The 60,948-nt window shown below is 41.9% G+C and overlaps 1 protein-coding gene across 1 annotated transcript; it reads right to left on the bottom strand.

The window, feature by feature from the left end:
* Positions 1-338: 338 nt before the first annotated feature.
* Positions 339-38,702, bottom strand: LOC126425020 (facilitated trehalose transporter Tret1-like). The gene is made up of 4 exons (XM_050087954.1): positions 38,693-38,702; positions 5,678-6,708; positions 3,581-3,918; positions 339-471 (listed from the first exon to the last, which is right to left on the bottom strand). The coding sequence occupies exons 1-4, from the start codon at positions 38,700-38,702 to the stop codon at positions 339-341; spliced, it is 1,512 nt and encodes a 503-aa protein (XP_049943911.1).
* Positions 38,703-60,948: the final 22,246 nt, after the last annotated feature.

Raw genomic sequence — 60,948 nt, 5'->3', positions numbered from 1 at the left:
ATTTTTTATGCACATTTTATCCACACAGTATAGTCCTTAGAAGGGGAAATATCAGATTTAGCGTTCTCATGTAATTTTAGATTAGTGTTTACGCGAATCTAATGCGCCATCGGATGTGATGCTCACCCAAATTTTAATACTTAAAATCACAAAAAAAGAGTTTGTTGGCGCATCACTGGTAGGCTACATTTATTGTACACAACAATGAATGTGTACATGACCTATCAACCTAACAACAATTTTTAAGTAACCCGTTCTTCTGTGTCACAGAACGCGTAACTTGATAATCTACATGACACGCCAACAAACATACCGTAAATTACAGGCGCTACTCATCATTATTCACTAATGTCGTAATTAGGTCTACTTGTATCCTCGGAGGAGTCTACATCAGAAAGAAATTCATTTTCTCTTTCTCCATCATCTTCGATGTCGTTCCAGAGCACATCATCTTCACTCCGTCTTGAGTACCTGAAACATAACATTTTTTGACTGATTTTACGCTCATTGGTGTTTCGATGGTTTTCTAGGGAGCTGCAACACAGAGTGCAATAATGTGGGGTGCAGAACACTTAATTTTTTTTGTCAACGTCAGTTCACGGTTCGGTTCGCAAAACCATTTTTCGTACTATTTCTGAATGTAAGGTTTATTTACAGTGAGCTGTAGGGTTGTAACACAGAAGTGATTCCTCCAGGAATGTCGCTGGTCACTGGCTAGGCTGTGGATCTTCTTTATTACGTCGACAGTGAAATGACAACGAAATGCATCAAGACAAAGTATTGATGGTAGTTTGGAAAGCCCACCAGGACGGAGTTCCCAAACGTTTCGGAGACAGTCAAGCATGAAAGTTTTAGTCATCCAACCCTTCTCTCGGTTTCGAACAATGAAGTCATTATGGAACTGTTTTTCAATCTTATGTGTAGTGTAGCTTGATTCCCGCTTAAAGATTAAGAAAGCGGGAAGTCTGCGCCCATCTGCTGTGACTGCCAGCATTACAGTTATGCGCTGTTTTTCACAATCTGATGTTCTGATGGCAACTTATTTTGTGCTCTTCTTATCAACCGTGTAATGACATGGCATAGCCAACAAAACTGGCGTTTTAACAGCGCTGCCTATATGGTCCATCGAAAAATTCTTCTCTTTCCGAAGTATGATGATATACCGCTGAAATTCTTGATGTTTTTAACATAGTGTTGTTCGGTGTCGTAGAGATAAGCCCGCCCGTTTCATAAAACGATCAACCCATCCACGGCCAGCCTTAAACTCTTGCCCCGGTGTAATTAAGAACTACAGTCACCACTTTTTCTTTGTTTCTTACGATGTCACTAGTCACAGGCTGCTCATTCTACTGCCATTCACGGACGAACTCCACAACTTTTACCTCAACGTCGGGATGTCTTCCTTTAAGAGGATCAGTGAATTTATTTCTAGTAGCGGCAGTTGCAAATAATGCCAATTTCTATTTCTTCCATAATCGAACGTTGCTCTCAGCTACGTTCAACGCTTGTACCGCCATCCTGTTACCATATTTTTCAGCGCAAAGAGTTATTTTACACTTGAAAGTAGCATCATACGATGTTCCTTTCCGCTTGCCTTCTACGCTTGCCTATTGGCGCAGTTATAGGCCAACAATAATGTACGTAATTGAGAATTACAACAGTGAATAGTTAATTTTAGTTCTTGTTGTTGCGGTCATCAGTCCAAACGGTCGTCAGTGCAAAGACTGTTTTGATGCAGTTCTCCATGCTACTTTATCCTGTGCAAGCCTCTTTATCTCCGCGCAACTACTGCAACCTACATCTTTCTGAATATGCTTACTGTATTCATCTCTTGGTCTCCCCCCCCTTGGTTTCCTCCAGCACTAAAATTGTGATCCCTTGATGCCGCATAATGTGTCCTACGAACGGATCCCTTCTTCTAGTCAGGTTGTGCCTCAAATCTCTTTTCTCTCCAGTTCTATTCAGTTCCTTCTCATTAGTTACGTGGTCTAACCACCTAATCTTCAGCATCATTCTGTAGCGCCACATTTCAAAAGCTTCTACTGTCTTCTTATCTAAACTGTTTTATCGTCCATGTTTTATTTACCTAAACGGTTACACTCCATGCAAATACCTGCAGAAAAGATTTCTTCACACACAAATCTACACTCGACGTTACAAATTTTTCTTCTTCAGAAACGATTTTCTCGCCAATGCTAGTCTACATTTTATATCCTCTCTAATGCGACTATTATCAGTTACATTGCTGCACAAATAGAGAAACGTATGCACTGCTTTAAATGTCTCATTTTCAAATTTTTCAGCGTCACTTGATTTAATTCGGCTCCATCCCATCATCCTCGAACTTTAAATTCTACTCCAAACTTTTCTTCTTATAGTCACGTAAGAAACACCAAACAAATTTCAATGATGTTGCCGGTGAACGATGAATTCAAGTTTGTACTCGAATGTAATGCTCCATCGAATCCTATGCGCATCCCAATTTGAATAGAGCATATGGTAAAAAAAGAAAAGGTGCTCTACATGTATATGTAGATAATCTCATTATTTCGGATAGTTTTCTTCCGTTTATGCAATCAGAAAGTCTTCTAATAATTAGGAACAACATGTGTTTATTTATTGAAACAACGTCTCTTTTTCATAAAGTGTCTTAGAATAAAATTTTTACCCACACACGGTCGTCATTAGAAGTGGAAAATCTTGAACTATCGTCCTCTCAAAATTCATGCAAAACTTCCTAGAAGCCCAAAAGCTTAATAAGTTTGAGTATTGTATCATTTGTGAGTCTACATATGCACTACATAGTCTTTGTTACGCATTGTTTGTACATTGGGCTACATATACATTTCAAATGCAGACAAATATTTTCTTAGCAGAGTCAAAAAATGGTTCAAATGGCTCTGAGCACTATGGGACTTAACTTCTGAGGTCATTAGTCCCCTAGAACTTAGAACTACTTAAACCTAACTAACCTAACGACATCACACACATCCATGCCCGAGGCAGGATTCGAACCTGCGACCGTAGCGGTCGCGCGGTTCCAGGCTGAAGCGCCTAGAACCGCTCGGCCACCCCGGCCGGCCTTAGCAGAGTCATGTATGATCTACTGTGCGCCTGGTCCCGGCGGAGGTTCGAGTCCTCCCTCGGGCATGGGTGTGTGTGTTTGTCCTTAGGATAATTTAGGTTAAGTAGTGTGTAAGCTTAGGGACTGATGACCTTAGCAGTTAAGTTCCATACGATTTCATACACATTCATGTATAATCTATTATTATTATGATTCAGATCTGGATGACAAACTACACTCAACAGTTACTTTTAGAGGTGAGGACTGATACTCAAGACATAGTGTTCACAAAAGTGAAAATAAGAACTTAACGCAGACATACACATACCAATATTTTTAAAATCCTTGGGAAATATTAGTTTCCGCTTTGTGGTTCAGATCTCTCACTGGTCTATGAATTATTACGTTATTTCATTCACTGAATGACGATCACAGCTGAATGTCGTGGAGACATCTTAAGATCTTCAGCGGCACATGACGATGTTCTCTGGTATGTTCAGAATCTCTGCATCTCACTCAGGTTCCTCGTTTCCGAGATCAGCAGTGAGTTGCCGACTACTTCCGCCGAATCGAGCGTCCATCTCCTGGTTGATCTGCGCGAACGTCTTGCCCTTGGTCTCGGGCAGCAGGAAGTAGGTGTACACAGCGCCGCACACACACAGCACGGAGAAGGCCCAGAAGGACCAGTAGGCGCCCACGCTGTCCGACACCACCTGGAACATCTTCTTCAGGAAGAAGCCGTACAGCGCTATCACCGTCGTGTTGATGGGTGTGGCGGCGCCCTTTACAGACACGTGGTATATCTCGCCTATTATCGGATAGAGGACTGACCCTGCGCCGAAACTGAAGGAGACCTGCAACACAGTTACAAACTCTTGCAACAGGGTGCAATGGTATGTCGACCTATCAGTAAAAGTCTAATGCTTGGTTACTGCCAACACCACGCCCAGTTTCGTGCCACATTTAGATGATATGAAGAGTTCTATTAAAAGAAGAAATGCGCTCATAATCAGTCACAATTCGCGACGCGCTTCAAAGGCTTTGATTTACCTTTTGCTGGACCTCTTGAATTTTTAGCCCTCATCGCATCTCTGATGAACGCAAGATCGTTAAAGATTTAACTGAATTTTACCTCAGATAACATAGAATAAGACTTCTTCAACACCGTATGCGCTTCTCTCTTAGGTTTGCTGCAAACACCAGCAGTTTAGTTACATTTTGTTGTATACTTACGTCTAAGAATTCTGAAACAGAACTCTAATATGTTGTTGTTGTTGTGGTGGTCAGTCCTGAGACTGGTTTGATGCAGCTCTCCATGCTACTCTATCCTGTGCAAGCTTTTTCATCTCCCAGTACCTACTGCAACTTACATCCCTTTGAAACTGCTTAGTGTATTCATCTCTTGGTCTCCCTCTACGATTTTTACCCTCCACTCTGCCCTCCAATATTAAATTGGTGATCCCTTGATGCCTCAGAACATGTCATACCAACCGATACCTTCTTACTCTAATATGATTAATACCAAATATTTTAAATGTTTCATGCTAGTTTGAAGTTAGAAATATTCCTAAATGGCTATACATTTAAATACAGCGCTCTTCAAGTTACTACCGCAATATACAGAAACAGTCGGAAAAGTTTGTAAAAGTGTTGCAGGGTAGCTTGTGCTGAAAAATAATTGTTAAGAAGCAAAATCGATAGTTTGCGCCGTTTTCGAGTTAATTAGCACTGAAGTTAGCCAGTCAGGTTGTTGCGCGCACAAATCCAAGCAACCTGGCAGAAACGGTGTCGCCAAACGTGTTCTTTGTCTGGTTTCTTAAAAGCGAACAAGAGAGCGATACAAAAATCGGACAAGGGACTTTAGTACGGACTGAATCCGACCCTAAGGCTGAGCAGTCTCTTGCGCTATCATCTACACTTTTAGGACGACCATCACTAATTGTACCTGGCGGGCCGCTTGAATCTGCTCGCGCAACGGCCTGATTGGGTAGCTTCAGTACTAATTAACTCGGAAACAGCACAGCGTATCGGATTTTTTATCAACAACTATTTCACATCACAAACTATCCTGCAACACCCTTACAAGCTTTTCAGACTTTTTCTAACCATCCTGTATGTTGTATATTCCTTGAATGATTTGGGATAGGTGTGTAAAACTAGTGACGTACTAGCGGGCATTAAGTGCGGATAAAACACACATAGTGTTACTGAGTCGAATACAGGGGTGTAAAAGAAGTAATATATAAAATTAATAAAAAAACTACCTACAATGGTGTCGAATTCGTATTCTGGTGTTCCTAGAGTGATTGCAGACTGTTACGATGTCATTTAAGGTCAAGTTTAGATGGTAATAGGAATAGTATCCTGTACGACCTTCTGGATTGACTAATGGGGCCAGAAACATTGCTCCCGTGTCTCTATCGCTTGAGAAAATGGAATAAAAAATAATCGAGCACACTGTGTAATCAGTCACTTGCTGACAAAATTCTGATTATGTATACGATACTTTTACGTCTTTTTCCTCAGATGTTTTTCCCAATAAACAGCTGTAGTCAGACATGGTACTGTGCATACGCTGCAGCATAATATTATATAAAAACAGACGTCTCTTACATTGAAGCCAATCATGGCAGCGAGTGGCACCCAGGCGAAAGCGGAAGGGACGCCTCCTCGGACGTCGTTGATGTAGAAGTAGGCGCCCTCAACAGCGAGGCAGACGCCGCAGGTTACCAGAGACACCATGGCGAGCGTCTTCCGACCGAACCGGTCAATCACTAATGACGCCCCGACGCTCGACAAGAGCTGGACAGAGATCTGCATAATAGAGGACAAGTTCGGATCGAGTTCACTGCCGCTCATTTTGTATATCGTGTTCGTGTAAGTCGACAGCGCTATAGCGCCGGTGGACATTTGCAGTATAATGAAACCTAATGTTACGAGCAGTGTCCGACGATGCACTGGTATGGTCAGCAGGTCTTTAAGCTTCCCTTTCGTTTCTTGCTTCCGCCGTATGCTGTCATGCATCATGTCCAGTTCCGCCTTTAGCTCCTCGGGGCTGAGATTTCCCTTTATCTTCTGAAGTGTATTGACGGCGTCTTGTTCCGTGCGTCGCATTAAAAGGAAGTACGGTGATTCGGGCATCCATACAAAGGTGATGAAAAAAATAACGGGTAAGGTTGCACAAATAGCAGCGGCATTTGTAATAGAGAGGTAAGGGCCGAGGCAGTAGATCAACAAACTGCCAGTATCCGTCAGCACATTGTGAACAGTTATGATTGTGCCCCGTATGTCGGCGTCGGCAATTTCAGACAGGTACATTGGCATCACGGTGTTGATGAGTCCGCCACTGAGGCTGCCGATTGACCTGGCGGCAAGCAGCATGCCGAAGGAGTCGGCGAAGGCGACCATCAGCCACCAGACGAGGAGGGGCACGGCGGCGGCCAGCAGCAGCTTCTTCCGGCCCACGCGGTCCACGGCGAACCCGGCGGCGAATATGCCGACCAGCATGGTGAGCGAGTTGATGGACGCCAGCCACGAGCCCTCGTCGGCCGTCAACGGGACGGGCGAGTCCTCAGACTCGAGGATGAGCAGAGTCGGCGCGGGCCATCCCATGAACGACCCGTACGACGCGTAGATCAGTGTCGCTACAACAGACAGATAATGTAATTCGTCAGTGCCCCTTCAGCATTGGAGACAGTTTTCAAAGCGCGGATACACGATGTGAAAAACAAGGCTGTTGAAAGGTTTTTAGAGGTTTCTAACTGAGTACCCAGTGTTGCCCAGGTATGTACTTTATTCCAACTTTCTGTTAGTCCACCTCCCTCTTCCTTCTCTCTCTGTTCACTTCCTCCTCCCGTCATCTATGTCCATCTCCTCCTGCCACTCCCTCGTCCATCTGCTCCTTCCCCTGTTTGCCCATCTGTTCCTCCCTTCACTCTCCGCCCATTTGCACCCCCCCCCCCCCTTTGTCCATCTGCTTCTTCACCCTCTGTCCATCTCATCCTCCCTCCTCTGTCCTCCTCAAGTCCTCTGTCTCCTCCTCCCCTTTGTTCATCTCCTCCTGCCTCTCCCTCTGTCCATTTCTTCCTTCCCTCACTCTATTCATCTCTTCTTCCCTCTCCCTCTCTCTCTGTCCGTCTCCTCTCTTCTCCCCCGTATTTATGACCAACTCATCCTTTCCCCTCTCTGCCTGACCATCTGCTCCTTGCCCATTCTCTCTATATGTTATGGCTCTCACAATATTTCTTTCCAGATAGTAAGTAGTATGTGTACGAAGTTTTGTTGAAATCGATCCAGGGGTTTAGGAGGAGCTTTTTACTTTGGACTTCGACAGCATACCCACTTCTCATATTTTTCACATATGTTTAACATATTTCAAAAGTGTTTGTACAAATATTTCTCTTGTACCTCTAGTGATTTCGCTCTGCAGTTTCGTTTTCACGCTGGTCAATGTTTGTGACATCATATCTCGTGAACTATATGTCGTGCATTAACATACTTTTTTAGGTTCATCCAGCGGTACATGTGAATACTGTCCACAAAATCCGTTGCGAATAGATTTAGTAGTGAAGAAGTAATGAATCAGTACGTCGTGCATTATACAGCTGTTTTCCACGCATCTCAGTGCTTATGGCACCATATCTCATGAACTGTATCGCACAATGCTTTATTTTTGTAAGTATATTCAGTGGTATATGTGAATACTGCCTGCAAAATTTGTTGCAAGCTGAGTTAGAAGTAAAAGTTCATGCCTGATGCCGCCGTTTTACTACAAGCGCAGCAAAAACGTAGTAAGCGTAAACGTTTCTTCCATTCACTATTTTGTGGGGCGTGTCAGCTAGTAGAAGTCTCGTAAAGTTCGAAATCATGTGTGTAGGTGGTTGCAAGTCACTAACAGCTCTCATTCTCAAATACTGGATGAATATAGTCTGCCTATTTGTGCATCGCTAACTACGCGTCTGTCTCACCGCCACCCCCACTCCTACTCTTTTGGGAGGTAGGTAGTTCTTACCCCGACAGTGGTTCTATCCAGACAGTAAGTGATATCCAGTTTTGGTTGAAATCCAACCAGTAGCTTAGGAAGAGATGTGGAGCATACAGTCACTGATACTTTACACTTTCATGATATGTGTGGATTACTGAGAAACTCCACCATTTTGTTGTTCCCATGTAATTTAATTCACCTAATAGCTGAACAGAGACGTTTATAGAAAATTCGTAGAACTTATCCGTCCGCACTTTCTGGAAGTTGTATCGCTGAGAATTAGTTTTCAACACGGCACGGAGCCTGTTATGAACTGCACTAGATATTTATACAGCAGTACCCAACACGTCCAAATCATCGTGTCTAATGGTCAAACTCTTAGACCAAAAATAGTTACAATAAATAAACAAATAAAGTGGGTAAATTAATTCGCTGAATTCGGATCAAATTATCTTTCAAATAATAAACAGCCATTGAGAATAAAATAGCAAGATTTGTTCGGTGTTTGTATGAGGAGAAGTGGCAGTAGTGTTCTACTTCTTGCCACAGGATCTTGGTTCCTGACATAGATCTTCAAGGTTTCCATAGTTAAAGTTCCACTTTCAAAACGCCGTAGAAAGAGAACTACTGCTTATAATGACATCAAATTTGAACAGCATATTTTGATGCAGAGGGAACCCTCATGGGAAAAAAGAAACTTAGATTTGACCAATAGATAGCGCTGTGTCAGATTATGCTCACCAACGAACGCGCAGCACACGGCTCTTACTCATTTTGCGCCCGAGACTTCCAACGTGACTGTCTGCACTACAAATTGCGCGCTGGTGGTCGAGCTATTTCACAAGAACACTGACTATTCTGATGGCCCTGCAGAAGTTCCAGACACTCAAGGGTATAAAAAAACGTATTGGTCTGATGTTTGCCAAGTGTCTGGAGAAAGTAATTACAATATTCGAAAAGACACGTTCTTTTGAACTCCAGTGTGGCAGAGGCAGCAAAGCAGTTGATCTGACGTCTGTCGCAAGGTGTGACCATAGGACTGCAGGAGGGGTTGTAACGTGCGCGTGGGGCACACAATACTCGTTAAAGCCTGTACTATGGTAAGTGAGCGGGGTTCACCTTATGAGACAGGATTTTCATATAGATATCGACCGCGTGTACCTGAATGGTGGCAAATCAGACTTACACCCACTCTGTAATAACAATGATCCGTCGAGCAAGTCTGAAATGTAACTACACGTCAGGATGGACCAAAAGCAACACCGAAGATGCTACCAATTTAATAATAATACAGTCGCCAGCCTAATTAGGCATTAACTGAGTTTCTTCCCTGTACAATTTGGTAGATATTCATGCATAACAACAAGTAGTAACACTGCATAATATAGTAGAATTTTAGAACCAGAAAATCTATTGAACTGATAGTTTCACGTTCTGTACTGATATGGAAAAACCATGAATACACAACACTACACTATAATGTATACTACAAAACTTCGTACTGTCTATTGATCTGATTAAAATCGGGCATAGGTTACCCTAGAAATAGCACTTTCGAGCCACACACAAAATGTCAATTTTGATAAAGATAAAACACTGACAAATATTTACTTTTATATTGACTTTAACTTTTACTGGTCAAACCAATTTAGAACACTTCAGAATTCAAATGAATAAAAAGGGGAGGGGGGGTCCTGAAACTGTTATGATCACTGTATTAAAAAAATTGATTACTGAAATTATTATGCGTTCAAGATCTCCAGTATATGAGTTACTACTCTTTTTATCTTATTTACTACTCATTTAAATACCTTCATATCTGTCTCGAAATAATTAAACTTCATTACTATATCAATATTAAATTCATCTTTCAGCTTCGTTAGACCTTCGTTATTCATTTACTGGTTCATTAACAAAACAGTTCTTTAAACACCATTCTAACATAGCTAGGTCTGCAAGTAATTATTATTAACACAAAGTTTAATTTTTCATTTCGGGACACTCGAATTACACAACATTTGGAAAGGACCCTGTCCAGGTTAGTTGTGAGGATAATGGGGGAAAGTTCTGGTAAAATTTAGGTTATTACTGAACAGTTCACTCTATGGTCCATACGAATACAGTACTAAAAGTTTCAACCTGCTTGTATTGATGCGGCGGTTGGCGGGCGGCGAGATGGCGAGGCACACAGCACACATACAGCCACAGCTATGGCTCTTGATGTATCGGCACTTTAATTCTTCTTAGCGTCGCAATATTTTTCCATTTAGTGCCTATGGAATTTTGCCATGCTGTGTGGGATTTGGAACGGCATACCCGAGGCTCAGTGAAGCTACGGCTTCCAGGAGAGCCTCCTCGCTCCAGAAGGTGTTGCTCAAACCAGTGCCGGACTCCAACAACTACTGCTGAGCCCGTTGTGCCGTGCAGTGCCCGTGCGCATTTTCCCGCGCTCGCCTGCCATCCACCTTTTACCGCTCCCTTACAGACAGCGTATTCACCTGATGTTTTACATTCTACATATTCTAACACATTGCCTACGTATGGACCAGACGCACATTTACAATTTTAAACATCTTACAACAGTCTCAACATTTGTTACATTTCAATTCTATTACAATATTGCTTGACATTTTACATAAACATTAATATTCACATTGAAACTCGTTTACAGTTTTCTTAACACAATGGCATGAAACAAAAAAGAAATGAAATCAGAACATGAATTACACTAGTTTATCGAAAAAATCAGATGGAAAAAAAATACAACGTCGTTGTTGGTACAGGTGTAAACATGCAGTGTACCGGGAACTGCTCGAACGTAGGATATGCCTGCAGCCTAAGGTGAATTAAAAATTACGAAACATCCTGCATTGCCGTCCATACAAAATCACCGATGTTCAGTAGTTGCTTCCTGTTGGTCTGCCAGCAAGACAAACGATCGCTCTCGAAATTCCTGCTCGCATGGAAGTGGCCTATGAATGGTCATGGAACATTCTGTGAACAAACGAAGCCCATTTCCATATCCAAGGACACGCCAATACGCACAACTGCATAATACGGGAAACGGAAAACCCGCACGCTCATCAACCGGTAGTACTTTATTCTGCAAAGGTCACACTGTGCTGCGGGTTGCCGGCATCATTTATCGAAGGACAGAATTTTTTCTTTGAGATGAGTCCTGCTCGTCCTGTTGCGACTCATTTATCATTTGTAGCCGACCCCAGTTACGCTAAGGCGCTTACAGCTCTGTGAAACTGGAACTTCAACTATGGATGCCAACGGCCTTCCCGTAGTGGTAACACTGGGTCCCGTCAGATCACTGAAGCGCTGTTGGGCTAGGTTATCACTTGGATGGGTTACCATCCGGGTCCGCCGAGTGCTGTTGGCAAGCGTGGTGCACGCAGCCCTTGTGAGGCCAATTGAGTAGCTACTTGACTGAGAAGTAGCGGCACATGTCTCGAAAACTGAAATCGGCTGAGAGGGCGGTATGTTGACCACATGTCCATCCGCGTCCCCTGACGCCTAGGGGCTGAGGATGACACGGCGGTCAATCGGTACCGTTTGGCCATCAAAGCCTGTTCGAATAGTGTATTGCCCCTTTTTTTAAAAAACTATTGGCACCCTGAGCATTAATGGACTGGCAATAATGAATAAGCATCACTGGTGTCACTGAAGTCAGCACTTTGCGCTCGCCGTAATATTATGACTCTAGGGGTCGTGTAAACAACTATTTGCGTACTGATAAAACAGTCGTAAGAAATAGGGATAAAGTTTTGGCATACAGGTCAATATGTGCAGCGTGTTAGGCTGCAATTTTTCGTACCGCAAACGGGAGATATAAGGAAAGGAATATGTTTCACTGCATGTTTAAGTAGAACACCTTGCGTATATTTGAATTTGTACTGTGTGTAAATGTAAATAACTACATTACAGTTTATCTTGCCTGAAGCACCATCAGACTTTAAACAGTTTATGTATGTTTAAAGGGTTTTAACAAATCTAGTACCCTATTGACCCAAAAAAGCCGCACTTATTACATAAATTCCATCCTCTAAAAGTTAGGATGCAGCTTATTTCCGTTACGTTGTCTTTTTACACACAGCTGCTGTACAAAAATTAAGTTCATTTGCAACAGTACAACTAGCGTTTGTAGCCGAAAGAGGGGACAAGGTATTTATTACACAACAATTCTAACTTTTACTGGTGTTTTATTGGCTTTAACATTATGTAGGTCTACCAGCGATGTTTCCTTAGCTTATAATTCAGTTTCGGTTAGATGCTAGGAAGAAAGCCAGATTTATTACGATATGAACGATCATTTAGAGCGAAAAGCAACATCAAGCCAAGGAATTCGGCGTAGTTTCGATGCAAGCTTCAAGCTTACCATTGTCCGTTGTGCCGAAACCACAACCAACAGAGTGGGCTGAAGAAAGTATGGACTGGACGAATCTAATGTGTGACGTCCGATTGGTTCAGAACAAAAATGAAAGAAAGCAGTTTCAAAGAGAAAATCGTTCAGGGGACCGAAATGAGCCAAGTATGCGGAAACTGAATCTAAGTTTCTTTCCTATGTGCAAGAATCCAACTCTAGGCCTTGGAATAAGCAAAAGTCTTAAATGTGCCACAACGAGAGTTTCGTGCGAGTATTGGTTGGAGCCGTCGCTTGATGCGGAAAATGGCCTTGCTTTCCGACGAAGTACTACGCTATCAAAGAGAATGTCACCAGATTTCGAGGAGAAGCTGGTCTGTCTCCAGCATTACGTCGTCCAGTTGCGAAAGTGTCACTCATAACCTTTTCATCAATTTGGAAATGCTGACAACACGTCAGAATTTTTAACTTGCCGAGCAGTACGACAGTAGACATGATAAAAAAATGGCTCTGAGCACTATGGGACTTAACATCTATGGTCATCAGTCCCCTAGAACTTAGAACTACTTAAACCTAACTAACCTAAGGACAGCACACAACACCCAGCCATCACGAGGCAGAGAAAATCCCTGACCCCGCCGGGAATCGAACCCGGGAGTAGACATGATAGGAGCAAAAAGTATCTCATGAAGAGGAACTGAGGATGATGAAAATAGAATTACTGTGGTGTTAGCTCTTACAGCCGATGTGGGAAAGTTACCCTTTTATGTCATTCTGAAGAGAAAACCCACGCTCAAAGAAAACTTTCCTATGGGTTTATAGCCCAGTATAAAGAGGGTTTTCAGCTTACATTAATTGTGGCAAAAGATTTTTTTCTGTGATCGTTTGGTGTGGTGTGGGTGTGCCAGATCTAAGTTTTCGACCTCGAAAGTGGGGGGACAACTTTTGGTGGTCGAAAAATCTCGAAATTTTCGGACTTTTTCCATATTTTGGAAATAACCGTCCTATATTAAAACAAAGAGAGTGAAATATTGCGTCGATTAAAAGAAGAAATTGAAAATTGATCCTGAAGTTTGATTTTTATGGGGACCCAATAAACAGCAAATTTTTCCAACTTTGTGAAAATGTGCGGCAAATGCATGCACTGGTGCATTCCATTTTGCAGCTGCAGGACGCCAGTTTCAGAAGCTCCTGGGGAGCAGGTTCTTTCATTATAGGAATGGGAGTGAGTCTGAACCTGTCCCATCCCCAACCTCATTCAAGTGGAACTAGCGTGTTTCCCATCCACCACTAAACTTGGAGGCATGCTCTGTAACTGTGCAGGTCTGCAGCATCGAGTGCTAGAGAAGTCGGGGTAAGATGAACTTCACCTTTGTTGACATCTTCACAAAAAGATGATATCTCAGCTCATTGATACTGTGGGTGGTTGTCCTCGTGCCATACATTGATCTTCTCCCCACAACTTTCTCTCACAACACTTTGGTAGTCGTACACATTGGCTGAAAGATCTTAACTGAAGAGCTTGATGGTAAAACTAAGGTAGGGGAGTAGGCCATCCCCCCCCCTCCCCCACCACCACCACCACCACCACCACCACCATTCGGTCCCCTTAAGGCACAATGACGTGCCCACACAAGGGAACAGGCTACCTGCTCTTCCTTTTCTGCGATCCAACTCTTCGTCCCAATCCCTCCTTATCTCAACGTTACGAAATAGCTCGCCAAGCGCCCTTCTTTGATGTGCACATTGTCACCTATTCATTGAAGATATAAGTCATGTGGGATTTTCTTCAGGCAGAATGTATTCTGGATGACCAACTTCCCTAAGTTAGTAATAAAACCCAATTTTTTCATATGTATTTAAATGGATGTACAAGTAGGTACATGGAAAATATGCGTTTAGACCTAACATGGCTCTTCAATTATTAGAATACATATTGCGAACAAGACACCAGTAGTACTAGGCGAAAATTACCAAAAAATTAGATTTTCAAATTCTCATAAATTCCTTAAAACCAGTTTCCAATGCATTCAGAAGTCACATTATATACTCAGAATGAAATCAGACTTGTAGGCATCAAAAAAGAGCGAAAACCCGATAGTGTGAATAAAGACTTTCCTCAGTTTTGCTTTATGTGGAGAAAAAATTTCAAAATTGGCCCAGTTTGGAAGAATTGGAACTCATGGCTTGATGCTATATACAACTTTTAAGCAGGATGGGGGTGGGGGGGGGGAGGACGGTATTGATAAAATTTGCTGTTGGAAAGTTGCAGCACATTTAAAATAGATAAAACACAATTTTTGGCAAAGCTGGAAAAATTTTCTGTGTTTTGGATACCCTAAAAATCAACAACTGGATCACTTTTTAATTTTTTTCTTTTAACCGACGCAGGATTTTATCCTCTTTATTTTACTATAGGGTGATTATTTCCAAAATATGGACTGTTTTCGAGTTATAAGCCCACCAAAAGTTTTCCCACTTTCGAGGTCGAAAACTTAGATTTGGCATACTCACACCATACCAAACGATCCTAGAAAAAATCTTTTGCCAGAATTAATGTAAGCTGAACCACTTTTTGGATCCTCTATGTACTAGGCTATTTGTGATTCGCTGCCAAGATAAGCGCTAGATGATAACGCAATATATGGTTGACTGTCCACTATTTGGAATCGCAGATCTGGCACATTGTTTGCTAAGAGAGCCATGTTAGTTTTGAGTGTTTTTAAGAGACATCTAACAACTGAAGTAAAAGATAAACTTGTTGTCCTAAAGACAGATCTTGTCGTAATACCTGGAGGAATGGCTTCAAAACTACGGGTACTAGTTGTGGCAACAAGCAAACCGTTCAAGGACAACCTGCGAATATTGTATTCAGATTGCCTCTTGGAAGAAGACCACGTCCTTACACCATTTGGTAAGACAGACAAGCCGCCTATCACACTTTTGTGTGAGTGGCTTCTTACATCATGGCCCTCAACACCGTCAGAGGCCATCATGAAGGGGTTCAAGAAGTGCTGCATATCCAATGCGCTGATGGCACTGAGGAGGACGTACTATGGGAAGACAATGAAGAAAATGATAGGAGTGAGAGTGAAAATTGTGAAGTGAGTACGGGTACTGATAGCGATGAGACTAAATAACATAAAATACGTTGCGAACATTTTGTATCAAATGTAAGAACAAATGTTTTCGATACATACCTATGGCTTACGTGTAAGTACAAATAAATTTTTGGTATTTTTTCTCCTCTAAATCAGTGTGCGGCTTATTTTAGTGCAATTTTTTTTTAATTTGTTCCTTGAAATTTAGGAGTGCCGCTTTTATGCGTTGGCGGCTTATTTTTGGGTTAATACGGCATTAACAGAGGTAGCTTAATGATGTGTTTTTAACCTATGGCTCAGTCACCTTGGCGTTAGTTATTTTACTAATGTTTCTTATTTCGTAATTATTACGATATTTCAGGATTCAAAGAAAAAGGAAAGATCTAATGCACGCCTGGGTAAAAGCCGTTAGCAGGCGAAACTGGTCACCCAAAAATGATTCATGTGTTTGTTCCCAGCACTTTCGTGATGAAGACATGAGTCTAGCTGGTGAGACGATGAGACTTCGAGAAGTAATTGTTCCGTCTGTATTCCCTTAGTATCCACCGTATTTTCAGAAAATGGTCGCCTGATGGAGATGCTGGTGATAACAATTTACAGCCATTGATAACGGTTTATCGTCAAGTTATGATGAGCTTGATATAGCTGATCCGTCACGACGCAAAACGAAACTGTTGGAAGAGCTGACAGAAAGAAACATAGTTAATGAGTCGGTAACGATGAACGAGACGTCATTTTGGGTCGGTAAGAAGTAGCAGAGAGTCTTTATTTGTATGTTAATGGCTACGAAAGTTTAAAAAATGTAAGAACAAAAAACTTGTATTATTCTTCACTATTTACTATTTTCTCATACATATAGTAATGAGTCGAGTTGCCTTAATGGTGTTACTGTATTCATAATTATATGTTGCCAGTTTCGGTCAACTTCGATTTTTCTTCGAATAGTATGCACTTTATAAAAGTCCTCCGATATGTAGAACGTGACGTTTGTCGTGGATAACAAGTGGCTTTACTTATTTGAGTGTTCTTACGAAAACTACCGTTTGCTTTAAACGTGTGTATATGTAACTTGATGTTCTTCTCACAACACGATTTTACAATATACGTGTTAAACTCTACTAGTATGGAAATATTAGCTCAACTGTACAACTCGTTTAGACCACCTCAAAAGCCCACGTTTCGGAAAATCGTAGAACGGGGGTTGTCCAGAAAGTAATGCACTGCATTTTGTTTCTCAGCCGACAACAGTGCTACGAATGCGAAACATTAAGCCTAGTTTGCCGCCCGAGTGGCCGAGCGGTTCTAGGCGCTACAGACTGGAACCGCGCGACCGCTACGGTCGCAGGTTCGAATCCTGCCTCGGGCATGGCTGTGTGTGATGTCCTTAGGTTAGTTAGTTTTAAGTAGTTCTAAGTTCTAGGGGACTGATGACCTCAGAAGTTAAGTCCCACAGTGCTCAGAGCCATTTGAACCATTAAGCCTAGTTTACACGACTACATAGGGTTGTGCTTCTCGTTGTGTGGAATAATTTGCACGCAAATAGTTTCATATTTGACTGTAGACACGGCGAAACCAGTATATATTTCAGTTTCATAGTTTTGTGGGTTCCTGAGTCGTGTCTGAAATGAAAGTTTTGGCAGCTGCACGTCGCACAAGTTGTGATGGAGTTAACGCTTGTTGCGCGCAATCGCTGCATGAGAAAAAAATAAGAAACGTGTTTCGATTCGTGACTGGATGAAGAAAAAACGTCAGCTCGGTTGCTCAGCATCCTTGCTGAAATAATTTGTAATGGAAGACCCAAGAAGTTCTTTTAATTATCTTAGAATGCCACCAGAACTGTTAACGTTTCTTCTAAATAGAGTTAATTATGCGGTAAGGAATAAAGATATTGTAATGCATGAAGCACTGTCGGCAGAAATGAAATTACATATCACATTGCATGCATTACAATCGAGAACACTCGTCATGCTATAAGATGTGGTTTTAGTTGGTGATGACGCTTTTTCATTAACACCAGTAAGTATTGACAGTAATAAGTATTAACATTAACATCAGTAATTATTCAAAGCAGGCCGCATTAAGAAGAGAATGGTTTGCAAACTACTCTCTTGAAGATGGATCTGTACAGTGGCAATATTTCAAAATTCTAACATGTGTGAATGGGGAGCACAGCTGCGACGATTTGCGTAGTCTCCCTCCTGTCAACAAAATTCCTTAAAAAATGAGTCGGCCAACTCGAACGATGGGATTTTAATCTTGTAGACAAGAGTGTTTCTACAGCTAGAATAACATTTGATTGTATTTTTCATAATTCAGTTGCATATGTATGTATTATCTGGGGGCCGGCCGGAGTGGCCGAGCGGTTCTAGGCGCTACAGTCTGTAACCGCGCGACCGCTACGGTCGCAGGTTCGAATCCTGCCTCGGGCATGGATGTGTGTGATGTCCTTAGGTTAGTTAGGTTTAAGTAGTTCTAAGTTCTAGGGGAGTGCTGACCTCAGAAGTTAAGTCCCATAGTGCTCAGAGGCATTTGAACCATTTTATTATCTGGGGTCTTCTGAGTGAGCGCGCCAAGTTTCCGTCACTTCCGACAGATAACGTAGCTGCAGTACAGTTTCAAAACAAGCAACGTACCGAATTTCTCACTGCATAGAAAGAAACTGTGTGAAATATTCACCATCGCTTGTGTGAAGTCTATAGAGCATCTGCTGTCGACAGAAGTACAGTTTGTCGCTGGGCGTGGAGGGTGAGGTCATCAGAAGGCGGTTCGGCGGAGCTTCAGGATTTGCAGCGGTCAGGTAGACCATCCACATCTATTACGCCTGACGTGTTGCAGCGAACTGATGTTGTCATTAGCATTGCGACTCGGCAGTTAGCGCTGCATCGGTCAATCAGAAAAGGAAGTTTGGATGCAATTAACCGCACTCTTGGATATTTAAAAGTGTGTGCAAGATGGGTCACGTAGTGTCTAACGGTGGATCACAAATCACACAGAATAAACATTTGTCTTGATTTCTTGCAACGTTTTGAAGCTGAGGGGGAGGCCTCCTTGTCCCGGACTGCTACAGGTGATGAAACCTGGGTTCACCATTTTGAGCCCGAAACAAAATGACAGTCGATGGAATGGTGCCATTCCCACTCCCCACAGAAGAAGAAATTCAAAGCAATTGCTTCCGTTGCTAAGATAATGACCACTGTATTTTGGGACTGTGGAGGTGCGATTATCATTGACGTGATGCCAACAGGTGGCACCATTAATTCAAAAGCATAAGTCAACACATTAACAAAACTCAAGAAGAGCTTCCAGCGACTGCGACGCTGCAGCAACCCAGGAGATGTTCTGGCGCAACACGATAACGCTTGGCCCCACACAAGGTTGAGGACTGTCGAACACATCGCAAAACAGGGTTGGACAGAGGTACTGTATCCACCCTACAGCCGTGAACTAGCCCACTCACACTCGCTTGTTTGGGCCATTAAAGGAGGCCATTCATGGAAGACATTTTGAGCATGATGAAGAGGTGATTCACACAGTGAAGCACTGCCTCCGCCACCAGGACAAGGATTGATACCAACTGGGCATACACGCCCTTGTTTTGCATTGGAGAAAGGCCATAGAATGAGATGGAGATTACGTGTAAAAATAGTGTAGATAAAACACAATTATTTCGCGTGTGTAATTCTCATTATGTTCAATAAGGAATACCGACCAGCGTGGGAATGGTTTTTAAGTGGTTTTCCGCACCTCACTAGGTTAATACTGGGCTGGTACCCAAGTTACTCCCCAGTTACACCATTTGAATACATTTAGAACATTTTCGCTCACTTTCATATGAAAGAGTGCACGACGACAAATGGGAGACACATAGTCCATTCTTGGGGTAAAGGGGTGCAGACAGGGAGGGCATCCAGCCACCGTTTAAAATTAACCATGCCATTTTTGGAGTATTGTATGGTAGTGAAACATGGACTGTGGGAAAACCGGAACTGAAGAGAATCGAAACATTTGAGATGTGGTGCTGTAGACGAAGGTTGAAAATTGGGTTGACTAATAAGGTGAGTAATGAGGAGGTTGTGAGTAGAATCGGAGAGGAATGGAATATGTGGAAAACACTGACAAGGAGAAGTGACATGATGATAGGACATCTGTTAAGACATGAGGGAATGACTTCCATGGTACTATAAGGAGCTGTAGAGGGCAAAAACTGTAGAGGGAAACAGAGATTGGAATACATCCAGCAAATAATTGACGATGTAAGTTGCGAGTGCCACTCTAGGATGCAGTGCTTGGCGCAGGAATTTGTGGCGCGCTGCATCAAATCACTCAGAAAACTAGTAGCTCAAAAACAAAACAAAAAAAAGTGCTAATTCCGTTCATAAGCATACCGACACTGCGCCAATGCGAGACTAAGGCACAAGAAAAAGAAGAAAAAGAGTCATGATTGTACCACATGGTAAACTTAAGCGATTTGACATTTAAAGAAAACAAAAATTACTTCCAAAGTGTGGAGTGATGGACTCGGCTATTCTGTGCATTTATTCCTAAGGAATACTCTTAACAAAACTCACATTTTTTAAATATGACATACATTAAAGCAGTTCCCCAGTGAGAGCAATCTTCACAATTTGCTTCAGATAACGGAATACAGATTTTCTTTAAAATTTCTCAATACTTTTAAAAGGCTGAAATGAAGTTGCGGATAACCCATCAGCAAAATTCTACTACTACAAATGCAGAGAATAAGAACTCAGTCCAGTCTGATCAAACTGGGAAATTCAGTTCAATCCTAATGTCTGTCCCACTTATACAAAAGGTAACACGTTAAATTGGGTCTTAGTATATATTCATTTAACGAACAATTAATTTAATCTTGATTTCCTTGAACAGGCGGAACGCTTTGGATGAAGACTTTATCAAAGGATAAGGCATAAGTAAATATCATACAATAACAAAGAATTTCCGAGGGCCTGCCCTCGTGTGACGAACCAGTTCAATTGCAAAGAAACGCGATCTAGCAAGCAAATTCGTCACACATCACGAAGCAGAGGTATGCATCAAATAAATATCTCAGGTAACTACTCAGATGTAGAAAAGAGTAATAGGAAATTACGCCCATGCTCACACTACTGTTGTAACTGCAGTCAGGTTTAGGGCGAGGAAGAGGATGTCTGGTAAATGGTTTCAACATAGAGGCCTGCAACGTAAATACCGCTGGAGCCGGTTTCCGTATCCAGAGTGCAGAGAAATTTAGGGGCCTCTCCTAAGTTAAGACTGCAGACACGATATAGTACCTCATTTCTCACTGCGTCAGGCACACCACGACGCTTTAACAACAGCAATTACACAGGTCTGCAAAAAATATTTTTTTAAGTTGTTTGAAATTTGATAACTGACTTTTATGTACTTTTCAGCGCTGATTTCAAAACTGCATTCCATTTTTTTCCATCACGTCACGTTTTCTCACAAGAAAGGCAGTATTTTTGAGTATAATAACAAAATTTAAGCAATTTATCACATTTTTTCCAACGTCATAAAATTTTACTTAATTTATAAATCATGTTCTAAACTATATTTCCATTATATTCCATTTCTCTTTAAGCTCGTAAGTCCTTCTAATAACGCTTTTGCTTTCTGTCTAAGCTTCTTTTATTGCTTTTCCGGCTGTGGACTCGTTGAGGATCACCTCTTTTTATCATCCAACAGTAGTCCGCTATCATGTCGACGTTCTATCTTCCTTGATATCTTCTTTCCATTTCTTCGATGCCTTGGTGGAATCTTTCGCCTGCTCTTCAGTTACATCACCAAGCTTTGAAGGGAAGTAGTCAAGATGTCGGTGGAGAAAATGAACTTTAATGCTTATGTTACAGCTCAGCTTCTTAAAGTTGTCGAGCATGTCTGTGACGATTGTATTGTAGTTTGGATCTCTTTTGTTTCTTAGGAAACCGATAACAACTAATTTAAAAGATGTCCATGGTCCCTTTTCTTTTGTTTCCATTTTGTCCACAAAGTTGGGATCTGTCATTAATTTTCTAATGTCTGGTCCGACAAAGATTCGTACCTTTAGATTTGCCAAGGATAAACCAGGAAACTGTCCACAAAGATATCTGAAACACTCTCCTTCTTTTGGCAATGCTTTAACAAATTGTTTCATCAGCTCGAACATAATGTGAAGTGGTGGAAGTAACACCTTTTTGGGATCGACAAGGCTTTTCCTCTCAACATTTTTAACTCCTACCTGTAAGGTTTTTCTCAAGGACCAACCTTTTATCTGCAAGGTTTTTCTCAAGGGCCAAGCTTTTTTTATGTAGTGTTGCTTTCTGTCTCAGCTGTCCCATTCGCAGAGAAAGCAAGTGAACTTTGTATAGCCACTTTGTTGACCAAATCACCACATAGTGTCCATTTGTGGTCTGAATAGCAGAGTTTGCTTAAAACCATCTCAAGGTTTTCGTAACATTTTTTTAAGTGAACCGAGTGTCCAACTGGTATAGGAACGTACTTATTGCCATTGCGTACAAGTACTGCTTTAAGGCTTCTTTTTGAAGAATCAATAAAAAGTCTCCAATCCTCACAAGCATTATCTATTTTGAAACGTGCCATAAGTCAAGGAACATCACTGCAAGACACCAGGTCACCTTCTTGAGAGAAGAAAGATACAAACTCTTTTCCCTCGATCGATGCCAAGAAAAAGATGTACCTGGAGCCTAAAACCTCTGCCGATTCTTTAGATAGGCCTAGTTCTCTATCTAAATAGTTCATTTCAGATTGTGAGAATGGAATGGGATCGGTTGTGCCAGGATCGTAGCAATCTCTGTCTTCTTCACCATGACATTGCTGAGTCAATGGCTCGTGATCATCTGTATCACCCAAAGGATCTGGAGGAGAGGGTATTGGTGCTTCAGGTCCATGAGGAATAGGGCGAATGGCTGATTGAATGTTAGGGTAAGAAATATCCTTTTTGTTTTTCAAATTTAAACCTCGTAGTTGCAAGAACAAAATAGCAGTCATCACTATGATTTTTGGGCTCCCTCCAAACCACTGGTGTTCCAAATCGCAGGGACTGATTTTTACGTTGAAACCATTGCCTCAGTTCTTCAACACATACTGAACAAACTTTTCTGTGGGGCCCAAGGCTTATCTTGATCTCCTAACTTTATACCAAAATAGGCGAAATACACTTTTCAACAAAATCGGAAATGTTTCTTTGTTGCGTTTTAACGCTATAGTAACCATAAATGTAGCAGAAGCAATCTGGAGAGTTTATATATCCTCTGGTAGCCATTGTCCAGTGTCCATAAAACAACTTCACAACACAAGAAAACAATCACTACTTTAAAGCACTAGTAACAATAACACATGAACAGCACAGAGTGAAGAGGTACTGTGAACTGAAACACAATAAGAGAAGCTCACTGCTTGGTGATGGCGGGGGAAGGGGCAGCGCGACAGACGGGCACTGACAAGAAAGTACTGCTGGTTTCTCCTAATTACTCTTTATTTTACGTATATCTAGTATAAAAACGGCTAAATAACAGTTTATGGAGATCCTAAAAACCAAAATTCGAACTCACTAGAGTGCGGAAATATCGAAAAAAGCTAAAACTAGACAAGCGGTTTGTGAAATAACTGTACGTGATGGAATTTTTTCCCTATTTTTCCCGAAATTTGTGTTGAAAACACTATAAAAATCACTTTAAAAATTTGAAACAATTTTTATGTCGCAGTCCTATGTTATCCACCCCGCACACTCTGCTTTGCTGCTGGCGTACTCCCGGTGTGGCAACAAGACCCCACCAACCGCGCCACGGCCCCTGCACCGTTCCTCTGCGCCTTCCCCCTCTCCTCGCCGACAGCGCTAGTTGCTGCCCCGCGCGCTCCCAAGCCAGGTCGACTGCCTGCCGGACCGCACGGCTCGGGTGTGCTGGCGGCCAGGAAACTGACAATTCCCACGAGTTGGCGCGGACTCGGATCCCCAACAGCCGATCGCAGTGGGGCAGAATCTCCAAAACTTGGCCAAAACGCCAAGTAGACGTTTAATTCGGACAAAACGCATCATACGGGGATTTTTTGGTCGCTGGTTACGAATTGGAAGTTAAAAATCGTCTAAATAAAGTGGAGTATCAAAATGCCAACGAGACGCATGAAAACCCTTCATAATTTATTAATAAAAGCGTATATAGAGGATTTGGAGATAAATAATTACAACAATTAACACAGTGACAACGTGATTTGTTTCTTAAACCAAAATACCAGAATATTCATCGAAAAGATATTGGAGAATAACACTTTTTAGATGCCCCAAAAATTGCCATATAATAATATAATGGAACAAACTTCAAACTCGGAGATTAAATACAACTAATAAAAGTAATAGTATAATTAAAGATTGGGTAATTTTTATAATAATAATAATAATAATAATTATTATTATTATTATTATTATTATTATTATTATTATTATTTCTGCTATAATAATAACAGTACCTATTGAAGACAATCGGTCGTAACATTCAAAACGCAATCGGATTGATGTTGAAGATGTTGTTCTGCTGCATACAAAATGATGTGGTTGGTTTCATTCCTTGTAATCCGAATCAGTACCGCTCTCGAAGCTCTCAAAGTCAGCAAAATGGTTCAAATAGCTCTGAGCACTATGGGACTCAACTGCTGATGTCATTAGTCCCCTAGAACTTAGAACTAGTTAAACCTAACTAACCTAATGACATCACAAACATCCATGCCCGAGGCAGGATTCGAACCTGCGACCGCAGCGGTCTTGCGGTTCCAGACTGCAGCGCCTTTAACCGCACGGCCACTTCGGCCAGCTCAGTCAGCATCAACATCGTAATCTTCTACTGTCGGTCGTGGTGTGATTGGTATCGCAGGGGACAGTAATAGCCCTGTTGCCTCCTCTTGAGAAACATTTACGTTTTTGTGACAGTTTTCTAATACTGTATATGTATGGATCGGATGTTATTAGAAGCAACTTGGAAACGTTTTCCATTGTTTTTACTCGTGAACACTTCCTGGAAAAGTCTTCGCCATATCTTTTAATACCTTTGTTACTCGCTTCTTCTGCCTCTTCGTATAATTGACCGATTGGTAGCAAAGCGTGTGCTGTTATTTGTGGAGTGTGAATCAATAGCTTATGCACTGTAGTGGACATGTAATTCCATGGATACAGCTCAGCGAATTTTCTCGCACTTACCAGCGCATAACTGTGGAACTTACGAATATTGGTTTCAAGTCCACTCGAAATGACTTGTAAAATGACGTGAAAACATTCAATCAAATCTATGTCCAATGATCTTATGAGAACAGATGTTTTCGAATTTTCAAGCGAGCGTCGAGCTGTATTTCCATCGTTCGTACTTCAGTAGCCAGGTTTCGGAAGATCGACAATAAGTTCTAGTTTTGAGCTGAATCCTGACATAAAGTCCGGGAACACTTTCAATTATTTATTGCACAAGAACTAAACATTCTACAGATGTCATACATGTTGCAATTTGAAGAGAAACTCTGAACGTCTCTCTTTGTTTTTCTTAACACATTCAATATGCGAACCATGATTGACCCGGCAGACGTCAATACGGTAATCGAATTCTTGCCATACCCGTCCCAGCATGGCATCATCGACTGTGACAGTCGCTTCCCGTATTGTCTCCCGGATCTCTGCTACATCACGTGGTAGAGGCGGTACATACACCATATCTTTAATGTGTCCTCACATAAAAAAGTCACGCGGAGTGAGATCTGGTGATCGCGGAGACTACTTCATGAAACAGCTGTCCCCTTCTGTAGTACGGCCGATTCATCGATACGACAGCTCCGTGATCAGGTACCCACGAACTACACGATGAAAATGGGGTCGAGCCCCATTCTGTTGAAAGATGAACAGAGAGACTGATTGCGTTTGAGGCATCAGTCATTGCTGCAACGTTTCCAAGTAGGAATATCCCGTGACGGCGTTCTCGGTGTAGGAGAATGGCCCGTACACTTTTCTATGTGACAATGCACAAAAAACACTTACCTTTGGGGAATCACGCTCAAATTCAAAGCATTCGTGTGGATGCTTCCTTGTTGGTGGCTTCTTACCGTACTTGGTTCTAAACATCCGTCGAACACCTGTAGCACACTTGTTTTTGTCGAGCTCCGACACACAGAAAGCTCGCTCCACACCTGAACTCTTTGTTTGCGACTAGCGCTGACTATCGGCAAATTACCAAACTACGCTGTGGCGGTATACATGAAAAAAAAAAACTACTTCAGAGTTTCTCTTCAAAATGACATCTGTACAATTTGGTTCTTGTGCAATAAATAATTGAAAGCGTTCCCGGACTTTATGTACACCCTGTATATACTCAGAGTTGTGTTAGATTACCACGGACAGACTTACGGTTGCGACTGACAAGGAAAACGTCATAGTAGTGAAGAAGCTTATTGTGAGTGCTGCCAAACGGTACCTAAATATCCTGGCGTTCTGTGGACGAAGTCACGCTTGGCAGAACATTAGGTACAGGCGTCGCTGAACGTGTGGGTGTAGCACTCAACTGTTATTATATCTTCCACACTTGACGCAAGTTAGCAGAGATTACAGTGGGAAGATGATTACTCATAATTAGTGGCCCCTGTGAACGCTCCTTGAAATTCGGTGGTATGCACATATTTATTAACTGAATATCATATTTATGTATACTGAAACGTCCCCTTAGAAAATTTTTTGAATTACTGTGCTGATAAACCTCTTACGTTATTTGATTTTCAAACAGCTGAGCAAAACTGAACGTACTCAGACATTACTCTCTTTACTTATTCTGATCATCACTAAACTGATACACAATATTTTTAGCGCAACGCAATCTGACTTTGAATCATCCCTACAAAAGAATGGCCCTGACTAACAATAACCTATACCTTTCATGAATCACTTACCTCACAAAAATCTTCGTTACTCGAACTACTGCAATACAGCGAACGCCAATACTGCCAGCTAAATAAGATTCTACCTACTGAAGGCACTAAATACTGACAGGCATAGTTAGCAAATGAAAGATTGTGACAGAGAACAAACAATGTATTTACCTTAATAGTGTTCAAAAGTCATCATATATATATATATATATATATATCAGCTCATGACATCCAGTCTTACAAATTTACTCTTTCTGATGGACACACGTCCAGATCATCCGCTCTCAAAACTCCGCCATTTCTCTCCCCACATCCACCATTGCTGGCGGCTCACCTCCAACTGCGCAACGCTATGCGCTGTTCACATCCAACTGCCCATCACTACAATCGAGAATATTTCAACAATGCCAACCAGCCACAGACTGCACACAGCACAGTCAGTGGTTTTCGTACAGAGCGCTACGTGGCGTTACCAACATAAAAACCTAAACAGCCTACTTACAATACCAACATAACTTGGGTACATTGGGACTCAACAATATAGCCTTTTCTTACCAGACGACTTTGTTCCTTAATTTCTGACCAACCAATCTCTTTCCAGAGCTAACATTGCATTCAAAGTGTACACTTGTGCCACCGGCAGGAGTTCCATGTCAGAACTTGTGCAGCGAAGGTAATGCAGGTGAGTTTTGCAGGCTGCAGTGCCGCTGAATGTACCGAATCATTGAAACAAACAAGTAGGCTCACCGTAGAGCGCAATTGTGCAAGCCTGTAGCTCAGCCAGCCGCTACTGTACAGAGTCTTCTTTCTTAGAGCCTTTGTGTGTATTTTACTTTTCACCCAACATAGAAATCGATGCATTATTAAGAGATAAATGGTGAAGTTACAAAGTGGTGCATTGTAGTGCTGGAAACCGTTATGTATACTGAAACGGAGACCATCAAATGTTACTGAGTTTTGTATCATTCTCCACGTAACAGGATTTTTGAAGAGGCACTGAGAATACTCATTTGGAGCTTTAAAACCAGAAGTGAGAGTTTTATGACTGTCCACTACTCTGTGACCGAAGGCCGGAAACAGAGACTGCATCAAAGGTAGCAGGAATGTAGTTGGGCCATGGTATTGGATTGGTGAATAAATTAGTAGCGTTTTTCCACAAGTTTAGTAAAAACAACAGATACACACAACAGAGACTTTAGTCATCAATAATAAACTCTCTTTCGCTGTGTACAACGGTCTGCCCACGCTGTGGTATCTTTTCGATTCCGCGACTCTAGAATCGCGTGGTTTTGAGGCGGAGAACTCGCCGAGTCATGTTCGGAGTTCATTTTCATCCGGAAAGGAGTCTCTTGAAGGTTTTTCGATAGAGAGTGGAAGAGGCGAAAGGGTGCAAGATCAACTTAATAAGGTGGGTGCGGGGTGACTTGTCAACCCAGTTCCTGTATAGTGTTTTTTGTCAGTCTAGCAGAATGGGAGCGGGCGTTATCGTGGAGTAGAATCACATCACGCTGTCTTCCTGGTCGTTGCTCTTGAATTGCTTCTGCAACATGTCACAGCTGTTGACAACAAATACCAGCAGTGAAGGTTGCCCCTCGGTGAAGCAATTCGTAGTACACCACACCGTTGCTCTCACACCAGGCGCGCAGGGCTTTGTACAGGGAGTTGATGCTTTGTTTGGGCTCGACCATTCCTTTCTTTTCCTTATGTTAAAATAAAGACACCATTTCTCGTCAGCAGTAACGATACGGAATAGGAATGGTCGACGTTGTTCATGAGCTAATTGGTGACGAGCAGGCGTAGATGCACGTAAGGTCACCTGCCGATTTTTATGTTTTTGATGTATAGCGTCCGATACCCAAACATCCGATTTTCGAACCTTCCCCGTTGGATGCAAATGTCGCGCTATGGTGGTATGAGCAGAATTCATCACATTTGCCAGTTCTCGAGCACGCTGACGTGAATCATGTGGATTAATGCATTTGAACGATCTTCATCAAACCCCGAAGGTCTTCCTCAATGTTGAGAGTCACTAATGTCAAAACAGTTCTCCTTGAAACGAGAAAATCATATCTTGCCGTTCTCTGTCTAGTGGCATTATCCCCATACATTATGTAAATGTCTCTGGCTGTCCCCGCTGTTTTTACCCTTCCGTTGGACCAAACCGGAAGAATATGCCGGAAATGCTACATTTTCTCCACTTGGCACTTTTTTCCAGCGTTCACAGCTCCACTCACTATCTCCAAATGACAAAATGACAGTGTGTAAACTCAAATAGCAACAGTGAACTATAAACAAAATATAATAATCGATAAATAAACTCATAGCAACTGGTATACCAACATACAAAACAAAAGCGCTACGAACTTGTACACCAACCTATTATATCACGTACGTATCTGTCGGCTGGGCGAGGGGCGCACCCGTCATCCTTCGGTCGAACCTCACGCCTGGGGGCGAGCAAAACAATGAGATCACGGCTCTCTGCTCCCCAACCACCTCATAGTTTCTGGCTTTGTGTCAGAAATAATTACGTGAAGAGGTTCCTCAAAAGCTAAGTCGAAAAGTAATTTTGCAAATGCTGGGCGCTTTTGTAAAATTCCAGAACAGAATGGCCGAGAGTAACAGAACAAGTAGTTTCTACAGTATGTCACTTGGTGATGTTGAATGTAAAATTAATAGTTCCACAATTAAAGATGAGGTCACCACTACAGATTTCATGCCTGATACGTATTCCACTCACATTAAGGACGAGGAAGAAACCTTTGAAAAATTGCTCGTAGCTTAGTTGAAAACGGAATGGTAGAACTCGGGACTGGTGATTCAATATCAGTGCCACTGATAACACTCACGTAACGTCGGAATCAACAGCGGAAAACTGTGTCTGGCTGTCAAACAAGATGGGAAAATTAATAACGTATGAATATAATTTTCGTCTGAAATCTCTAACTTGAAATCGGAAATGAAACAGGGCATTGAAAATCAGTTTACCCACTACTGAGTACAACTGAATTAACATGTCGATTCCAGATTGAAAGCTATTGCTTCAAATATCAACCAAGAACTTACAGTAGTGTGACAACTTTGTGAAATGTGCACACAAGAATTTGAGCTAAAACTCGAGAAAAACTTGGAACCAAATGAAAACGCCTATCACACTTTCATTGAACAGACGAAGGTAAAGTAAGCTGCACACTAGAAAGCTATCTCTACAGGGTTAATATTAGTGCTAATACAAAGTGTCCCAGAATAATATATACACTGTTTAAAACTGAATATCTCTTTAATTAAAGGAGACAGAAGTACAGTTTTTGCGGTTAATAATTCAGAAGGCGGCTAGTAACATAACGCTTTCTTTTGTTTTAGGATTGTAAACAAACATGGCATTATCGTTGAATCAATGGAAATGGGTGCTAAAGTGTTACTGGAAAACAGACAATGTGAGTGAGGATTGAATTTGGAACACTACTAGCAACAAAGGAACATTTAAAAGAGTACGAGATAAGTTTGACGTCGAAGGAACGGTGGAGGATAAGAGGACTACGGAAGAGAGAGATGTTCTACAGACAATGAAAGTGTTGACGCAGCGATCCAAGCGTACACACAATCCCAGAAAAATTTGTGAGGTATAGCTCTCGTGAGACTGGTATCTGCAAAAGCAGTATTGATAGAATCTTGCGGGCTCAGAAATTTAAGCATTACATTCCAGCTCTTAAAGAGGATGATCCCGACAGACGAAGTGAATTTCGTGAGCGGTTCATTAACAGTTGTGAAGAAGAGTAACGTTTCCAATATCTAATGCTTTCGCTGGATGAACAGATCTTTATTTAATCTTAACGGAGCAATTAACCGCCATAATTGCGGGTACTGGGCCAGTGACAAGCCGAGGAAAGGCATGTTAATCTGCCAGGAGTATCGGTCTGGTGTGGCCTGCCTTCTAGAGGGTTACTGAGGCCATACTTCTTTGGAAACATAGTCACAGGTGACTCTTCCTTAGAAATATTGCACTTGACGACTCTGGTCCTTTTTTACGTGAGGGAATTTCTGAATCGGACATTCGGTGGCGAATTGATACGGAAATCTCCTTATTTAACTCCTCTAGACTTATATCCACGGGATACTCTCAAGATCACAAAAACTGGATGTTCTTAAAGAGCTAATTGAGTAACCCTGTGATGCTGTTCTATTAGGAACAATACAGTTTTCTTGTCGGTCTGTTGCAAGTTGTTGTCGACGGTGTATTGCGGTTTAAGGAGATCATTTTGAATATTTACCACCTTTAGCTGGACCATAAGGTTGACCACAAACATTGTACTGTATTTCTGTCTCCTTTAATTAAAGATATATTCAGTTTCAAAGAGTTTATACATTATGTTGGGACACCCTGTACTATGCAAGAGCAGTGAACTAGTTTTACTAACATGTAGACGATAACCATCGTACACTTTGTACTGAAGCACTCGAATCGTTCCAAAATGTATAGTTGGTGCACAGTTGACCATTACATTCACCAGTTGTTGCAATGGATGGCACAGCATTCGCTGTTGCCTGAGCAAAAGCTCCATTTATAAGAGTGTGTTGTGTTACTGCTATCATGCTCAGTGCAGCAACAGATTTCTTTTATAATGGGACAATCGAAAGGACATGTGGTTTAGTGACTGACTGAAATTTTGAACACCTGCACAGATCTGAAACAATTCTATGACAAATTTCTGTGTAACTATTGGTATGCAGAAATTCAGCAGGAATTATTAGCTGATTTTTAAAGTGGTGAAAGATATCAGTCAAACTCAAGCACAATGCAAGGTATTCGTGAGTTCTGGTGGTAGCATGTTGAATACGCTGACGGATACAGAGGTAGACACTATTGAGAGAATGTTGTCTTTCTACATCTTTAGATATGTAACTACAGCACCATGGGCAATTATCACAGCTACGTCAGATTTTTGGAACAGGTAGAATATTTGCATGGAAAGATGGGAACAAAAAAATGGTTCAAATGGCTCTGAGCACTATGGGACTCAACTGCTGTGGTCATCAGTCCCCTAGAACTTAGAACTACTTAAACCTAACTAACCTAAAGACATCACACACATCCATGCCCGAGGCAGGATTCGAACCTGCGACCGTAGCAGCAGCGCGGCTCCGGACTGGAGCGCCTAGAACCGCACGGCCACCGCGGCCGGCAAGATGGCAACAGTAAGATCCCACAACACAGGCAAGATGCCGGTTGGCCCATGCGCAATCTATGGCACGCAGTCGGTAACACGCAACATAATGTGGACGATAATACGACGTCGGAATATGTAAATCATCGTATTCCACCTGAGCAGTTAAACCAGGTAGGGGCTCAGTACGACAACAGATTCCGTTGTCCCAAGGTATTTGTTAAATTTGAAAGATGATAGAAAATGTTTTACAGTGGACAAAAAAGAAGGGCAGAATGATGACCCCAAAATTAACCTTGAAGTGCGGAGTTGGGCGCATAGTTATACTAGCGACCCATAACCTGACAGTGTGACCATCTTGGCGGCACTTCAAACAAGCTTGACATTTTTGGTGAGATAAAAGCTGATGACATTTTCGTTATTGCAGTGCTATTTAATGAGTGGGAACTAAACTTGATAAGACAAGGGGTAAATGGTAGAACATTCAGCTGGCCAGTATGAGATTTCTGGTCTCAAAAAATAACTTAGAAGAAGATGTGGGCAAGTACACATCCATGGGGACTTATCTCGGATCTCAGCAAGGTAGAACAATTTGAATGCACAGAAGTGCCAGATAATGAAAGAGAGAACATATACCAAATCCGAATGAGAACCGACCTGCAGGCTAGATGATAATGTTACCTTTGTTTTAGATGCATGTGAAGTGTGATGCAAGTCACAGTGCCTATGTGAGCTGTTACTGCACGATACTGTTTACCAAAATGTTCAAATGTGTGTGAATTCCTAAGGGACCAAACTGCTTAGGTCATCGGTCCCTAGATTTACACACTACTTTAACTTAAACTAACTTATGCTAAGAACAACACAAACACCCAAGCCCAAGGGAGGACTCGAACCTCCGTCGGGAGTGGCCCACTGTTTACCTTTGGAGAGAGCGCGAAGTATGATTTCACCTGTTAATAAAGGTTTTGATCACAAAGCAGTTATTGAAGGTTTGTTGTACACATATGACCCTATGATGAATGGAAGCAATATCAGTACTGCTGCATACTGCACGCATAGCGTTGACTCTGAAATCTTAACAGACAGCGATTCAGAGATATCTGCAGTGCCAAAGGAATATTAACGTTTATCCCAGTAACGAAGCAACAGTTGTAATTCTGATGTCTGGTGGAAAAAAAAAAACTGGAGCAACCGTCCAAAGATAATAATCATGAGTTATGATGCCTTTGATATTTAATAACGTTAAGCTTTCCTCGTCTTAATCTTGATATGATAATGAGTGTTGAATTCCTAAGTTATTATTACTGTGGTGAGCTTGATTTTAATGCATTCTACATAAGTTGAATGTCGGTGAAATGCACCTTTTAATGTGTTTTGTAAAAAGGAAAGACGAAAATTTGGGTGCTTCAGAAAATCATTACACTGAAATACTTGAAGGAGAAAAATAGATAAGAGTGAATAATTATCATGTGCTTAGTATACTGAGAAAAGAAGATTGACTTAGGATCAACAAGCCATTGTCTGATGAACAAAAAGAAATAAGGGCCGAGACAACCTACAGAATTCACGCAATGGATGTATTGTCACAGCAACAAAATGCAACTTTTAAAGTAAGAGGTCCTGCAAAACAGAAAATGGTGAAGTATATTCAGACCAACCCACAGTAGTCATAAACTTCGAGTGTATGGTGACAAGCCACATAAAAGTTCGCGACAAAAACGTATTCGGTGTCTTTCGCAAAAAAGATGCTCTACAGAAGGAAATAAGTGTGATGGTAAATTGAGGAATCGGTGAGCATGCTTGAACTTTTATCAACTCTTTTCCTGTCTCCCAAAACGAGACTGGAGTGTATGGCTGTTTCTCGATGCACAATGGTGTAATGAAATCGTAGAAAGACAAAGTGAAATACAGGTTCTATTGACGAACTTTTGTAAAGGTTCCACGGAGCGAAATTCTTGACATCACTGAATATCGCTCGTGGATACTGGATTCTACAGCTACCCCCCACGGCCGTCTTGGAATGTGAATTGCGTTACCAGTTCTGTGTAGTGCTTTTTGGGTTGAATATATACGTCTGGAAATTAGTGAGGACAACACATAGGGTATTAGAACCAGAACTAATGAATCAATTGATGGTATATGTCTTTAACGTACTGCTGGCTATGCCCAGTTGTCCAGAATATTTTGAGTTATTTAAGCGGGTTTTAGTAGCGATGCACGAAGGCTGAATGAAATCAGAGCTCAGTAAGGCTGAGCTGGTCAGGAGAGATATTAAATTCTTGGGAACATCATTAGAGTGGATGGTATACTTCCTGAAGTAAGTGAGTTAAGATTTAAAGAAGAGTTCCCTAGTCACAGGAATAAGAAACCGTTGCATGTCATGTTTGGCTTGTTTTCTTTGAGTAAGAGTTTCATATCAATGCATCCTTGAATCAATTGCAAAATATTAATGGCACATGGGCATGGATAGAGGAATACGAAACTGGTTTCCAGAAACTGAAGTCGGAATTAGTCCAGAGTAATATTCTGTATCAATCAGATAACTTGAATTCTTTGTGTCTTTCAATGCGTGTATTTATGGTACTGACGTTGAGAGTTTCCAGTTGGAAAGTAAGAATGGAGAGAGTCACCACTGCACTATAGCATTTGTGAGTAAAACGTTGTCAGCAGTAGAAAGAAACTATTGTACTACAGAACAGGAACCTTTAGCAGTTGTGTATAGGTTCCAGAAATTTGAAAGTTATTTGTTTGGTAACAATACAGCGGTGGTAACAAATCACAAAGTACTTAGTCTCCTTAAGAAGTGACGACTAAGTCATCGTAAGTTGGACCAAAGGACAATTTAGAATTGTTCGATTTGAAGGTACAGTCTTTGAGGGTGAGGCAATATTATAGTTGGATGCTCTATCCGAATTACCTGCTGAGGTTCAGCCATAATGGTCTACAGTTGTTTTACTTGAGAAGAACACAGACTGGAGCTGCAATTCGGTAGATCTGCATATAAACACACAGGGACAGAACCGGGATGAATGACTGTCATTTGTTAAGAAAATCCTAGATTTTTGTAAACACTGTAAGGTGTGAATATGCTATAAATTGAACCAAGGTATTTTCCTCCACAGAATTAAAGACGATGGGGAGGACTGGAAGTTATGCTTGCCAAATGAACAGACAGATGAGCTAATTAATTTAATGCATGGTAGTTATGGCCTTTATGGTGTCAGAAAATGTATTGCATAGTTAGAAGAGATGCTGAAATTTGAAAACCTGTGGAGGTGGGTATAGAACCAGGTCATGGCGTATGACGTACACCAAAATTTTAGAACAGCTTCAATACCTACTCAGGGTTTAAGACAAAACATCGAAATGGAAAAACCTACACACCTAATAACAGTAGATTATCTTGGTCCGTTGCCAGTGTCCAGAAGTGTGTGTACCTGTACTTTGATTGTATTGGATGTTTCCACTAAATGCGTGAGATTTTACAGCATCTGCAAAATAACTAACGAAGTGCTGGTAGATCAGTTGGAAAGATGTTATTTTGTTCAAATTGTGGAATATCAGTCGTTACTTTCAGGTTATGGTTCACAGTTTGTAGCGAAGAAATTTGAAAAAAAAATGTTAGAAAGAAACAGCATTAGCCGTATTAGGATTGCCACTTGTTGTTGGCATTTAAAGCCTTCGGTGCATGGCACGAGACAGCAAACGCTGACGTGCACGAAGACTGGATATCCAAAGTCACGAGAGACAGTGCTGTTCGCACATGGCACTAGCTGGTTGACGTGGTACTGCGCTCTAAGCGCCCTTCAGCGGGAGTCGCCGGCTTTATTTGGCTCCCAAACCACACAGTTTGTTCACGAAAACTGACGCTCATCGAATTCCTAATTGTGGTTCCACACAAATTAAAACTTCAATGCCTGCAAATGTGTAATAAGACGAAAATGGAAGATACATGTCCACTCAGTATGGATATCGGCCTATAAAATTTCACCAAACCAAACAAACTCACTCTGGACAGAGAGCGCAGTTATACACTCCTGGAAATTGAAATAAGAACACCGTGAATTCATTGTCCCAGGAAGGGGAAACTTTATTGACACATTCCTGGGGTCAGATACATCACATGATCACACTGACAGAACCACAGGCACATAGACACAGGCAACAGAGCATGCACAATGTCGGCACTAGTACAGTGTATATCCACCTTTCGCAGCAATGCAGGCTGCTATTCTCCCATGGAGACGATCGTTGAGATGCTGGATGTAGTCCTGTGGAACGGCTTTCCATGCCATTTCCATCTGGCGCCTCAGTTGGACCAGCGTTCGTGCTGGACGTGCAGACCGCGTGAGACGACGCTTCATCCAGTCCCAAACATGCTCAATGGGGGACAGATCCGGAGATCTTGCTGGCCAGGGTAGTTGACTTACACCTTCTAGAGCACGTTGGGTGGCACGGGATACATGCGGACGTGCATTGTCCTGTTGGAACAGCAAGTTCCCTTTCCGGTCTAGGAATGGTAGAACGATGGGTTCGATGACGGTTTGGATGTACCGTGCACTATTCAGTGTCCCCTCGACGATCACCAGTGGTGTACGGCCAGTGTAGGAGATCGCTCCCCACACCATGATGCCGGGTGTTGGCCCTGTGTGCCTCGGTCGTATGCAGTCCTGATTGTGGCGCTCACCTGCACGGCGCCAAACACGCATACGACCATCATTGGCACCAAGGCAGAAGCGACTCTCATCGCTGAAGACGAAACGTCTCCATTCGTCCCTCCATTCACGCCTGTCGCGACACCACTGGAGGCGGGCTGCACGATGTTGGGGCGTGAGCGGAAGACGGCCTAACGGTGTGCGGGACCGTAGCCCAGCTTCATGGAGACGGTTGCGAATGGTCCTCGCCGATACCCCAGGAGCAACAGTGTCCCTAATTTGGTGGGAAGTGGCGGTGCGGTCCCCTACGGCACTGCGTAGGATCCTACGGTCTTGGCGTGCATCCGTGCGTCGCTGCGGTCCGGTCCCAGGTCGACGGGCACGTGCACCTTCCGCCGACCACTGGCGACAACATCGATGTACTGTGGAGACCTCACGCCCCACGTGTTGAGCAATTCGGCGGTACGTCCACCCGGCCTCCCGCATGCCCACTATACGCCCTCGCTCAAAGTCCGTCAACTGCACATACGGTTCACGTCTACGCTGTCGCGGCATGCTACCAGTGTTAAAGACTGCGATGGAGCTCCGTATGCCACGGCAAACTGGCTGACACTGACGGCGGCGGTGCACAAATGCTGCGCAGCTAGCGCCATTCGACGGCCAACACCGCGGTTCCTGGTGTGTCCGCTGTGCCGTGCGTGTGATCATTGCTTGTACAGCCCTCTCGCAGTGTCCGGAGCAAGTATGGTGGGTCTGACACACCGGTGTCAATGTGTTCTTTTTTCCATTTCCAGGAGTGTATTTATATAACATCAAATATTATGGAAACTGTTTCTATTAATCTCATAGGAAAGAGACACAACCTTTTAGAAAATATGAAGGCGAAAAAAAAAAAATATTGGTCACATCAGGACACGTACCTTCTATTGATGTGATCCTCAGCTATCTACGTTAATCTGTGAATTTATTTCTACCTCCCTCGCTGTTTATATTACAGTCTTCTAAAGGTTATAGTAGCTGAAATGTTATTGGTTGACATTTAAGTGTAACAAATTGTAACAAGAATGACACGTTTTCATGAATCTTCAGTGGGTTGTAGCCTTAACTCAGCTTACTCAAATAACACTCAAGTTATGTTGCGAAAATAATTGTATACGAAAATTAACAATATTATGAAAAGGATAGTTGCTACCCACCACATAGTGGATATGTTGAGTTGCAGATAGGTACAACAAAAAGACCGTAACAAAATAAGCTTTCGGCCAACACGTCCTTTGTGAAAAATAACGGCAGACACCCCCCCCCCCCCACACACACACACACATAACTGTCATGCAAATGCAACTCACACACATGTGGCTTTAACTGCCAGAGAATGTGGTCATGTGTGTGTGAGTTGCGTTTGTGTGTGTGTGCGTGTGTGTGTCTGTGTCTGTGTGTGTGTGTGTGTGTGTGTGTGTGTGTGTGTGTGTGAGTGTGTCTGTCGTATTATTTTTGACGAAGGCATTGTTGGTCGAAAGCGTATTTTGTGACGGTCTTTCTGTTGTGCCTATCTGCGACTCAGCTTCTCCACTATAATAATATTGTTACATTCCATTCTGGATTTTCCATTGTTTGAATACGAAAATACTTTAACAAGCAGTATGACGTTTTCCGTCATTTTATTACAACAAGTCGTACTAGTAACTATTTGTTGTCGAGACATTCCTTATGCTGGTGCTTGGAAGCAGTATATATTCATGAGGTGCAACATATAACATGAAACCCACCGTATAGTGTCTGATGAACACGACAAATACTATACAGGGTCTTACTTTCTGCTTGTGGAGTAGGGAGCGTTCTTGCTCCCTATTGGTTCTTCTTTAAGCACGTTGCCGAAATGTCACAGAACCTACTTTGCCTTTCACGTGACGAAATGGCTGCTCAGCGTGAAACAGCTGGAATTAACGTCACAAATCTTGTAGAGCGCCACGTCAACTATAGCCAACTCGTCTCGAGTGGCGATGACTCGATCCTAGTGAGCGAATTATGAAAGAACGGAGAAGGCAGTATGAAACTTTCTGTCGTAGAAGAAAAACTGTCTCTACCATTTTTATTTTGTAATGCGACGAGATAGCCAAAAGCTTTTGCATGAAGCTACGTGATTTGCTCCATGCAAGTTAATTTTTCGCAAAAGATCAACTAACTTCTTTGTCAAAGAAGTGAATTTCCTCTTAGGACCAGTGCCGACTACAGAAGACATCGAGGAATTAACGAAAGACTGAATGCAAAGAAGGCCAAAGTATGGGAAATCAGACATGACGAAAGATCAAAGCCTATCTTATTCAATCCAGCAGATTTCGTGTGGGTAAAAACGAGGAAACGATCAAGGAAGCTGTTTCAAGAAATAAAAAAATTTCTGCTAGTTTATCATGGGCCATTTTTAATGGAATGTTCTGCTTACCTGAACGCATACTGATTACCGTACCTAAATCAAAGAGGCTCTTTTGGTTAAGGAATATGCTGGACTTCAAGAACTACGTTTATTAAAATGCAGTTGCGGGCATGATTGGCTTTGGGAGCTTCACAGTTGGCTACTGTGCGCACTAAAGCTGGTTAGGACAATTCTTCCTTTTCTTCTTTTACTCTCCCTGTTTCTATTCAGTTAGTTGTTTTGTAAGTATTGTTTGTTACAAGGGTAATACTTGTTTTGAGAGTAGTATTTGGTTACTTAGATTGTGTTTTAGGACAGTTTCTAGGTAATGTGAGGAATTATGAACATTAAAAGGAGAAAATAGACACCGAAGAATGGTGACAGAATACGTTGGACAGAAGACGGAAGTGTTTATCCAAAGAGATCTACACAGACCTAAGAAGAGCATAGAAGTAACAGTAGCCTTTAGCATGAATATTCTCGCAAGTGCAGGAGTTGCTATTAGTAAAGATAAGAAGAAATAGACTGAGGTGAAGACAAAGTTGTACGACTTGCAGTAAAATGTTTCGTATCTATAGTGATACTATCCTTGTTGGGTAATCATGTCTGGGATAAATGAAGGACACTTATCATATGGATGGATTAAGCAATCAGGAGTGCTTTTCTGTATATTTAAGCGTATTATTTTTAAAGCCATGGATACTGTAAAATTGACTAAGATACCGAGAGCGCTAGTGTCCAAAAAATTACTTAGCTAAGTGGTTTGAAATCAGACAACTGAGCGATGCCTACTTCTCCCCTCTCCAGAAGAAAGTTTGTACCCACTTGTGGCTGCACGTCTCCCGCTGCCGTCTTTCATCTCCTTGCATAACAATGACCAAATATGGTAGCTCTGCACCTCTCTCAATTCTGCTGTTCTGCTCGATGAAAAATTCCATAACTTCCAAACCAAACATTAAATATAGATGCAGACTGCATGAATACTTTGCAAAATTCCAGTCGCATATTTTACAATCTACTTTACCATAAGTTATGCTTCCTCTCTACAAGGGATTACATAATACCATGTTCGGAAATGCCCAAGGACAGGGAAATGGCGTTCATTGCCACATCCCAAGCCGTAACCATGTATCGCCCTTTCTCGCTACCCAAAGCACAATCTGCAGTTGCAATTTCCATAGTTGGTAGCATCAGGGAAGATAGTGTGGCAAAGCATATCCTCTGGTATAAGCTTTAACAGAATGTGATTATCTGTAGCTAATCTGTCGGAAAGGTATCGACTCCAAAGGAAATTGACTTAAACGATATGACAAGTGCACAACCAATCGTGGAGTGACAAGTATCTACACTGTCCTGATAACGACTCATTGTACATTATTAAAAATTAATTTTGAACGTTTATTCGAATTTGATACTAACGAGAAAACTCCTTTTTAATGAAATTTTAATTTTGTAATGAAGTAACCCGGTGTCCAGTCCTAAAGCATACAATTTGTTCCTGAAATCAGCCGGCTACGGTCGAGCTGAAACATATGAAACAATCATTAACGCATGTGTAGGTGACGTCCGTTATTGCTTACTTGGAAACTAATTTGCATATATAAGTGACCAAAACAATTAGTAAAATCCAGGTAGACATTCAAAACTTTAAAATTCTATAAGCAAAAATCAAAACTGCATGAATTTGTGCATTAAGCAACATGATAATAATGACACAGTGTAGTTTCACTCTAATCCTTAGTGTCACTGATGTAGATTAAGCAACTCTTCCAAGTAATTGTAATTAACTCTGGTAATTATTGCAGTTAAATGTGAATGTTTTCAAACAACAGCCGTGTGGGGTGGCCGCCATGTCACGGATTGTGAGGCCCTTCCCGCCGGAGGTTCGCGTCCTCTCTCGGGCATGGGTGTGTGTGTTGTTCTTAGAATAGGTTAGTTTAAGTTAGTTTAAGTAGTGTGTAAGTCTAGGGACCGGTGACCTCAGCAGTTTGGTCTGTTAGGAATTCACACACATCTGAACGTTCAAACAACAGCAAAATGCCATGGCAACGCTGAAATATGACAGCTGAGACATCTTTACATAAAATTAATCAAAATACATAAAGTTAGTTAGTACAATTGAGAAAAAGACCCTATATGATTTAGCAGATTCAAGATTTTATAACTTAAATAATTTGTGTACTGACTTGGATTAATTAACAAGAATGAAATTTCAACTGAGAGTAAAATTTAGCGCTACTTTCTTATAAAATTATCATATTTTATATTCACTTTTTTCACTGATAATACGATGCTTGGAAGATAAGATATTGGCCCTGTTCTAGGTGACAATGACTTGAGTTAATGATAACCATAAATTTATGATTACGGTACTCACACATGCTATATTGTCCCACTACCTCAAAACACTGGCAAACCTTTTACAAAACTAAAAGTCTGAATCGGCACAGTCATACATTCTGAAGCTCTTGAAGCCTCATTATAAATCACCAGTGTACATTGGCCCTTGCAACTAGCTTTGACTATAACAACTACAAGATACTGCTGCATGCATAGAGACTCCGCGGAAGCCGCCTATCCCTGTGATTTTTCTCACTTGCAGCTGAATCACATCTCTCTATTTCTTTGTTCGATACTGTCTCGCTTCTCTCCGCACGTACTCAAAAGAATGTCTTCTACCCACTTACAACTAGATGAAGTCGTTGACATATACAACACTGCATTCCTGACATTTCCAGTGTGTACGTTATGCAAAAGCCACAAAAATAATTTTTAATCATATACAACAAATTCATTTATCATGTCTTCCATAACACAATTAATAAAATATCTAAATTAATCACAGAAAACGTTACATTCGTGAAATGGAATAGAAATCAATAAATCAAAATTAACTTTATCATACAGTGATGTACAGTCTTGTCGTGTCACAATGATATTCGCCTGAATGGTGCATCTCAATATGATGTGGTTCTGAGGTTTTCTGACTGCTGCGAATGCTTCCTCCCCGGGATGAGCTGGATGAACAGAATAACATATTCACTCATTACTGTGACCATTGCATGCACTTTCGTGGCGTTGTGTTTTCTTTTGTTTTATTCAGTGATCCAAACAACTTGGCTAGATGTATCTGGAGAATGCCTCCAAGCTTCAAAGGATAACCGTCGATGACCAATTGGTATGCATTGGCTGTAGGTGTTCAAAAAAGTATCCTCCAAGCTCCCACAAACAGCTGAGTTTTTTCAGCGATGATTCCAACAAACACTGCCCTTATAGCGTTACCTACTCAATGAATACCGAGCCACAGCCCGTCCCAGCGGCACCGTCGGGCGTTACCAACCCAAGGGAGATAGACTGTTCAGTGTAGCTATCAAGAACGCGATTGCCAATATTACTAAAAACTGTTCACAATGTGACAACTATAAATCATATTTTGTTATGTTTTAATATAGATAAATTACACAGAATACCAGCCTTCTAATCTCAGTCTTTACTGATCCCGATATTAACTACCAGTATGTGTCTATGATCCACTTCTTAAAGGTCGGAGACAGTCTTTAAACATTTTGTTTACGATGTCAAGTACATACAGTTTTGAAACATGTATCCCATTATAACGTCTAAGGCGGTCTTCAGTGGAGCGACCTATCCTTTACTTGACGGCAGCGGTGGGCGAACGGTTCTAGGCGCTTCCGTCAGGAACCGTGCGACTGCTACGGTCACAGGTTCGAATCCTGCCTCGGGCATGGATGTGTGTGATGTCCTCAGGTTAGTTAGGTTTAATTAGTTCTAAGTTGTAAGGGACTGATAGCTTCAGACGTTAAGTCCAATAGTGCTCAGAGCCATTTGAACCATTTTTATCGTCTGCTTCACGTGTGGGTTTGTCTTTAAAAGCTAACACAGCTCTCATGCTGAGCAGCGTACCAAGCCTGAGATTTGAAAGTCTGAGATTTAAAACAGTAGCTAGCCAGTCCATAATAAATTCTGCTTTCATACAACATTTTTCATTAGCAGAAAATAACTAATCTCTTAGTGAAATTTTCCGTGTGTTGCAGTTTTTCGTTCTTAATGTGATGCCTTTCCCCCTTTTGTAGTCCACTGTAGTATTGCCCGGCATGTCCTAAAAGATGGGCGTCTCGTCCAAGTTTGCTACCTGGTGTAGTGCGTAAGAGTGCCACAGCCGCACTTGCCTCTGGAAGCTGACGAACTTCTCGGTAATATATTCTGGCAGTCTATGAGCAAGTGAAGTACTTTGTCGGATAAAGCGCTCACTTCTATACACAAAACTCTGGCATATATCTATATTCCAATGGTATCTTTAAGGTCTTTATAATTTCAGAGGCCTTTACATGCAATATTTGTCGAGAGATGGGTATGCCACTTTTCGTTGGTGTTGTACAAATGAAGGAATCTAATTCAGGGTTCTTCCCAGCTTTTGACTGCCTTTACGATTACATTGATTTAAAGGTAGTCTGCAGCTTATTCTTCAATGCGATCCAATTCGAAATCTTTCTTTCGCCAGCTTCTTGTTTAGATGCACTCTTCGCATAACAAATATATGTGGATTTGAAATTTGTTGACGCCTGCGCCTCAAACAAAATGTTCGCGTCCTTGAGACGACTGTAACAACCCAGGAAAAGCGACAACTAGGGACGTAACACGGGCGTGCTCTTTTACCTGTTGCCGCAATCCCAAACTGCTTACGGCGGCTTCGGTTCAGCATGGTGCATAACGTTCTCCAACACAGATACAGAATAGTCTTTATTGAAACTCCATCAGCTGGTTATATAAGTAATTTGCTTCCACTGCTGATAACATAAAAATAATTATCACTAACTAGGAGACGATTACGACCATTGTTTTCTCAGACGCCAACAGAGCTGTTATCTGATAGTGAAAAGGTAAGTAACGATAGTAGCGGCACGTACTTGTCACATTAGCTAGTATTGTGGATATCCCTCTGCAAATGCAAGTACCCAAGTGCTGTCCGTCCGTAATTCATAGCCGTTACTCTCAGATAACTAAGATCGTTACTGCTGACAATTTATCACATTGAAAGATAGGTATCTAGCTGGGAAGATTTTCATTGCACAACGAACAACACGGAATTGATGAAGTCGTCCCTGAAGAAAAGCGAAATTTCATGTAAAAGGGTATATTGCAACTTGGGCACACATATATGTGTTAAGAAATGCATTTTGTGTGTTTGTGTATTATCAATGGACTGTAGAGATCACTTACAGCGTTAGAATAACGCTTCGTATACTAAATGTAGTGTAGGCGACCTATTCTTAAGCCGCTACTAATGAACTCAGCCTACGTGAATCTTTATCATTACATTCCAAGCTATAATTTCAGTCTGCAAAGCAGCAACATCGACACTAGAATAAAGTTGGCTAGAATTTAAAGCAAGTCTGTCAATAATATAGGTTTTGTTTTATACGAGGCAGAACATTTTATTCGTAGTAATTGAATTTCGGCTTAGAAATAATGCAGTGCAGAGATCAAGAGTGTATGACAACTACGGTGGTTGGTGAGAGGCGCTGCTAGTGGTCAGCAAGGCCTCAGCTCTCCATCTAGGACTTGCTTGCAGCAGTGTGTTGGGTAGGTAGCAGTAGCTTGTCTGACGTCCAGTCGTAGGAACAGCAGTTTCTATCATACATTTATTCATCAATATCACCTACCAGGGATTAGGTGTTGTAGTCGTCTGTTCCAGCCCCTATCATCCATCGAGTCATCTCTTAAGAGGTCTATCTAGTTCTCTCTTTTCAATCGGCCATATTTCATCTGGCAATCTGTTTCCTGTCATTCTATCAACATGATCCTTCCATTTCATTCTACCCTCTTCTACCTAGTCATTAACTGAAAACACTGCAACGGTCGACGCGGCAATGTGGTGCCAAGCACTCCCTACAATGAATCAAAGAATGGAAGCAGCAAGCCTCTCTGCTGGAGTTCAATTAAGAGAGAAAAAATTGGAGTTAGATCTCTTTAGCGCTGGTCAGCATTCTACCTAGGAGAAGGTACTCTTATTTAAAACCTGGTCAAAAAAATGGTTCAAATGGCTCTGAGCACTATGGGACTCAACTGCTGAGGTCATTAGTCCCCTAGAACTTAGAACTAGTTAAACCTAACTAACCTAAGGACATCACACACATCCATGCCCGAGGCAGGATTCGAACCTGCGACCGTAGCGGTCTCGCGGTTCCAGACTGCAGCGCCAGAACCGCGCGGCCACTTCGGCCGGCAAAACCTGGTCACTCACAGTGTGGTGAGCTGGTTGCCCATCCACATATACAACAGTCTCTAAGAAATAAGCCAGTTATTCTGTGCCAACATAAATCAGTCATAATGAAACAAAGTATCCCCGACGCACAGGCTGATCTTGGGTGGTGAGAAGTGCTTAGAACAACAGACAGCCTCTTGACACAGCATCGCCCTCGTGCAGTACGTGGCATGCGAAGCTATGAGGTCACCCCAGCGGTGCGGCATTGACTCAGTCTCTAGGCAGGAAAATATGTGGTAGCCAGAGAAGGAAGCTGTGGCGACTGGTACTGATCACAGCTGTGAGTGGGAGGCGCCGACACATGCAGACCCTAACAATGGATCCCACGTGGAGAGTAGTGACTTATAGTGGTGCAGGGCTTCGAACAATAGCAAAGTTGCTCGCACAGGTCTTCGAACAGCAACAGAATTTATTCACACTGGTCGTGGTGGCTGGCAGCTAAGTGGTGCAGTGCGCCAGCAGGTTCCCCATCAGCTGGAAGGCAAACACGTCATTGGCATTCGGTGCGGACAGCAGATCCACAGCTGCTGAAGGCAGCGACTGGTGGCACCGTTCCATGACCATTTCTTATTGATGTCTGGTTCAGCATTCCCTCGTAGTTGGCTTATAGCACTGATTGACACTGCCTGTTGAAAGTGGGTAGTATTTATACAAACTCAGTCTGTCATTGTTTCTGAAATGGTAGCATTCTTTCTTCTAAATCACAACAGAATCAAGGTACATGGCATGATCATTGGAGAACCATAACATAATTGACAATTGCCTCAGGATTTTTGTTGTATCAACGATTTCACAGCCCTTCAGTTTTTCTCGTGCCATAGTTTAAAATATGCTCATTTAGTGTACAGGCTTACCAAACAACTTGAAAACAAGTTTAGGTGCAAAAGTCCTTCAGATGAACGCCAAATTAAGAGACATGAAGTGTTCAATTACAAAAGGTAATTACTTAACTAAAGAACAAATCTGCAGCGTTAGAATTCATGAGCTGCTAACTCAGTGCATTTACAGAGCCGTATTCTTGCCATCTTAATTTATTTCTCACGTCAGTCTTGTGCACACTTCCTGGCAATACATTGCACACAACTCTAAATTGGCGTGATAAGACCTGACAAATAAATCAGTTACCACTGGTTCCACACGTGCATACAAAATAATGGCCCCCACCAGGTCCTGAGTCCGGCCATCCTGATTTAGGTTTTCTGTGATTTCCCTAAATCGCTCCAGGCAAATGACGGGATGGTTCCTTTAAAAGCGCCCCGCCGACTTCCTTCCCCATCCTCCCCTAATCCGATGAGACCGATGACCTCACTGTTTGGTCTCTTCCCCCAAACAACTCAACTCCCCCCCACCCCTTTCCTCCCACCAGGACAAATTCAATGACAACCTCGGAACAGGATTAGTTAAAACAAATAAATGACCAGTTACAAAAGAGTGGAAAATAATGGCACCCGACAACGACATCTACATCTACACGGATACTCTGGAAATCACATTTAAGTGCATAGCAGAGGGTTCATCGAACCACCTTCACAATTCTCAATTATTCCAATCTCGTACAGCGCGCGGAAAGAACGGAAGCCTATATTTTTCCGTACGAGCTCTGATTTCCATTATTTTATCACGGTGATCGTTTCTCACTATGTAGATCGGTGTCAACAAAATATTTTCGCGTTCGAAGGAGAAAGTTAGTGATTAGAATTTCGTGAGAATATTCCGTCGCAACGAAAAACGCCTTTGTTTTAAAGATGTCCACCCCAAATCCTGTATCATTTCAGTGACACTCCCCCCCCCCCCCCCCCCTATTTCGCGATAATACAAAACTTGCTGCCCTTCTTTGAACTCTTTCGATGTACTCCGTAAATCCTATCTGGTAAGGATGCCACACCGCGCAGAAGTATTCTAAAAGAGGATTGACAAACGTAGTGCAAATCTTTACATTTTCTAAGTGTCCTGCCAATAAAACGCAGCCTTCGATTAGCCTTCGCCACAACATTTTCTATATTTTCCTTTCAATTTAAGTTGTTCGTAATTTTAATTCTTAGGTATTTAGTTAAATTTACGGCCTTTAGATTTGACTGATTTATCGTGTAATCGAAGTTTAACGGATTCATTTTAGCACTCATGTGGCAGACTTGATTACAATTTTGCAAGACGAACAGCTAACACAAAGAGATAGGCAAGTACTCTATAATAAAGTTACTCAGCTTCACGTGGAGTTATCCAGTATTTGTTTGTAAATGCCACCAGCGTGCAGCGACAGTGTAGCGACACCTGTACAGACCTCCAACCGTTGCTTGACGCGCCAAACTTCTTTGGGCAACACCAGTATTGTGCAACAGAAGCGCTCTTGCATGAAAAATGGGAATTCCTTTCCAAATCACAGCTTTCTAAACAATGGCTTTCAACTATAACTAGGCCGCGCTATCACTCCAGGTGCAGCCAAGTCGTTTTCCGGCATATACACGGGTTGCTGCCAGCACAGGGTTGTGCCCGCCACCTTCCTCGTGCCACTGCTAACTCAAGACTCCCTGTCGTTGCCTCTCACACGCCGCCTCATAGATCACATTTGCACCACAAGCCTCTCTGGCAAAGAGAATCTACACAACCAGCGATTGCACCAGAGAGGCACATGTCGAAGAATACCAAAATTATGTGGAAGATTTGGACGCATAGCACAACTTAGTTACAGCTTTATTATGTTGACAACTCATGGATTGTCACCTTTGTAGATGGAAATGAGACGTCAAGATGACAATAGATTTGTTTAGTTAACTTCTTAATTCCAGCCCTCAGCCGTAGTATACCGGGAAGAGCTTGGCGGAAGTGTCTAGTTGCCCCATGCGAAACAATAAACGTCCAGCATTACTGACAGCGCAAAGAGCAGGGCTAAGCATGGCGATGGCGTCACTTGAATGCCGCTGTCAGTGGCGTCTCCAGCTGTGACCGTGATGACAGCACGGCTGACAATGCCAGATAGGCAGCTGTGACCTGCCTATAGCGAGCGGGTGGCTCTCTGCTCTGGCGACGGCTTTCTTGTATTCCAGGATGTCGCTCCGGGTGTCGCAGGCTGTGATTCTGACGTGAGAATATTTTTGTACATGAATGACTGAGTTGTTATATGTTCCACACAATGTTCGCTTAGGACTTAAGGCACGTACTCTAAACACTTCCGTGGTGGCAAGTGAGGAAAGGCTTCCGCTCTTCTTCTAGCGTATTGCAGTATCGGCTGTTGCTATACTGTGCACAGCTGGCTTTGCTTCGCAACGCCTGTCGGCCGTGTTTTGCTTCGCAATGCATCACACACTTCCCTGGCTGTGGCTGGCTTTGTTACTACTCACTTCTGCTTTATCTTACTTGTTGACTGAATACAGTTGATACGTTCCACGGACCACTGCAGTGAAGGACACTCGTAGCCGACCAAGACAGCACAGCCGACTGACTCCGCACAGGTCTCCACACGCAGTACGGGCCCGCAACACTCTTCTCCAGTACCTCACACGACCGCCGTCTGCACGCGTCTCCTCGTTCGCGCCGCAAACCCCCGACCTCTCGCGTCTGGTTTCTCTACTCTTCCTCTCGAAATTCTCTGAAAGATCTTCTTGCCAAAGGAAAGTGTCCCCTCGCACTGAGCGCCATGGTTCAATATGCAATATCTGACATACATTTCTACATGTCGGCCTGCATGCCGATACGTATTTCATGTCCCGCCACTGTCGCAGCTCCGAAATCCACTTCTGATGGATGGCGCATATCGATACGAACACGCCGTCTTCATAAGAACCATTAGCGTCCCTTAACCATCATCTTTATTCCCGTACAATCTATGAGTTTGCGATAAATCGCCACAGATGTTTATCGGTGTTCTCGCAACTGATTGTGATTGGTTATCTCTTTTATAAAATTTTTTATCACAGACAAAATTATATTGAAGCACTTACTTTATTTAATGTAATTCACCTATTTCTTCAGTTGTAATTAGCTTTCGTGTAACCATTCTGTATATAACTTATTGTAATAACTGTTTTACTTACTGTGTGCCGTATTGGCTATCGCTGCTGCAATTCGGTATGCGGTGGGCAGAGCATCGCGTATTTAAGCAACAACTGCATGGCTCTCCTTAGGTCAGTATTACACTTTGGCAAAAAAATATGATCAAATATTCGTCGTTTCTTTGACAAAGATATTTGACGTGTCTCTTAAAAGGGGATTACACTGTCATCATATGTTCCATCAAAGTTTAAGAGGGTTATCGACAACAACTTGTTATTATGGGCTGCTGTTGCTTGTACCAGAATGTCATTGTGTGTGCATTTTGAAGAGAAGATGTGGAAAAAAGGGAGAACGTACCTGCGTGAAGCTGTGGGTTCTACGTCGAGATATTAAAAGCATTCAGCAAAACTTTGAACATAGCTGCTAAGGTTCAGTGACAGTGTCAGAATTATATTGCAACAAATAAGCCCTCGGTCACAAATATAGAGTCAAAACTGACCTGGTTTCGACGCTACTATGAGCGTCGTCTTCAGAATTAGACTCACTGTACTAAAACATTAGGTATATAGAACATTAATAAAATTAAAGTTTGTACTGACTCGAAAATATGCAGTACTTACAAGTCACATAATAAAACCAACATCGTCTTTACTGAGAATGAAAAAGTCCTATTAGGAAAAGGACTAAAATACAATGTCAGGCCTAACCTGTCAGGCAGAAATGTAAGAGAAAATATGGTTGTTGATTTAAAAATCGGTCTCGATTATAATAACATAGATAATGCTTCTCAAGCCAGAATTGCGTATGATGTAACCCGCATGCTAGAGAAAAATGCAGCTACTTTGTCTAATGCTACACATAACGACATAATTTTAGTAACTTCCATTAATAATAAAGTTAAAACAGCAAATGCTTTAATAACTAAATCCGATAAAGGTTGTTGTCTAGTCATTGCTTATATTTCTGAGTATATTTCTAAAACTGAAAATTTCTTCAGTGAAAACAACATATCGGAGCTGCATGATGATCCGACTCCTAAATTACAGAAAGAAGTTAGGTCAGCCATTAACAATGCAAAATTTCTTATAAAACCTTTCCAAAAGAAACTACTCATCAATATGAACCCTCAGCCCCCTAAACTTCGGTCCCAGTTTAAAATTCATAAACCTAATCATCCAATACGTCCAATCTCCAATAGCATGAATAGTGCATATCACGATTTGGCCCGATTTCTGCACGAAACTTTGAAAAAATCCTTCGTTTTCGAAAATAATTATTCCGTTCCTAACAGCCACGTTTTGGTCCAAAATATTAAAAACTTAGTATGCAGTTCAGACACCAAGCTTTTTTCCTTAGATATTAAAAATCTTTATACCAATGTCCCGGTACATGAGACGCTCATCATTGTGGAAGGAAACTTACGTCAATTTAAAAAAGATCTATCAGATGAACAGATTACTGATTTTATGAATCTCATTAATGTCGTTGTCAAGTAAAACTACTTTGAATTCAACGGACAACTGTACCAGCAGTCTGATGGGCACGCTATGGGCAACCCTTTAGCCGGCATCCTCGCCGACATCTTTATCAATTCCTTGGAAAAGAAGCTGTTTAACCGTGTCTCAGCCGCTTCACTAGGTATCCTTTCTTACACAAGATACGTTGATGATATTCTAGTCATCTATAACGGACGCGCCGATAGAATCGATCATATATTTAAACTTTTTAACGACCTCCATGAAAAAATTTCTTTCACTATTGAACTCGAAAACGATAACAGCCAATTAAATTATTTAGACTTGACGCTTACAATAGAAGACAATAACATCACTTTCAATATTTTTCGAAAAGAAACGTATACAGACCAAATCGTGCCTGCTTCCTCTTTTCATTCACAGTCTCAAAAAGTGGCCTTTTTTCACTCTGCCGTCCACCGAGCCACCTCCATACCACTTTCAACAGAAAAGTTTAATGAAGAGATAAATTCACTTAAAAGCATAGCAGTCAATAATGAATATACGCCTAACATAGTGGACGATATCCTAAAAAAGAAAACTTCAAGAACTACCACGCTCAACACCTCATGCACTGAAATTAACCCAAAGAAATGTTTTTCTATTCCTTTCATAGGACCCATTTCCTATCAGATTCAGCGCATGCTTCGCAACAAATACAACTGCAATGTTGCCCTCTCTACTAATAATAATCTAAAGAGAAATTTCATTCAGAATTTGAAATCCATTCGCTCCCCTACAGAAAGTTCTGGCGTTTATAAGATCATCTACGATACCTGCTCCTCCTATTATATAGGGCAAACCGGACGTGCTTTCACCGTCAGATATAAAGAACATCTTTTGAGAAAGAACGGCACCAGTCCCCTAAATTCATCCTTTGCCGATCATCTCTTAATTACTGGACACGTGCTTAAAGCCATAGGCGATAACAATATTCTGCATTGTTAGATGTCTTAGAGGAATTGGAGATTTTCAAACATCTCACTCATCATGATGGCCACATTCTCAACGAACAGCTGCAGCTGCGAAATAAAAACTTTTTTGACTGTATAAAGCAATTGCTTCATCTTTGATTCAGATTTCCTCATGCAGTTTACCGAAATGTTGTTTTCCTGTCACATCTTTGCTGTTTTCTTGTATGTCATAACTAACGCTTTTACGTTACAAAATGTATCTCTATTTAAAGCAGATAAATATGTAACTTCACCCTGTTATTATTAATGCTTACGTTATGCCTGAATCAGCTGCATCACAATTTCATGTGTCTAGTTTTGAATGTACAGTAGCCTAGTTGTTTCTGCGGCTACTAGATGGCGCTCGTAGCACCACCATGTTTACTTGCCCACACTTTCTAAAGTGGGCACCTCAGTCTTGTTGCAACCCTTGTCCACAGTACGATCAGCCCTTAACGGCTCGCCATCGCACAAGTGTTCATGACGTCGCCTTTCCGGCTGAGATCTTTTTTAATATGTGACATGTAAGTACTGCATCTTTTCGAGTCAGTACACTTTAATTTTATTAACGTACTATATACCTAATGTTTTAGTACAGTTAGTCTAATTCTGAAGACGACGCTCATAGTAGCGTCAAAACCAGGTCAATTTTGACTTAATATTTGTGACCGAGGGCTTATTTGTTACAATATCATTCAGCAAATTTTGTTACGAGTGTTGCAAGTGGAGGACGTCAAGTCTTATATAAATTACTTACCAATGGATTGGAGTGCTTTTCGGTGTTTGCTCAACAAACCGACTCCTCATATTACAAAGACGATTTCTCACTTAAGAAAAGCTGTATGTGCAGAAGACAGGCTCACCACAACACTGCGATCGCTTACTACAGGAGAAAGCTACTCTAGCTAACAATACGACACGCGAATACTACACAGAACATTTACAAGAATAATTCCATAAACGTGTGAAGCGATTTATAAACCACTGATATTGAAATAACTGAAGATAAATAAATGTTCTGTACACTATATGGACATTAAGCACTATTTTTATTTTTGAATAATTTAATTAACATAATTAATGTTCCAGAAACTACAAAATTAATACAAAGTAAGAAACAGATGAGGCACTTATAAACTTTTGCCATCCAGAAATCAAAATTAGACAAAGTAATTTTAGAGTGTGCGCTCCTTCTCTATTCTGGCTTTCTGATAAGGTGCCTGGATATGATGTAGAGGTGGATGGCCGTAGCTGTATTGTGTATTTGAAGTCGTCTGCAGCTTATTCCACCTGCCAGTCAGCACACGATTAATAGCACGCACTGTGCCCCTTGCTCGTCCCTCACCCCAGTCGAAGCAAGGTTATTAAAGAGTCGAAGGAATACACTAACGAAACTTTTCAGCCGCGTTTACCAACAAATTACAGACGTCAAATTGCTGTCGCGAAGCCAGCGCTCCAAGTGGTTACATTTCACATTGCAATGAATAGAACACGAATGCCTTTTATGATAAAATATACGGTGAGGACCTAATTTGGTCATATTTCTTCGACAAAAGGCAAGATTTGACAAACTTACCTATTACACATCAAATTTCTTTGACATAAATATTTGACATATCAACTTTGACAAATAAATATGATAATGTAATACCAGCCTCAGCAGTTGACATGTGTGGTGTTATAAGAGCCGCTCCATTCACCCTCACCACCTACCATCATAGGTGTAATCCTTCCGAATACTGCTTACTGCTAAGCCAACGTTTCTGTCTCGTCTGCTCCATTAGGAACTCTGCAGTTTATGTAACATTAAACGAAAAAATAATACATGTTCTCAAGGATGTGACAAACAAAATGTTTGAATGACATAGTGCTTAAGCAGAATAACGCTTATGTCGGGATCAGTGTAATTCGACCTGTTCGACTTAAGAATACTTGATTAATAGACGACAAAGGATTACACTTAACGAGAGCTCTTTATTCAACGAATGCAGGAGGCTAACTGACCTGTAGCTCAAGTGACAACGCAGAGTATAAAACATGGAACGTAAAATGCGGGATTAAATATCGCGTATGCAGAAGACACAAGAATAGACCAGCGCTCCTGGTGGCCGGGCGCGGAATTCTTTCACAATCGTGATTCATTTGTTGCACATAAAAAATATCGTCTTTGGCAGCCGGCGACGAAATACCTTGACACTCGCGATTCAGCTGTTACACCACGTGACACTACACTGTAAACACACTATGCGAACACTTAGGACATCTGCATTAACGCGTAACAGCTGTCATGTCGGACGCTATATCAGCCCACTCAGAGGAAGCAGAACGTCGATATCGAAGAAACTGGCGAAAAAGTGAACACGGCGACGGGAGAACGTTGTCTGTTCCCGTGGATGTTCTGCGGGTGGCTGCGGCGGCGGTGGCGCTTGCAGCTGGACGTCATGTTCAGGAAAGTTCTGATGTCTTCGTTGGGTAGCGGTGGGTGACGCCTCTCGAAAAAATGTAAGCAGAGTTGACTCTGTTCAGAGAAACGGTCGTTGACTTGCAGTTCACCAATATGTCCATCGTCTGTGCACTTCTCCATAACATGTGGTGCGTGCCAGTATACAGAGGTTGTAATGTTGGCGTTGCGCCGTCAGTAAGGAGAATGATATGAGAGCAGTGATCCAGATCCTGATGCATCTAACAAAGCGGTGAGCCGTGTCGTGCAGCATTTGGAATACGGATCTGTGCGACATGCTTTCACAGGCGTTATAAGCAATCTGGCTGGTCTTGCGTGGATGTTTGTAATGTATCGGCTTGGACGAAGTCAATAGAAAGACGCAGCCGAAGAATCATTGGCCAAGTAGAAATATTGGAAAGATTGAAGTCCATCTTTTTTGTCATGGTACATGAGCACCGCCTTTAAGGAATGATTCGAGCGCTCGATCATACCATTGCTAGTGAGATGGTAACTGGTGGTCTTACGGTGGACATACCCGAAAAAATTGGCGTGCTGCACGAACAAGTCCAATTCAAATTGCCGTCAACAGTCGGTAATGATATGCTGTGGCACCCAAACCTCGTTAACCATCCTGACACAAAGGTAGAGTCTAACGTTCCTCCGGTAATAATATCAGTTACCTATTGCCTGTGGCCAGTAGGTAAAACGATGAGTCATTGTGAGGAGATAGCCTTGAAAATTCTTTGGAGGAAGCGGTCCCTCAACATCCAGATGGACATGGGTGGAACGTACACTTGCATCTGGAAAGTTACCAACTGGAGCGTGCACAAGGTGGGACGCTTTACACCTCTGGCTTTGCAAACATGTCCTTGTGCATACTCGACAGTCTTTTTCCATGTCTGGCCACGCAAAGCATTGGGACACGAGTCGAGAAATGGCACAAGTTATGCAGTCGAAGGCTTGACTTCTGAACGGCGGTGGAAGAAACGGGCGAGTTCGTCCGCATGAGACGACGCAGTAGAGCTTGACACCTTCTCTTGGAGCATCAACGATCTGCAATTGCAGTGCTGACACGTCGTTGTCGACGAACATTCAGAGATCATCTACTCGTTGCAGTCGAGCCAGAGCTGGAATGTCGATAGCACTTGTCACACTGCTGACGCATGAAAGACGGCCAGCCAGTAAATTATCGATACCTGAAATGTGCTTGATGTCAGTAGTGAACTAGGCTATGATCTACAGCTGATTGAAATGGCGAGGAGAGCAATTGGCACTGTTTCGCCTGAATTCAAAGGTCAACAATTTATCGTGTGTGAATATCGTGAACACACATGCTTCGACTTGAGGGTGGAAGTATGTCACTGCTTCATGTACTGTCATGAGCTTCCTGTCATAGTCGCTCCACTTTCTCTGAGATGGTGACAACTTTCGTGAGAAGTATTCCACTGGTTGCCATGAACCTTCTGTCCACTGATGTAGCGCCTCGCCATTAGCCGGCTGGCCAACATCCACTACTGATGCAAGTGGCGCATCGAGCTTAGGATGAGCTAGAAGGGGTGTGTTTCGTGGTCTAGAAATCGGAACATATAGCCTCAGTCCACCACACTGGGGAGCTGCCGTTCATCTCAGGACCAGTCAGCACCGCAGTCAATGGTTCCTGCAGTTCTGCTGCGTGAGGCAGGTGGCGACGATTAAAAGTTCAGCATACTGAGGAATGGACCAAATTCCATGATTGTGCGTCAACCTACTCTGTTAGAGAGTCTGCAGCAGAAATTCTATGTCCCAAGAAGATCACTTCATATTGCCTGAAGACGCACTTGCCAACGTCAACACGACTCCGCAATGCTCCAAATACTTGAACACCCCCTGTTGACGTTGTCAGTCTTGTTCCTCCGTCTCCGAGAAGACGAGCACGTCATCCTGGTAGGCAAAACAGAACAGGGGGCTTTGAAGACTAGTCAATGAATCTTTGCTACGTCTGCACTGCGGTTTTATTATCCAGAGGTCAAATACATACTCTCAAACAGGCCAAATGGTGTTATAATTGCGGTTTTCAGACTGTACCCTTTACCAGAGGTATCTGGGTATAGCTTTTAACACAGTCTAAGACGCTGAATATTGTCACACCATGTAACGTGTAGTTTAGTCTCCTAGTAATGGCACAAGATGTCTGTGCGGGACTGTTCTCGCGTTCAGCCCATGATACAGGTGCCAGGCTACAAATTTTCTTCGTCATCAGATGTAAGGCAGAGAGGCACGGACTGTTGGTGACAGTCTGATATGCTCTCTGGCAACACAGTCTCGAATTCAACTTTCATGATTGCAAGGCAGTCCAGTACTACACGTCTAGGTTGGCACTACACTGGTGGTTGATCCGTCGTTCCGATGTGATCCACTGTATTGTGCGGAATCTGTTTAGATGCAGTGGGTAGCCTGGTCAAATTCTGAAACTGCCTTAACAGCGATGCGTTTTCATCCTCAGGTGCCTGCACGAGTTTTTCACTGTGGACGGTTGCATTGCGATGAAGGCCAGTGACATTTAACCCAGTGATGCTGTCCACGTCTGGCAAGAAGTTCTAATGTGCCAGGACATCTGCACTGATGATCGCTTCCGTGACGTCTGCAACAACGAAGTCTAACGGAAACGGACGATGAAGAACTAAGTTCAGGTGCATTCTCTGGGTTCCTTAGGTCACAATAGTCGAATTGTTGGCAGCCGTTAGGTGGGAAGCAGTTAGTGGCCTAGAACGATGCAACGAAGACCGTGGCAGGACACTGAGAGCCGAACCAGTATTTACTAGGAATTTCAGGCCAGATCCTCTGTCTGATGAACAGGTGCCTGGATGGCTACGGGCAGTCGGTATGACCGAGTCCCGCCGCCTTTTAGGTGGAACCTCGGTGACGTACATTTTCGCGTATTCTCGCCACGTCTGCAGTCGTACCGACAGACAGGCTGCTCACCTCGCGAAGACGTTAGCGTTACTCGAAGAGTAGCTCCTTGAGTGTCAATGGGAACGCCCTTTGTTGTTTCCGACACTGCGTTGCGAGAGCACTTCGGTGACCTGCGTACGTAACTGGGTCTACTTGCGAGCGACACGTAATCCGCGCGCACGGCCATTGCTGAGGCTGTTATACTGCTGATTTTTGCCATAACAGCGCTAATCTGGGCAGGTGCGAAGGTTTCCTGTTTGCGGTCTGCGAACCACAGCACGGCGTCCAATTATATATTAGTTTGTGATGCCACTACTGTCTTTCTTTATGGCGGCCATAAGTTGCCTAAAGTGGTTCAAAAAAAATGTTCAAATATGTGTGAAATCTTATGGGACTTAACTGCTAAGGTCATCAGTCCCTAAGCTTACATACTACTTAACCTAAATTATCCTAAGGACAAACACACACACCCATGCCCGAGGGGTCTAAAATGGTGACAGTGTCCACTTTACTGCGCAAATGCCTCAGATATTGTGACGGCTTACTATCACCAATGTCTTCTTGCCTAAGAACTTGGCAAATTCGATGCTCCTGCGTCGTTCTAGGCCACTAACTGCTTCCCATGTAACAGCTGTCATGTCGACGCTATAATTACATTTTTTTGTCGAATTTTCCGACTCTGCTCTGTAAACTAGCAAATGATTCCATGATGTTGACTGTCCGACGGTTCAGCAACAACTGAAAGCTTCTACGCTAGTTTCGTTCCTTTTACAGCCTTGCTTCACTGCTGAGTCAACAAAGATTTCTTATCCGATGTGCTGAAACAGAACTTCCATAAACATGTTCCCAGGAAACACCAGTTTTCCACTAACACCGAGAACGGCGAAACAGATAACCCTAAGCAAGCTGAGACTAGTTTGTTTCCCAAGACAAGAGATGAGACTTTTTACTACGGTTTTCTACTCAGAGGCCTTAACGCACTCAGCTTCTCCCTAGGCTCTAGAAGCAGAGGCGGCTTACTGCATTAAAAAATTTCGTTGAACCAGTTTTCAAACATCTCTACGTATTTGTGTGTGTAAACCACAATGAAATCCAACACCCATAAAGAATTCCAGAGAGAATGACTGCATAAAGATGATCTACCAACTGTGTTGTGGGACATCATGTTCTTGTTGTTGTTTCCCTCTTGTGTTAAAACATCCACTTTTTAATGTGTGTGTTCTGTGGCACATGAACCATAATGGTTTTCTTTTCAGAAGATAAGATAATGCGCACCTGACTTGAAGGTACCTGAAGATCTTACCCTCTTGCGTACGCGTCACAGACGAAGCAGTGCTTTGTTGCATGTCCGGAATGGAACCATCATAAAATTTTTAGACAATAGATACCGCTTTCGATTGATTCATGTTAAAGCAACGTCGTAAAATTAGAATGGGTAGAAATTTCTGCTCCAATATTTTCAGGTATAGGAAACAGAGCTGCTACTTATAAAAAGTCACTTCTCTTTCAACGTCTATAACGAGATAATAGTGTTTTTCTCTTTTAGTAACATTATGTTTTTAAAGAGCAAGTATAATGGTGTGTCTATGAAGTGCGTTATTTGTGATGAAGAAAAGACTCATGTGTATGAAACATGCAGTCACAATGCGGAAAAGTTTTGAGTGGTCAGTTTAGTAGCTAAGTTATCTTTGTAAAGCAATACACGGCTTTTGTCTGACATACTTGACTGTCTTTCCTTTTTTTACTTTACCTCTTCACAGCTGCTATCTGTTAAGATGCATCTACTGACGTAAGTGTCTTTAAATGGGACTAATCACTAATATTTGTTCAAAGACTGTGTCATGTTCTTTTATTCTGTACACCACTAGTACCCTTAATATGCCACTGACAGGCTTTGCATTGGACCTGTGAGTGAGTTTTATTGTATGAATGGAAAGAACCGGCATCAGCGATATCTGCTAAGCTGCCATTGCGGCCATGTCGCTGAGGTAACTACGAATTGTAATAAGTACTTCGAGCATGTTTGTTATTATAAGTCCTCGAAGTTTGATTGCTCAGTGCTAATAAAATTGGCATGGTTAAGATATTTCAAACTTATACGGTCGCGAAAATAAGAAACCAAGTCAGTTATTCTCAACGAGTGATATCTGGCGTCTTACAGGAATTCCATCTGTAGACCTTTTCGTCAGTTCAACTCACTCACTGAGAAAAGATAGTTAAACTAGCCACCACTCGTGGTAGGGTCGTTAAAATAGATCATTATCATGCTGTATATATAATTTTATTTCAGAAGATGTTGTTCCTTTTTCATATACTCAATAACACAGATGTGCTGTGTCGAACAACTAATCTACAATTTTTTAAATTATTGAAAACCTTATGTATGAATGAATGGCATTCATCCAAAACGGGTAAAATCAAATGAAAATGTGTAAAACTGCAAGAAATCAAAACTGTTGAAGTCTGACAAAGACATTCATTCCACAGTAAAACATAGATTAAATTCTTGTAGCTGTAAAATCAGTTTATATGAGGCTTTTAGTTTGAGAAAAGTAGCCATTTGGGAAAGTTGTAATTATTATGTAATTATCGTAGGTTTTGTAAAAACTGCAGCTGAGCTGTTTCTGTGTTTACTGCATTACTATCAGCAACCTATTCTACAAATTGTATTGCACTTTAATATGTTAATAACCTGATTTCCAGAATTTCATTCTGGAGAGTTGACGAAGTCAACGAATGTGAAAGTGAAATATAGGTTGTGGCAATAGCCTGATCTGTAGCATAGTTTGACGTCTATTTTAGCTTTATTTTGTTTACTTGTGTCTGGAGTCATGCAGTAGGAGGAATGTGTACTAAAAACCGCCGTAATCCCTTCCTGGTATTTCCTATTGTTTTTATCAGGCCTGAGATTGTGTTTTGCGTAGAATTTGTAGATACTCCGCGTTTTACACATTTAAGTGCAGTATAATATATTAAATTCATTTGGAATATATTGTTAACGCTCCAATTATTGATTTTTGTAGGAGCTTATATTCCGTAAATTTCGAAAACTTGTTATGTACCAAGTGGATGGTTAATCCATACTTCGGCAGTCGTGCATCTTCATGTGCCTTGAAACGGGAGGAAGTCTCTTGCCATGTAACATGTCATATCTGCAAATGAGCTGTATTTATTTAATCTCTTAACAATAGCTTCTACTTAAAAACTTATTTAACTTCTAACTGGTTTTTGGCTATAGACTTACTTAATTTGCTGTCACTTACTGGTAGCTGTTGTGTAGTAGAGCAGTAATGTAACAAACTGACTATTAAATACAGAATTGACAAGAATTTCTTAACTACAACGCTTTGGTCTTTGGGTGTGACGTCACGTGTGCTGCACTGCTGTTGAAATAGCTCATTAATATTTTAGAAATTTTAGACTTCATTTACTTATTTTAAAGTTTATTTGTTTTAATATTTGCCGTAAAAGTAACTTATTAGTGGATTTTCATTAATCTCAGTCTTTCTTCCTGTGTTATTGACTCGAGTGGTCTATTATTTGTGAGTCTGCTTTCGCCGTTCGTCTAAGCCTTGCACCTCAGTAGTGTGTTTACATTTTGCGGCGTGCACTGCAGCTGTAGCGGTTATAAGCTAAGTACTGACAAACTTATTTGTGCTCTGTATACAGTTATTGAATTTAATAGATTTCAGCGGTGTTGCGTGCCGTTTGTGGTGAAATAACGACTTAATAAACTTTTGTGATCGTTCGCTCGCTGTGTTTTATAGTTTTCAGTGTGTTGAAGTCGTTTAGTAAATTTCGTGCTTTAGTTTTCAACTGACGTTTATTAGTCTTTCTAGTGAAATATATCAGTAAAATTTTCACTTAGTGTTTTAACTTCACTTAGTGTTACAGTGGTCGTTTTAATTTTTTGGTTTTAGCTAATAATATTGTGAAGTTTTGCTGGTATTGGTATCGGCTGTGTTGTAGTAGTATTAATACAAGTAGCTGCTTTCTTAGTAGGCAGAGAATTTCGAGACCATTATTGTTAGTTCTTAAATAGTTCTACTGGTGTAACTGAACTTTGGTAACGTAGACGTATAGTTTTTTTCAGTAACTGTAAAATTTTACCATGAGTGAAAAGTGTGGGCTCTGTCGTAGGTTTGTGAGTAGTGGATTACGGTGTGGGA

Source organism: Schistocerca serialis, chromosome 1 (genome assembly GCF_023864345.2).
Source record: "Schistocerca serialis cubense isolate TAMUIC-IGC-003099 chromosome 1, iqSchSeri2.2, whole genome shotgun sequence".
In the NCBI taxonomy this organism is placed as follows: domain Eukaryota; kingdom Metazoa; phylum Arthropoda; class Insecta; order Orthoptera; family Acrididae; genus Schistocerca; species Schistocerca serialis.
Note: the sequence above shows the minus strand (reverse complement) of the source record. Positions and strands in the feature narration are given on the sequence as shown.

Excerpts from the sequence above, each read along its gene's own strand:
- LOC126425020 (XM_050087954.1), bottom strand. Across the intron at positions 3,919-5,677 it reads CTGCCATGATTGGCTTCAAT|GTCTCCTTCAGTTTCGGCGC; the intron begins GTAAGAGACGTC and ends ACTGTGTTGCAG. Across the intron at positions 472-3,580 it reads CTCGGAAACGAGGAACCTGA|GTACTCAAGACGGAGTGAAG; the intron begins GTGAGATGCAGA and ends GTTATGTTTCAG.